Consider the following 72,089-nt stretch of genomic DNA (forward strand, 5'->3'; position numbering starts at 1 on the left):
GCTCTTCAGATTCTCCTGAGTCTGCACGGGCCCAGCCCGCAAACCTAAGTCTGTTTTCATGTTTGGTTTACAAATCCATTTGGAGGAGCTATTCATTAAAGACTTTCTAACTAAAATAATCACCTAATTTTTAAAACCAACATTGAGGTATTCTCTATAGAGTTAAGTCTACACTGAAAAATCCTCAGCATCCTCTAGTTAGAAGCAACAGGCTCACTCTGCACTGTTTTCTGCATAAGTTCCAGAAAGACCCCCTCTGTTGGTAAGGAGACCCCAGTTACCCATCTGCTTGCTGGGTTGGGATATTTTCAGGGTGTCTATGAAAGGCTCATCTTCAGATTTTCCTGGCATTTTTGACACTCTTCAATCATAGCCTTTCATCCAAACCACATCATTCCAGACCTCTAACACCAGGCTCTTTCCTAGGAAACTGGGTAAGCCTTCTAAGCTCCTTCCCTCTGTTTCCAGAAATGCAACAATCCCAGGCATATGTCACCTGCAGTGTGTGTTTGAAATCAAGGTGTTATGAAATCCTGCCTTAGATAGGAGTGAGTAGTTGCCTATTCCTACTGCCTTTGATTAGCAGCTAAAAGAGCAAGATAACTTAACAGAAAAGCCCATGGTGTGAAGTGGCATTGGTTCTCAGCACCCATTGCCAACTCTAGTCGTGTATGTACGGCCTTAGTAACATCTCACACCTGGCACTCAGTTCCCAAAAAGCAGATAGGGAAGTCTCCCTGGGAAATTTAAAGCAGACTCATACAGAGTTTCCTTCTTCATCCCCCATGGTCTTCCCTCACCTTGGCTGTAGAGTCTTCTCTCCCTTCTCATCAGCAGTCAAAATGCCCATGATTAACCCCCACACATCACCGTCAAAATTGCTTTCTGGGGGAAAAATCTGTAAACCAATTTACAATAAAGGATGGATAACTTGAAGGATCTTAAATTGACACATGAGGGTGGATGGCATCATAATAGAGAAATAGAGAGCCCCGAACTAAAGTGACCATGAACTTGTAGATGCTGATTATCAGCAGAGGGAAGGCCACAGAGCACTGGAACCTGCACTAACTCTGGGAATAAGTAAAACATGCAGGACTCTGCCATGCTTGGGCCAGGAGAGGGTCGGGGTATGTGAGCCACTCCATTCTATTAATAACCCTGCAGTAAAATGTGAATTTGTTTCTCCAGTGGGCCTGCTTCCTTCTAACAGAGAGCAATCGAAGTGTCTGTGTTGGCCCTGCAATCCATGCTGGTGCTTGCTTCCTGAAGATACATCCTTCAGGCAAGCAAGCCCATGCAGTCTTTGTGGGGGGTGGGCTGTGTGCCCCCCCGAGAAAGACCAGGGCCACTTGTCCACCCCTGCCCACCCCCCAAGATGCTCTGGAAGGAGGAGGCCTTCTGGGCTCCACTTGCTGAAGAGGGTGCCTGTCTGTAGAGTCTAAACGAACAACGAGGGGAAATGTCTTGGCGGGGGGAGTGGGGCAGGGGGCATTCTTTAGGAATCTGGCTACTGTGAGCACGCAATCTATCATCTCCTGAGGCACAGTGTAAAGTACAGTGTGTGGTCCTATTCCCTGGGGTCTTTCTTGGCCTGGAATTGAATCAAGGTCTTTGGGGGGGAACTGTGATGGGAAACAACTGGTGTATCCAAAAGTGTGCATTGTAAATGTTCATGACTGTCCACAGTGAGTTTTTATTTATGAAAAGTCCCAATCTGAATAAACGAAGCACAGGGCATAATAAATGGCATCTTCAGTGTAATTAAACCAGGCAGAGTGCACTGGCCATGTGTTTCCTTCTGGGGCCTTGGATGACACAGTATGTCTGTCACTCAGTTGACAGTATGTGACCCAATCAGTCCCAGGGGCCACCTTCTCATCAGCGTGTATAGCTGTACTAATGGCCCCAGTTTCAATGAAGATACTCCAACCCTAACCAATCTGCCCAAGGATGAGGCCAATACCCAAAAGTGATAGTTCCTACACCCCACCATTCCTGAAGACAGGAACCCATGTGCTTCTTTCAAGTGGCAGTGGCCTCGGTCAACTTGAGGGTGCCAGCAGAACCAGGGACCCTTGTTGTGGGATGAGCTTCCTTCCCTTGAGAAATGTCAATAGCTTACTTTGATTTGGGGAATAGAGGAGATGTTTGAAACAAGAGTTTTATCAAGAACATTTTCATTTGAACTTTGTTTCTCAGGATTGCCAAACAAGGGAAATGCAGGAGATGCTTCAATAATTCATACACTTGTGAGTACGAAGGCTCTTTATGGCCTCAAGATATTTCCAAGCTTATGGCTCCAACTGAGGTTGTTTTACTTGTCCTGCTTTGTTTAAAATGAATTTTTAAATAAGTTAGCAAGCTGTTTATCCCAATAGTGCCCACATTTATTTTAAGATGCTCACATGTAAGTGGAAAATATAATTTATTCAGTCTACAGATGATAATTTGGTGTGTGTGAGAATACACCAATCATTTGTGTTACTTCTACAGTTCCTGGGGGCCATTGGGAATCATGAAGACCTGAAATTGCCACTGGTATTAACCAGTCATAACAAAGTTTCTCATGCTGTACTATGAAGACTGGAAAATCAAGGTGGATGGCAACATGATGGGTGAGTATTAGGTGAAACCACTTCCAGAGGTTCTGATGATTAGGCAAGCAGGGTAGGGTCGCTGACGAGTAACTACAAGTTCTACCCTTGTTTGCCTTTTCTTTTGTTCACCTTTGATCTGCCAAATGACCATGACCTGGGAAATGACATTTTTGCTGGCTGAGCCTCATGTTCTTTATATGGGACATGGTAGGTGGGCTATGAGGTAGAATAGCAGTTCTGAATCTTTTTTGATTTATAAATGTAATTGAAATTTTTATGAAGGAAAAGAGCCATCTTTCTAGAAAATAGTTATAAGCACAATGTTTATCTGCAAGGCAGGGGACTCATGGATCTTCTGAAGTCACAGTAACAGCCCTTCTGGGTAATGACCTCTGAGGTGCCCCCTGGCAAGGACACTGGGAGTGGCCATGGAGCTGAGGCATTTGTGCTTTTATACCATGTACCTCCTTTGCAGAGATGTCACAAGAACCATTCCAGGGAGGCATCTGGAAAGCATGACCTGCAGCTGTGTTCAGTTTGTTTGTTCCAACTGGTGACCCTGCAGTGCTCTTTTTCTTCCTTGACCCAGACATGCCCTCCCTCCCTGGCTGCCCTAGGCCTCCCTTGGCCTTGTAGAAATCACTGTGCCAAAGGCAAGGTGGTTCCACCCAGGAGGAGGACCGTAAGAGCACTAGCTTGTATTAGAAAAGCGTCTTTAGCATGCTCGAAGTAGTTCATCCTCTCCTCCTTGACTGGATCCCCTTCCCAAAGGCCTCTTCGTACTTCAGAGAGAGGATTCCATTTACAAACATCAACCACGTGGAGTCTGTCTACCTCTCTGGAGCAGAGGCAAGTCCGAGAGAACACAGAGGTTATGGATGTTGGTGTCTTCAAACTACCACTGGGCTGGCTGCAGGGCCATAGGGTCAACGCATGTAAGAAAAAAATGCAGGGGTTGGTCACAATGTCCTTTCTCACCCAAAGTCTCACTCTTTTATGTTCACACAGTCCCCTTGCCATGGCACCTGAGCACCATTTCTTTAGAACCACTCTGGCCGGTTCTCCCGTTATTTTCTACATCTGTGCTACCCGGTACATCATCTCTATCTACTGAAACTAATTATCATTTAAAAGGAAGCATCTCACCTGTGCTAGCTGCATTTAAAGTACTCGGTCAAGACATAGGGTGTATAGCCAAAATCCCCCCATCTATGGCCTGAGGGTCACTTCCGGGCACCTGTCCTAAAGGCATCAGGGTGACCAGTCAGAGATGCACATCACAAAGCCATAGCTGTGACCCAGAAGACACTGCCAAACATCTGATGAGAGCAGAGACCTTGCTGCAATCAGTGGAGACCAACCTCCTGGGTCCGCGCTGAGACAAAGATTCTTGTTTTCGTGATCCGCACTTCTGGAATACTCATTACAGATTTCAGCCCCTCCACTGCTGTCATCCCCCACAGCCTCAGATATCACTGTCAGGTAGATAAGATCAGGTCTGTTATCCCAGTTTTACAGATGGCAAAACTAAGGTCCACAGATATGAAGTCACTTCCTGATATCACATTAAACCAGAGAACTGGAGCCAAGCCTCTCGTTTTCACATCTAAGCTTTGAAATGTGTTCTCAGAGGGCAAGTTATGTAATTACAGCAAATTCCCTAAAATCAAATTTTCCTTGCACATTCGGATGAACACCAAGACAAGGGAAAACAACAACAGCAACGTGAGATCCTGGATGACTGCACACAGTTAAACACAGACACAAAATTCACAGCAGCTCAAAGCCCTAAACACTTCTCCTAATAATCGACAGAAACTGGAAACTGGCTTCTTCTGGACATCACCAAGGTCAAAACGCTCAGGTGGCCATAGCCACCCACGGCCTCCCTGTTACATAAAAATAAGGAAGAGTTTGAGGAGTTTAAAGTTTTCTTTCAACAGACTAGAAATAAAAGTGTATCTCTATCTTTACTCACATTTCAGTGGATCCGAAAAACACTAACAAAAATCTGGGGAAAATCGGAGCAGAGCTGGGGCCCACGCTCTGCTGGTGCTGCGGAGCAAACATGAAATAAGTCTGTTTTGAGCCTTCGTCAAATTGCAACTGCGTAATTGCAAATAAATCCCCTGCATGTTGTTTTAATTAATGGAAAATAATAAGATAACAGTCACGATCACGAGGCTTAACCAACCATACAGTTGAGCCTGCATTTGTTTTCAATTATAGTTAAAATGTATTCAGCTGAATACAGCTTAAGTAGTAATTGCATTCTTTACAAGTTGCTAATAATCTCTGGAATGGCAATTCTAATAAAAATTTTACTCTAATGGGTACATGTCCTGCTTCCTCACATGTCAAGGCCAGGGAAGTCATTAGGAGCACTGGCAGTCCAATAGTCTATCTGGAGATTTGGACCTCTGTCCCAAGCCCACACAGGAACCACTCACTGTGTACTCAACTCGGGAGGCGGCGCGGCCATTTGTGGTTTTATGCTCTTTCCCAGAAACGCTCCTCAGGGGCCATGCTGCTCCCAGAGAGTGGCTATTTGTCATTGCCTATCAGATGAGGCCTTTGACAGGCCTTCCAATAGGATGCTCGGCCATCCTGGCTGCAGGGACTTAACTTCATTTTGAGATAGGCACTGACCTCCCCTCAAATTTCCAAGACCTCCATCTCTGCCTAATGGGTGGGTGGCTGTAGGACCAGACTGACCACAGCGTTTCAGCCCAGGAAAATATGTCTGGGGGCTCACAGGGTTTGATAAACTGCTTGTGATGTTCTGAGTCAGGGAAAAATTGTAGGCCTACCATTATGTTCCCTTAGTTTCTCATCTCCCACTACTCCTATTTAATCTGTTTCCCTGTCTCCATTTCTCCCTCACTACCATACTCCTCCTTTTTTCTCCATTTCCTTTTGCCAGCCCTAAGGAAGAATTTCAGGGCAGGTAACAGATCTTGTCTGAGACTCAGAGTGCCTTTGCGGGTTGGCTCTGAGCCCTCTCACCTGCTTAACTGCCATCCCAGCTCTTCTCACTCCAGTGGTCCAGCCCTGCAGCTCTGGGTCCAGAGAGCCATTACAATTCAAGGAATTAGACTGTTGCTATCTCCAACATCTACCTGAAATCGAGAGGAAGACAATGGGAGTCTTGGGGAGAGAGGGGAGGAGGCTTGATGGAAAAGGAGAGGCGGCACCACCCAATTTTAACAGAGTCCCACCCTTGATGGGAAGTTGAGCTTGTTGCTAGTAGTGCTTTTCTAAAGGGAAAGGTACAAAGTTATGAAATAAGTGTATTAAACAAACAAATGGGAGCGGAAGTAGTCAAGAAGAACAGATGTCAGAGAGATGACTGTACTCGTTATGAGAAAGTAGCCATGGCAAGGCATGGGCAACTGTTAAATCTGCATGTAAGTTCAAAGGGCAAAATCAGCCACTATTCCTAATAGCTGATATCTTTGACTAAATCCTCTGCCTTCATGCATCAGGCCCACACCTGAGATGATCCTGGTAGAAGAGGTACAGGTAATATCTTGCCTCTCACGGAGCAACTATGGCAGCTTGAACAATTTACCTTCATTTTCTCACCTCTTAAACTGATCTTTGTAAAGATACTTACCTCTGACCATTGTGATTCCATAAAATTATAACTCAGGTTAAGAAAGTCTTCTCATAACCGATGGAATCTAACAATCCAGTCTTTCCAAAGTGGTGAGCAATCTATTAGTAGAATTATTCAGATGAACACAGATCAATTAGAAATTTTGTGGAGAAGAGTCATGCATTTAAGAGAGAGAGAGGAGACATGTCTGTAAGGCTTTTGTCCCCCTTCTACTTCTAGGGTTCCACGGCAGTTCTATCTCGCCTTCCATCTGCCTTCTAATAGCACTCACCTGAGCTTTAACAAGCTCAAAGGGAGTGAAGTGGCCCCAGAGAAAACCATCACCATGGCTGCAAACTAGCAGCCACCAGGTTAGGCAAGTGCTAGAGATTTAGCTTGGAGCTGATTAATACATGCTCCCATATGCTTAATCTTGCACTTACTCCCCAAACCACACCACTGTCATTACCACAGAACATGGTAGCTCACAAAGTGTACCCCAACATTGTCCCAGCCACTGGAATTTCATTAAGTTCTAACTTGAACCAGACACCGTTCATTTCATAGGTTCTGCTTTGGACTAAACTAAACTCTCACCCCAAAGAGTACTTTTAGTCTCATTTCCCACTGATCCCCAACATGCACTCAGAGTTTCAGCCAGACATGATAGCTTGCAGTACTGATTTTCTCTGAGTGTAAGAGATTAACACAAATTTAATGGCTTAAAACACATCCCTTTATTATCTCGCTGTTTCCGTTGGTCTGGAATCCAGGAATGCCTTGGCTGCATCCTTTGCTCAGGGTTTCATAGACTACAACCTGGGTTTTCTCGGTGCTAACTTCCTTTCTGGAGGCTAGGGTCCTTCTCCAGGCTCACCTGTGTGTCGGTAGAATGCAGTCTTCGAAGTTGTAGGACAGAGGTCCTGCTTTCTTGTTGGCTCACAGCTGGGAATGCTCTGAGCTCCCAGAGGCCCCATAGTTCCTTGCCAAGGGGAACTCTTACAAACTGCAACACATGTCTTTAAAGCCAGCAGGAGAATCTTTCTCCACTCTGCTAAAATAGAGTCTTATATAAGGGAACACAACCACAGCTGCAATTTTATAACTTTCCCTTTGCCACATCATCTACAAATCTAATCATGAAACTGGCATTCACCACCCCTGACTTAGTCTAATGGCTAGAAGTAAGTCACGGGTCCCGCGAGCACGCAGGAGAAGGGGCTGTGCAAGGGTTTGGTTCATGCAGCGTTATCTTAGAGTCCCGCCTGTAATATTGGGTTGCCCAAAAAGTCTATTCAGTTTTTCCCATTAAATAAAATACTTTTTTTTTCATTTTCACCAATAACTTTATTGATTTGGGTATTTGAGTATGTTGGCTATCTCCCACTATTGGTTTCTAATGGGTAGAGATCAGGGGTGCTGCTAAACATCTTTCCAATGCATAAGACAGCCCCACAGCAAAGAATTACTTGGCTAAAATGTCAATAGTACCAAAAACTTTGCAAATCACTTTTGACATGTTCAATCAGACACAGCACCTTCTCCATACACTGTACAAGTCTTTTTTTTTTTTTTTTTGTATTTCAGTTGCATTTTTAGCTTTCTGGAATTAATAAAGCAGAAAAGGCTAAAAATGTTGCATGTCTTCTTCTACCTTCACTATTAAAAATATTAAAATGGCTACACAAAAAAATTCACCAATTTTGATACTTTTAAAAAAATGCATGCTGATATGACAGCTCTCGAAATGCAATCTAACAAAATTATTTCAAATGAAGTTAAAGACAACTATGTACTACTAGAGCCTTTGGTTTTTTTCTTTTTTGTTTTTTTTAAATTTTATTTAGTTATTTTTCAAGTACAGTTTTTTGTCTATTTTTCCCAACCCAGCCTCCCCCGCCCCTTGCTCCCCACCTCCCTCCCATTTCCACCCCCCTTAGTACTAGAGCCTTTGTATGGCGAAAACTAAACTAACTTTTGGGCCAGCCCAATACTTATCATTCCTACAACTTCTTTTTAGCCCTTTTAGACCTGAGTTTTGCTCTGCCTAGTAATTGCCTTTGCCTTTTCCTGCCTACCCCTGAAACCATCACCTTCACAGATGACTTGAACTTTGCTCACTCTACCTTCTGGGCTTCCACTGCACATAAAATCCTTGAAAGTCACTTACTTGTTCTGGAATGAATTTTAGTTTGCAGGATCTTCTCCCAGGTATGTGCGGGTGTTCTCCAAGTAGGGAACTAAATTATGTTCAATCTCATATCCCCTTCCCCTCCCCAACCCCCACCCAACACAGCACCCTGCACAGCGTCTTCTATGTAGGCAGTAGTTGGCAAATAAACACCCGTGGAATTCAATAAATTGAACCGAAGCACAGAATTACAGAATCTGCAAGGTTGGAACTGAGCTTTGAGGTCATCGAGACCAAACTTTCTCTCTTATTGCTCTTGGCTAGAGGCTATTGGCATCTCTTCATGTCTCTATGTCCCATCTGCTATCAAACATTTTTATGACATTTATTTCCTCATTATAGCCCTTATTGTGCTTTATTTATATATCTGTGAGGCACACAAGAGTTGGAAATCCTCCCCCCTTGCAATCTTTTCTTCCCCAAAGCCCCAGCCAGCCCAGACTCCCTGTGCCTGTGACAGGTCTCCAGGACGCCTGTGACAGTGCCACTCCCCACTTCCCCATGTCTCTTCTGTCTCCTCAGTACCTCCACCATCAATTTCAAACTTCCTGTCCTGACTTTCAAGGCCTCCTTACACTTTGAGTCTGTCTTTATCACCTTCGTTATTTTTCCAACATCTCCCTCCCTAGCTCCCACTCCAAATTCTGGGCATTCCTCCAAGTTTCTCAATATTCCTGGAATCATCATCCCCCATTCTCCCCTCCCCCACTTTCCCCATCATCTGTCAAGCTTTCTCTCATTTATCTTCTGTAATCCTAAAAACAAAATTGAAGGAACTTTATTTTGACACAATAAACAGATACACATTTAATGTACTATAAGCTAATGTTGCCCATGGCTATTTGACCATTGAAATATATGCAGGACAAATGTGAGGATGCCTTAACCTCTGCCACAGTGAAGATCACAGGCAGCTTCCCATGTTGGACATGGCGATGTGGGAAGGAAGCCCACATTGAACCAGAATTAAGTTGTTTTGATTTGCCCATGTGATTGACTAACTCAAGAAGAATAAGCAGAATTTGAAGCTAAATGTACACCCTAGTAGGTCTTTCATCATTTCAGGTAAAGTGCAGGCTAGGCAGTTTTTAAGGTTAGTTCTCATAGTCACCAGCTGGTATGATTTGGGATAAATATGTCAACCCTCTGAAATTCAGTTTCTTTACTTCCAAAAGGAGATGATGTTAATGATAATATCTAATAATGTCAGTTAAATAAGTTAACATGTAAGAAAATGCAACGAACTGTAAAATGCATGTAAATGACCCTTGTCATCTCATAGCAGCATTTCTGAGCTCAGCTTGTGTCAGATCATCAGTTGTGAGTAGCTATGGGAGAGCCACTTCATTCTCATGGGACCTTGACTTCTTCATCTTTAAAACTGGGGTGATAAATTCTCCCTTATGTATCTCAACAAGCTATTGTGGAGATACCACAAAAGAAGAAATATGAACATTTCAACTACGAAATGTGTGAAAGTATAAGGTATTGTTTTCATCATAGTTGGTGGCACTGCCATCCCGGAAGTGCATAATATGAGCCGTCTACACTTCCTCTGTTTCCTCTTTGGGAAATGCTCTTTTCACTGCCCCACCTCGCTGGACACACCTGCATTCACGTTTTAGGCCCCGGGTAGCCCTCCTTTCCCTGCATTATGCCATCAGTCCAGCTCAGCGACCTCCTGAGCTCTCGTTCATTGTACACTCCACCAAACGGACGTGCGACTGCCACAGCCCCCTACTGGGGACACCCAGCCACAGTTGTATTTTAAGCTGAATTTAGGAGCAATCACAAGTTGGCTTTGCCGAACAGCAGGGAAGTCTGGGAAATATCCAAACACAATCATTAATGCTTCTCACAACCTGAGATTCTCAAGTCCCTGCCTTCATAGATGGCTTCCACTATTCTTTTTTAAATATTTAAATATATTTTATTCATTATGCTATTATAATTGTCACATTTTTTTTCTTCCCTTTACTTCCCTCCACCCTGTACCACCCCCCAAACATCATTCCTCCACCTTAGTTCATGTCCATGGGTCATACATATAAGTTGTTTGGCTTCTCCATTTCCCATGCTATTCTTAACCTCCCCCTGTCTATTTTGTACCTGCCATTTATGCTTCTTATTCCTTGTACCTTTTCCCCTCTCTCCCCCTCCCATTCCACATCCTCACTGATAACCCTCCATGTGATCTCCATTTCCATTAATCTGTTCCTCTTGTTTCCTTAGTTCATTTTTGTTTTTGTTTTTTTAGGTCCAATTGTTGGTAGTTGTAACTTTGTTGTCATTTTACTACTTGTATTTTTGATCTTATTCTTTCCCCTAGATAAGTCCCTTTAACATTTCATATAATAAGGGCTTGGTGATGATGAACTCCATTAGCTTTAACTTATCTATGAAGCACTTTATCTGCCCTTCCAATTCTAAAGGATAGCTTTACTGAATAGAGTAATCTTGGATGTAGGTACTTGTCTTTCATGACTTTGAAGACTTCTTTCCAGTACCTTCTTGCCTGCAAGGTTTCTTTTGAGAAGTCAGCTGATAGCCTTATGGGAACTCCTTTGTAGGTAATCTCTCCTTTTCTTTTTCTGCTTCTAAGATTCTCTCCTTCTCTTTAATCTTGGGTAGTGTACTTATGATGTGCCTTGGTGTGCTCCTTCTTGGGCCCAACTTTTTTGGCACTCTCTGAACTTCCCAGACTTCCTGGAAGTTTATTTCCTTTGCCAGATTGGGGAAGTTCTCCTTCATTATGTGTTCAAATATGTTTTCAATTTCTTACTTTTCCTCTTCTCCTTCTGGCATCCCTATAATTCAGATGTTGGAATGTTTAAAATTGTCCCAGAGGTTCCTAAGTCTCTTTTTCTTTTTTGAATTCTTGTTTCTTCCTTCTGTTCTGGTTGACTGTTTATTTCTTCCTTCTGCTCCAAACCATTGATTTGAGTACCAGTTTCCATCCCATCACTGTTAGTTCCCTGTACATTTTCCTTAACTTCACTTTTCATAGCCTTCACTTTTTCCTCTATTTTGCGACCATACTCTAACATATCTGTGAGCATCCAAATTACCAGTGTTTTGAACTCTGTATCTGATAGATTGGCTATCTCTTCATCACTTAGTTGTATTTTTTCTGCAGGTTTGATCTGTTCATTTGGGCCATTTTTTTTTTTTTTGTCTCGGTGCACCTGTTTCATAGTAAGGAGTAGAGCCGTAGGTATTTACCAGGATAGGGTAACCCAGGTCGCTGCGTCATGGCACTGTCTGTTGGGAAGGGGTCCAAGAGGGAACAATGCTACTTGTTCAGCTCTCTGCCAGCTTTCAGTCACTTTCTCTGCTACGCACAAGCAAATTGGGCCCTTCTGGTGCTGATTCCCAGGTGGGTGGTTTTGCGTACATTCTAGGATCCTGTGGGTCTAACAAACTCTCCTGTGAGTTTCTCATGCCACCACAACCCTCACAGATTTTTTTAGTCAGAGGTTTTGAGGCTTTATTTTCCCCACGCTGGAACCCTGGGTTGTGTGGTCTGTCTCACTCCCCAGTTGTTCCTCCCAGTTCATCCACATGCAAATGTGGGACTGCCTGCTCCACCAGCAGCTGCCTCACCTGGTCCTTTGGCTGCTATCTTGCTGTGAGTCTTCTCCACCCTGTCTGCCCATCTCCACACCTCCTATCAGTCTGGATGAATGTTTTTTCTTTTAACTCCTTGGTTGTTGGACTTCCATACAGTTTGATTTTCTGGCATTTCTGGTTGTTTTTGTTATTGTTGTTTGTTTTTAAATTTGTTGTTGTTCTTTTGCTTGTGCAAGGAGGCAAAGTGTAGCTACATATGCCTCCATCTTAGCCAGAAGTTGGCTTCCACTATTTTTTATATTTGCAAGATATGAGCCACAAATGCTGCAAGATTGGCAATTATATTTTTACTTCTATAAAAGTACGTGTGTTTACTTAATGACAATTTTAATATGCAAGTGATATGCCATCCTGAGATGGATCTATATAAATGAAAATACTTAGGTAAAAATCTATAATTTCGTCAATTTAAAACTTGATTTCCAACATCTTCAGCCTTCCTTTTATTGGAGATATTTCCTGAATTGAATACTTCCAGCTTTATTCATAAAAAAAGGTATTTAACTGATTTTATTGATTTTTAAGGTCAAATCCCTTTTGAGAGTTTCAAAGCTTCAGCGGAGTTTGATGTGGAAGTCTCTTTCAGATAACTTTCTTTCATCTTTAAACTTATTCTTCTGTTAATGTGTGTTTAATATCCACATATTCAAATTATCAAAGTAAAAATATAATTTATCTTTTCAGTTTCCTAGTTTATTCTTCACTTTGTAGTGAGGCAGACAGAAAAGACATAATACAGGATGATGCCTGGAATCTGCCTAAACATGTGGATTTTTTTCCTCTCCAACCTAATCTTCCTTACTTTGATGTCAGTGACTATAAGCAGTTTGAATCAAATTCTCAGATTTTATCCATTAAATTACTTACAATATTTCTGATTCCATTCTAGTCTAGTCTCTCTTTATCTTTGCTAATTGTTCTCTTTATTGACTTTTAAAATCTCATTAAAAGAGACTTGTATTTCACCTGATTGACCCCACATCACTCACACCCACTTCCCGCACACATGCCCACCTTCCATGTCACAAAGTTTAGGGCATAATTTGCTAATTTGGAGATTCCCACCACTGGTAACTGAGTGAGGAAACCTGTGCTCACCAAGGTTCTCTTCAGATGAAGCAATGCAATTCAAAATTAGAATTATTTAAAAGATTAATTGGAATCTTCCCCTAACCTCAGTATCCGGGAGAACTTGTGGGTTGAGAGGGCTTTAGCTCCATGAAACTGCAGATTCCACTTCTTTACTTTTTTATTTAATCTTAATTGTATTTCCTTTCCATTACCACTTAGTCACTTTATATCCCCCTCCTCCCAGCAATCACCACACTGTTGTCCATGGGTCCTTTTTCCTTTTTGCCCAATCCTAGATCCAGAGGTGGGAAAACAAAAGCACTAAAGCAGCACAATAGTTAGGAACATTAGCTTTCTATTGTTGTGTAACAAATTACCACACCCCTATCAGCTTAAAGCCACACTCATTTACTATGTCACTGTACCAGCAGGTCAGAGGTCTGGGCCTGGTGGGCGGGTTCTCTGCTTAGGGTCCCACAGAACAAAGTCAGGATGGGGCCGGGTAGGGTTCTCATTTGCAGGCCCTAAGGAAGAATCTGCTTCAGATACCAAAAGGTTTCACCTAGAAGATGACAACTCCTGAGAATGAGACCTTGAGTGAAAAGGAAATTTCCAGTAAACAGAAGGGAGTATATGGAACTGCAATAATGAATTCTCTGCAATGCCACTGGAATGAACTTATAGGAAAGGCACGAATGATCTTACAAAAAACGAAAGAAACAAGGAAAAAATAAACACAGTTTTATTAGAAAGAATCCAGAAATATCAGGCCTGGTATTAAATAGACTGAAATGAACTCCATGAAACAAATGAGAGAGATGGGCCTAGGAGGGGAAAACGTGCAAGTGAATAATCAGCGAGGAGCCTGGGCGCATAGCGACGGGGAGTCGGTGAACACAGAACACAGCGTCCTGACGGAGAATTCCCAGATGATGGAAAACACCAAGTAAACAAATACCCAGCTCAGAGCCAACAGGCTGCTTCAAGGCTGAGAAGTTCCAAGATTTAGATAGTGGGTGGGGGCGGTAGGGTGGAGTCCTGACATTTCTCTATAGGTCTGTCTAGTAAATTGAAAGGAGAAAATCATATATATTAGCCTAATACATATGTGAGTAGGACAGGCAAATAATCCCATTAAAAGGAAATATAGATAGCAAAGCTGAAAACTAGACATCCTAGACTAGACATCTTTCACTCTTCAGTCTTCTAGAACATTACTGGAATTATGGCTCTACCTTCTACTTAATTCCAAGACAATGAATTGTAAAATATTAAAGGTGGTAAGAATCTTTAAGGATCACCTGGTCTAATCACTCTTTATAATCTGGTAAATCAAGGACTAGAGAGAGTAAGAAACATATCTGGGTCAAGCAATGAACCCCAAGAACAGTCAGTTCCAGGGATAAAAGACTTCTATTTCCCAACCCAGGGGGCTATATTCCTCTCTTTTAATAAACTAGCATCAAAGGTATGTCTTGTGCTGTTTAGCAAACAGCAACTAAAAAATAGATTTTGCCTAAGGATGTATACTCTATAAAACATCATTGTGGGCCTTCTTTTAGGACTTTTATAAAAGATGATACTTCTATGTTTCATTCTATCTCCCCTCCTCCCTGAGAACAACATTAATTTTTTCATGCAAAATTTTACTTTGACTCCCAATCATTTGATTTTTTTTTTTGTCCAATGGCTTTTAAATTATAAAGATTTCTGTGGTAGTCAGGGTAAGTCTTACACTTTTATCAAACAAAAAATATTTTAAACAACTTTATATGCTAAATAAAAGTTTATTCCCCATCAAGTACTATTAGCATGAAATGTGGAGATGAGTGAGGAGATGTGAGGTCTGTGCTGGAACGCATCCATCCACTTGGTAACTAACGAGATGAATGAAAATGCGTAAGACCTTCCATGTCAGGCCTCAGTGCTCAGCTGTGAAAGGCAGTAGGAGTGAATTATGTGTACTGTCCTGTTAGTGCTAATAAACAGTGTGTCTAGGAATGCAAGTGCCTTATGGATGGATGGTGAGCTGTGCACTGCAGGCTTTAAAGGGTGCCATTCTCATTGCAGTCTGTGTGAACAGCACCCCCAGAAAAATAAGACAACTGTGATGTTATATATAGTGTTATACTGTAAAAATGCATCTCAAAAGACAACACTTAAAAAGATTTTTAAAAATGGAAGATAGTATTAGGCCATCCAGCCCAATAATCAGCTCACATTTGGCTATAATTTTCCAGAAATCTCCCATGTTGGCGAAGAGTAAAAGATACTCCTTTTGTTCTGGCTGAGAAGAGCCCTGTTACTCTTGAGATACCACCTTAATTTAGTGAGAATCACACTGAGTTACTTACTGTCCAGCTTGCAGTCGGGGCATATGGGAAAGAGCCCAGCAACAGTTGGAGAAAGGAGAGTGTGTAGTGATGAGCTCAGACGTCTAAACATAGATAGAAGTGAAGCCAAAAATTGAAGAGGAGATTACACAGGGAGCAGTCCAGTGGAAAGGCTGATATTCTGTAGGCATGGTGACAAAAACAAAAATTAAAAGTGCTCAAAATTAATCCGGCCAATTTTACTATGAATAACATGTTCTAATTGAAAAGAACTCAAGTTAAAGGCGCATTACCACATGTGCGTGTCCTTCAGCATCGATTATTTTCATGACTAACACTGTTTTGAGTTATGTCTATGAGAAAGCTTCTTTTCACATTCTGAACTCACCTTAGGCAATCAAAGTCATGGTGAAAGATATTCAAGGCCTCCACTCCAAGCGAGACAGGCACATTAACAGAGAGTTACAGATTAAGAGAGAGAAAGAGGGAAACAGAGAGAGAGAGATCCAAAAACCTTTCAAGAATTTTTTTGCAGACTTATTTTTTAATATTATCTAGTTTTAGAACAAATAATCAAATAGGAAAGTCCAATAATTTAAAACTTAGGAAATCAGGTTCAACTTGACTCCCACCCCAAGATGATCCACGCACTTCGGCCTCTATAGCTCCATAAATGTCAAATGTTTCCTTGGACAAGGTCTGGCCTGGGCTGCTGGAGGGGCAGTGTCATTTTCTACTCTAGAACCACTGATCACAGCAACACCGTGGCACCTGGCAGCGCAGTGGTCACAGAGCACAGCAGCCACATCTAAAAAGGAAGGTCTTGCCTTGGTTCTGGGAAAGCATCTTTTGGTGGCTTGACAGACACCGTAAGACACTTACCAGAAAGTAAGCTGACTTCATGCATTTTTCTTTTCTATTTCTCAGAATCAAGCTATAGGGAGAGTGAGCCCTTTGTTCATTAGCATATATTAATTAATTCAAAGATGTATATGTTATGAGCTAGGTACTGGGAAGGAACACATCACTAGGAAATAGAGCCATTCTGCTGACAGAAGTATTGAAACAAGATAAAACTTAAGGTTTTCTCAGGAACCTTAATAAAAAGAAATGATACAGGATCTTTGATGCTGTGGATCCCTGCCTACTGCAATGGGAGTGATGTTTTTGAATGTTCTTCCCACTGCTGACCTGTAGCCAATGAGGATTAAGTGAAATGAGATAAGAGCTCCAAGGTGCAAACATGGGGCTCCTGTTATCACATGGACGTGTCTTGGCTCACCACAAGGGCTCACGTATTTTCAATTGCCCAATTCCTTTCCTTTACCTGAAGTCCCTCTTCCTCACATGAAGCACACTGGTTTATGAAGGAGCCAATCTGTGTATTTCGGATTTGTCACAAACGGGCCCATTTCTGTGAGGTTGCTCACACCAGCTTCTAACCACCAGCATCTAATTCCAGAAGTTGATGCCTGAGGGTCCAAGCAGGGAAGGGACAAAGAGTGTTAGCATCCAAGCAAAAAGTCAGTCATTAAGTGTCTGCTGTTGTTTTCCTGCCCAGTTATCTCGCCTGTGCCTCCTGGTCCAAGCCCTCTGCTACTGCACCTATCCTGTTAAAAATGTCAGTGTTTGGGGGCATATTTATTTAGCCATCTACTCACTGGCTCTGGGATTCTGTTTTGTTAGACCCTGTCGTCACCACCAGGATGCAAGCCAATGTTTGTACTGGGTGGGAGTTAGAGGGAGGCATAAACAGAATCAACCCTCTTGTGCTTTAGAAAATCAGGCTAGAATTATATACATATTTCATGTCAGAAAAATAAAATGTGTCTTGGCGGTGGAAGGGAAGTTGGAGTGCTCAGAGGGGGAGTGGAGAGTTGGCTGAATTGCTCCCCTTTTCCTTGGCCCCCCGCCCGACAATCATTCAACCCTTTACTCTCAGAGTCGGCTCCTTCCCCCTCTTTAAGGCCTTCCCAGAGCTGCAGCTTCCTTGTCTTCCTCCCTCACAGGTCATCAGAACCCAGAAGGACTTGAACAGGAAGGGTGCCTTTACAACATGGCGCCAGTTCCCCTCACAGTAAGGGGTGGCTGTTCAAGTCCCTGAGGGAATCGCCTTAACCCAGCTCAGAGGGGAAAGCAAGGCTCAGTTTGCAAGGCTGAGTCACAGGAAAATCAGATGAGCTAAATGAAGCCACAGTTAGGAATTTATCTCTTCGGAAATGGAAATCCCATTTCACAGATTTGCAGAGCACTAAGATGGTTATCTGCTAAAAATATATATTTAACAGGAAGCTAAACAACAAAGCAAACAAGCAAGCAAAATATAACCAAAGACACTGAAATAGAGAACAGGCAGACAGTGGCCAGAGGGGAGAGGGGAGGGAATTTCAGGGGAAAAAGGGGAAGGATTTACAGGAACTAGTATAAAGGACACATGGACAACAACTAAGGGGGGTGGAAATGGGAGGGAGGTGGGGACCACTGGGGGGGGTGGGCTGGGATGGCAGTAAAAGACAGAAAACTGTACTTGAGCAACAATTAAATAAAAAATTTAAAAAAAAATTATATCTATATTTTGGCTAAATTTCTCCACACTCAGTTGTTTCTGACTTGAGTGGTCTGTCTCTCTAATTTCTGGTGTCCTCAGGGACCTGTCAGAATTGCAGTTTCTTCTGAATTGTTGCCTGCCCAATGCGAGGGGGCCCTTGCCCCTATCCTTTAGTCCCACCCCATTCAGTCACAGCTGCTGTGGCTTTTGTCCATCCCTGAGAAGGACCATTCTGTTGTATGTTGTGCCCCTCATCCGTCCTCAGACTTCTGAGAAAGCACTCATCTTCACCAGGGTCTTGGAAACCCTGAAGACCTCTGGTGATGGGGCTGCTTGTGTTCATGTGACCTCTTGATGCTGGTTCTAGAAGGTATAGAGGAGTCTTTTCAGACCTACATGGCAGCTCCTAGCCCATGGCTTTCCCACCCTCCTCTTCATTTGAGATGCAGGTCACCAGCATGCTGTCCTCATCTGTGTGTCTGTCATCTGCCAGCCTCTGTGTAGGTCATTTCCTCATACTTAGCACCTCTTTATAACCTGGCAGAACATATTACTCTTCACCTTAAATCCTAAAATGCAGTGGTGACTTCACCAACCACACCTAGAACCCTGCTAATTCGAATGGCTTCAGATAGTCCTCCCCATCTAAACAATTAGCTACAGCCAGACCCTGGAATTCTTCATCTCTTAAAACACCCTGACCTCCACTAATATGTCACCTTTGGAACCCCACCCTTCTAGCTTTGTTTAAACAGTACAACAACACAGTTTAGTAGAGAATGATATTATTCAAATTCAGGGGGAAGATCCAGATATCAAAATGAACACTAACACTGTAGTTAGGCCCAAACAAAATGCTTGGTTTGGAAAAAAGGAAAAACAGTAAGAAGAACAAGAAAAAATAATATGTGTTGATGGCTTTTTCTCCTATAAAAAATGTCTACCCCCTCTGTGTTGGGAAAGAAATTTAGCACTCAATAGCAAATAGATGGGAAACATTTCTACTGGTTCTCCATAGACTTGCAGGAAAGGATAAAACTGAAATTTTCATGTCATGATTTCTTGGGTTGTCTGTGGTGAAGAACACACTTTGTGCCAAAGTACCATGACTGGTAATCTCAGCGCCTGCTCCATGGCCAGTCCACCAAAGGAATCTCAAGGTCAAGTGTTCCATCCCATTACAAATGTGTGTGGACTGTTCCAGATTGCCACACTTTCCTTCTGACATGATTAAAATAGGAGGCTGGGAAACTTGCCTTATCTAGAGTTGAGTCCGGGATCTTGGCATTGTCCAAAGCAACCCAGGAATTCAAGTTACACTAATGAAGTCATCCTTCCTGTGCCAAAAACAACTTGTGATGGGTCTTCTACACTTGTTTTGTAGGCCATACATTCTCCTCCAAATATGAGTGCTGATGAACTAGAATCAACTAATTTCCGAGAAATTTTAGGGCAAGGGAATAGCCCCAAACACTTCCGGATTTTTCTGACTTTTTGTTGAATGGCTACAGCTCCCCTCAGCTCTGTGTTGTCAGCAGAATTAACTAGTCTGTATCACTTTTTATAGATTGTGAACTGGGAGGACCCCAAGCCTGATCCCCACTGGGCCCCAGTAAATGTCACAGCACACAGCTGAAGACACTCCTCCGGACTTTGTTTTCCTACCCATCCATCATCTCCTCCTATGCACTCTGGATACTGGCAGAACTTCTTTTCATATGAGGTCTACAGCAGGATTTTTGTAAACATCTGCTGAAGATCCAAATAGGTACATGGGATCCAATTTGTCACGTGACCTCTGGGAACATCTCACTACACTAAAACAGGGTTGTTTTTCTGCTCAAAAGACTTAATTTCCTTACTGCGTGTACCCAGTTAACATCTTCCTTTTTACATACTAACTCTATAGAATTGTTTCGCCTAGGCTACTCCTGTTTACTTAGAGTGAAAATACTCCCTCTCTTCTTTTATTTCAGTTTGAAATAAAGCTGTTCAAGGTAGGAAGGAAATAATGCGATTGCCAGCTCCACCTCCATTTGTTTGAAGACCATTGCATTTTGTTACCACTTGGGTCTAGAGACTCTTGGAACATTAACTTGGAAATCTCTTGAGATATTTGTCTCTTAAAATGGTCTACTCCTAGGATCCACACAATAGTATTATTCTTATATTAAGACCAATGCCTCATTGCGTAGGATTGAATGAGAAATAAATCCATGTGCACTTTGCTGTTAGACCAAGACTTTAGAGATAGTTTCCATACGCAGCTGCCTACCTGGGCCTCTCAGCCCAGGAGATGCATGTTGTGTGTTCCCTTCAGGGGGGCGACTAGGAGTGCACCTGCCAAAGGCCCTCACACCACAGATGAAGAAGACAGTGAGACAGAGCGGTCTTGCCAATAACAACCATATGCTAGTGCTGGTGTGGCCCTTGGGCTTCAGCTCTTCTGTTTTTCCCTGCTCCTTTGTAGAAAACAAAACAAAGTGGGAAACATGAAAACTATAAAGAAAGTGACAATGGGAACTCATAATCCACAGGCATGGTAACTATTATTCATGCTTTGATCAGTCAAGTATTATTATGAAAAATTTGTTATATAATTTGAGTTATAATTATACAAAATTGGGTATTGGTTTCTTTTTTATATATAATGATATAATACAAATCTTATCCAACATAAAAAACTATAATTAACACATTTTTATCATTTAATACATCATTAGCAAATGCACCACAATTCAACCAATCACCTTGATTTTTCTAGAGATTCTTTTTTTTATTTAGTTATTTTTCAAGTACAGTTTTCTGTTTATTTCTCCCATCCCAGCCCACCCCACCCCATGCTCCCCACCTCCCTCCCACTTCCACCCCCCTTAGTTATTGTCCCTGTGTCCTTTATACTTGTTCCTCTAAATCCCTCCCATTTTTTCCCCTTAAATTCCCTCCCCTCTCCCTTCTGGTCACTGTCCCCTTGTTCTCTATTTCGGTGTCTTTGTTTTTATTTTGCTTGTTTTTATACTGTTTTAAATATAAGTACCATTGATATAACAGTAACTGAAGGTGACAATGATATCATATTCTTCAGCACACAGCTATATTTAGATTGTCCTAAGAATGTCCCTTATTCTGATCTAGAAACCAGTTCAAGATAACACTGAGTTTCACTGTCATGTTTTCATCACCTCTAATGTGGAAAAGTCAGCTCCTCGGTCTTTATTTTTCATGACACTGAGACATTTGAGAGTCCAGGCAGGTGGTTCTGTGCAACGTCTCTCCATCTGGGTTTTGCCGAGTTTCCTCATAATCAGATTCACATTAAGCATCTTGGGCACGAATGCCCCAGGGGTGATGCGTCTTTCTCGGTGCATCACAGCGTGGAGTCAGCGTGTCCTCTTTTGGTCATGTTAACTCTGATCACTTGGTGAGAGTGATTTTTCCATGTTTCTCTGCTGTAAAGGCGGATTTTCTCTCTGGCAATTAACAAGTTATCCACGGGGAGATTGCTGAGACTGTAAACACGCTGTCCTCAACAAGCTTGTTCATGGGTTTTAGCATCCACTTTGATGTGTCTGAAATCATTATTACTACAATTGTTGTAAAATGATCATTTGCCATTTTTGCTGTAACCAAAGCTTTTACCCTTTCTTGCTGTTTTGTTCGTGTGTATGTAGTCAGTCGGGCATTTGTTTATTTATATTTTTTAGTCTCAGAATGGGTACATGGATTCTTTTTATGTTATATGTATTTTAATTTACTACCATCATTAATCATTTTGATTCTGAAATTGTCCCTGATTTGGTTAATGGAATCTCTGAAAGGCTTGCTTCTAAGTTCATTGAGCATATCTCCATCATTATTTTCTTAGCCCTTATATTTTGCTTTTCCCACAAAGAAAGTTCCAGATTTTTCTCATAGTTACATTGCTCTCATTCTGAGATCAGTCATTTTTCCAAGAAGCCTGGATTTCTTTTAGGGGAAATAGAATTAATTCTAATTTTTTGGAAAAAAAAGTTTTGTTTTTAATTTTCTTTGGTTATTAGTTTTCTCTAAAAGTTTTCTCTAAAATTTATTCCTTGCTTACATTTCCTCTTTTGTTATTCTCTTTTTAATTGGAATAATATTTTTTAGAATACCTAAAATACACACTAAATATGACATGTATATTTACATTTACATTAAACCATCTGTTTCTTAGAGAGAAATAAGTTTGTAATCTCATTGTTCTAAATGGTGGTTGAATCCCCCAAAACACTTTTCATAAAACTGTGATAGACATATTGTAGAACTCAGTCATATTCTAGAACACCACCTCCATAGGCAAATTCAGAACTTCAGCCTCTGGGAGCTGGCCCAACCCTGTGCTCTCTGCACACAGAGGCCAGAGCACAGTTGCCTGGGGCAGCGTCGGGGGTTGGGGAGAAATGTGGAATCTTTGCTGGTGGAAACAGCAGTGGAGCTTGGGAGGGGGAAGGATAAGTGTGAAGACAAAGGATCTGTGGCTGTGGAAGGAGGCACCCATGAAAGGGAAAGGGGTGGGTTATTTCAGAAGCAGCTGTGCAGAGAGAGAAAACGTTCTTTCTCCAGAAGTACCAGTTGAAAAAGAAATCACAAAATAGGGTGGCAATTTATGAATAAAGAACTTTACCTTTATGGACAATTGTCATGGGTATGAATTGGTTTATAAACACATATGGATGGGAGAGATTATCCCTCTGTTTGCCTAGCAATATCTAAATTACATGGAAATCACTCTTAAAATGAAATGACAGTGAGAAAATTAAATAGCAGATTCTATTTTGGGGCATGTATAGCCACCGTAAAGTCACATGTTGAACTTCAGATGTCATATCTGACATGCTTTTCTGCCAGAAACACTTTCATCTCACCCACAAACATCGATGACCTCCCAGAATGCCCCTGCTTGGCATGAGATGCAGAAGTGACCAAGAAAACTCTCCATCCCCTCAGGTGACCTGTCATCTGGGCTTCCCGCCACCAGTGGTCCTTCATCGGCTGCTGAGGCTGCAATCTCTTGACCTTCCATTTCCTGGAAACCCTTAGCCAGAGAGAGACACAGTGCCATCAAACCGCTCACCAAAGTTTTCAGAGGGGAAGGAAATTGATTGTATCCCTGTCACTACCTTGCTTTTCTTCCTTTCCATTGCTCTCCCTTTCCTCACCAGAGTCACTTCCCATTGCTCACCGCACCCCCAACGGCCCATCTTCTCACCGACTCACCCCAGCCTCCTCTGTGTTACATTTCCATGCTAGTGTCTCTTTAAAAAAATGTAAAACCAATTTTTGTTTTTTTAGAATACAATTGTTTTAGACTTACTGAAAACGCAAAAAAGTGTAAATAAGAAAATAAAAGGTACCTATAATTCTAGCATCCACAATTAACCACTGTTCACCTTTTACAGCGTATCTTTCCGTTCACTTTCTCTTCTTCGTGTGTCTTTGTGCACTATGTCTCTCTCTGTATCTCACTGTGGGTATGTATATACGTACTTAGAGAGAGACAGGGACAGGGAGACAGTCCCTCCACAGTGTGTGTGCTTGTGTGCATACATACATGCGCCAACAAGATGTAAACTTCTGATTTGTTAAACCGCTGAGACTGCAGATTTATTGGTTAACAACTGATAGAGAAAACCTAAACTGTGCAGTTGTTCTAGATGAGGTCGTGGACAGACAGGTGCATGCAACCAAAAATGGAAGGGCAGAGGGTGAAGGAGGAAACAGAAAGATGTAACTAAATAACAGGGAGCCATGAACATACCTGTGATATGTAGGCAACCCATTTTTGAGTGCTTCAGATCCAAATATATTTTAAATGATTAACCATGGATTGAGAAATCAAGGTCAGTCTGTTGACCAGTCATTCATTCATGTACTTTATAAAAAGTACTTGTTAATTGCTTGAAAGCTGTGAGACCATAGGACAGGCACCAGGGCTATGTTAATGGTTAATGGTCCCTTCTTTAGGATGCCCATGGATCACAAGGCGAAAGATCAATTTCTTTATAACCCCGTCAGCTAGAAGAGCTGTTTTCAACACAGACCCTCTGGGGCATAGGAAGAATTAAATGAAGAATTTTAACAGTCTCGCATTTCATTAAAGATTATTCAGTTGTTTCTTTCTTTCTCTGATGAGTAAGATTTCAAATGAATGGTCCTTAAACTTTTGCCATCTTTTTGCTTCTAGCTTCTAAGAAAACTGTAGTCTGTCAAACTGATCCAAGTTATCAGAGCAGTAGAGAAAGAAAGGCAAAGAGCCCAGATAACACAGTGATTGCAAAATGTGCACATTTGTTTGACTTGCCCCGCCTATCTATATTGAATTAGAAAAGATTCTATAGAATCTGGAAAGGACTGGGATTTTTAATCTCAGAAGCTGCGGGTCTTTTACGAACTGATGCGCGCCAGGCTCGCCTCCCCTGAGCTGCGCAGCCAGCTAATATCAGCGTGCCCAGCCAAACTAGGCTTTCTGCTGAGGGACACTTCTTTACCCAGAAATGTCCTCAAACAGATGAGACTTTCTAATGGTATCTGTGCTTTCTATCCTTCAAGTTTCATCTGTATCGGAAAAGTAAATGAAGAAACAGTTCAGAAAAGAACTGTACACCTCTTTCAAATCAAGAAAACATTCAGATGCTCTATTCTCAAAGGAAAAGTGATGTTTCAGAAAGAGGGCTGACATTTTAGTAACATTGGATGGTCTTGTCCTGGGGGTGGAGGCCAGGAACATTTGAATCCTCCCCTAATCTCACAGTTCCTTCTTATAAAGTCCCTGATGGCATTATAAAAACAAGGACTACAGCAAAATGGGAAATTAAAGTACACTTTATTATCAGCCTGGTCAGTGCCAAATAAACAAATACAGGACTTTCTGGTCATGTGTCTAGGGGACACGGCATGTTATCAGCCCACAATCCAGATCTCCAAACTCTTCGTGGAATATCTGATCTTAGAATCTTAACATCACTGGGTTGTTCACATGGCCCAGGGAAGCAAGTTATAAATAAGTACTGCATGGAAAAAGAAATAAAGTGAGCCTGCAGAAATTTCAGAGACCAACGGAATCTTTTATTAAACCAAACAACAAACAAATGAAAAGTACTCTGCCATTAAAAAATACAGCTCTGTCATAAAAAGTAATCTCTCCTCATCGGACAGATAGGGATCCTGTCCAATCGCTCAGTGGTAGACACAGAGGGGCTGTGGGTTCTAATACCAACCCTGAGAGGAAGAAGAAGAGATCAGTGACCTCAGGTCCTCTGGCCAATCTGGCCGTGTGTCTGGAGAAGAAAGAAAATTTTAACATCCGGTGAATGGCGCACTGGTGAATATCACCCAAATAGTATCAGGCCATGTGGCATAGTTACTTCAGTTCACACCCTCTTAGAAAGAAGTGAAAAATGGGACAAGTGGATGAAGGGACGGGTTTGCAAAGCCCCTACACATCTGGGATTGGCTGGAAAAGAAAGAAAACAAAAGGCTATTATTTATCATGAGGTGGTTGTTTTCCTGCCACGGTCAGTGTGCCATTGAGAGCCTCCTGCACTGGCTGGGGACACTGTGCCAGAAGTACTGCAGGCACCGTGGATCCTCCTGAGTTAGGTTCCATCCTCACTGCGTAGATCAAGAAAAGGTGCCTCGGGGAGGTTATGTAGACCAAGGTCTCGGAGATGTTCGCTGGGATCCTGAGGTATCCAAATCCAGAGCCCATCCTCTTTATGTTAAATCTGAAGCTAGTATACTAGAATTGTACTATTAATTAGAGGAGGTCTGGAAATCATTTGATTTTTTTCTTATTAGTCATTGAAATTTGGCCTGTAGGGAAATATTCAAAGTGGACAGATACTGAGGTATATTTTCTGTTCATAGGCAGCACAAAGCAGGCATTGTTTGCCGTGCCCTTTGCAGAATTCCTCAAAGTTGTCTTGACACCATCAAGAACAGAAACTGCTTCTCACTGAGGGCTTCTACATTCTTCTAAGACAACATTCTTTTTCATAAGTATTCATAATCACCTTTATTCAGGTGCCTACTCACCACAAATAGCTCTGTACCAGAGTTTAAAAGAACAATTAGTGGAAACAATTATAGGAATATAAGGAGGGACCCCCTCCAAAAACAATGGAATTTATTTATACAAAATTGTGTATTTATTCTTACACGTTTAAACATCAATCCCTTCCAAAGTACTCTTCATTTGATGCAATACACAAGATACTTTTTCCACTGCTTAAAACAGTTTTGAAGTCATCAACTCTGATGCTTTTTAATGCTTTCACTATATTTTGTTTCACCTCTTTCACATTGGCGGAACATTTCCCCTCCAGGATTCTTTTTATCCAGGGAAATAAAAGAAGCCTCTCAGGGTGAGATCAGGTAAATAGGGAGGGTGGGGCATGGGAGTTATACCATTTTCGGTCAAAAACTGCTGAACACTCAGTACGGTGTGGGCAGGTGTGCTCGCAAATCCACCCACCAGGAAATGGGCAAATGCACAGAGTCTTAAAAATAATTCACTGAAGAAGCCAAAGCAGCCTCTCACAACAACACCAGCTGGCACACTGATACGGATGGATTTGTACTCACCTTGGAGGAAAAGCCTGTACTACAATGGGTGCACTCTCCAGAAGATAATTCTGGATTTTGGGGGGTCCTCCCTCATATGTATATATAATGTTGTATTAAATATATAATATACTCACTTCCCATAAGGGAGATATAATTAACAGGTTCCAGAGAATTGAAGATTTCCTGATTTATGCATAAAGGTATATGAAGGTACTTTCTAGATCTTACATAATTTCACTGTCTAAATATTCATATATAGGGATAAACACGTATACATCCACCCATATTCATATAGCACATATACGAATGTTACTGGTATTACATTGAGAAACAGGTAGATATCTGGTTTCTGTTTAGATGTAAAGACCTGTGAAAGTGTCACTCCCACCCTCACAAACAAAAAAAGCCAGAAAACTACAGGTTCACAACTTTTGTTGACTGTATCACAGAGCCAAGGTTACAGAGAGAGATGGGACAAGAACCACGACTCACCTGGGACAGACACAGTCAGGCACCAATTAGGAAGTGTCATCCGGAGCAGGCAAGGATTTAGTGGCAGCTGAGCATGGGCTGTCAAGGGGTGTGGTGGAGGGGGAGTTTGTACCTTCCTGCTCCACACACCCCACAGGGTGCTGGCAAAATGATTGGTCAACATCTTGAGAAAGTGTCCCTCATTGTTTAGTTCTGTACCTTCCTCTCTTTTCTCTTAATCTGTGGGGCAGTGGGGGGAGAGGGGAGGCCGATGTGCAACAAAAACTATCCCCCTTAAGGCACTGGTGAAATCCCGTTGCATCTGGGTGAAAGAAATAGGAAGAAAACCTCTACTCTTGGGGCAAGAGCAGACATACTTTCAGGGCCCAGAACTACAGCTGAGGGAGGGGCAGGAGCACCGTCATGCACAGTATGATGGAGGAAACTCGAAGTCTGTGGTGCACTTCTGATGGCAGCCACAGCAATAATAAACCTCAGACCTAGCCGCGCTCCTGACTAGATTAACTTGAATCCCCACATTAAAAACACAGCAGGAAGAAATGTATGTTTAATCCAACGCACACAAAAATGTCTTACCTCAGTCTCTACTGCCCTACACAAGATGTTTGGTTTTCAACAAAAAATTACAAAGCAATTGGAAATGTAAGGAAAAACAACCTAATGCCAAGAGCTAAATCAATCAATAGAAGCAGACCCTGATATGACACAGATGATGAGACTACCCAAAAGAAAAGTAAAGAAACAGCTAGAGGTCCCTACTGATGAATTCCAAGCAGCCAAACTGCAACGTGTCTGCGGAATACTGCAGTCAGTAAAAATACAGAAGTCCACATCAGACTAACCCATCCTTCACTCAATTAAGTTGATTCCTAAAGACTTTGCTGTGGGTCTTCTAAGAACACCATTATTCATTCATTTCATACATATTTATTGAACGTAGAACCCAATTCCAGGCCTTTTCTTCAATACAGGAAAACAATGATATGTTAGATCCCACCACACCCTAAACCTAGTTGGACCTAAGGATTATGGTCCATTTTAACATAGCTCTTCTTGACCTTATAGCATCATCTGATGGGCCATCTGCTCAGGAACCTTGGTTCTATTTAGTTACGTGCAATAGGACATGCTCCCACCACAGCATCATTTGCACATGTACAAATGTGAAACTGGATTCACAGATGTCTCCTGCTGAAATAACTCCCCCATTTGAGACAAGTACAAGGTAAAAACCATCACTATCTGCTGACATTTAATTCGGCCTAGAGCAGGGGTGTCAAACTCATTTTCACCAGGGGCTACATCAGCCTCATGGTTGCCTTCAAGGGGTCAGATGTAATTTTAGGACCGTATAAACGTAACTACTTTTAACAGTTAAGTGAGAGCTCGGCGCTGCTGCTGGGTAGAAACAAGGTGCTGGGCTGGATAACACAAGGTGGAGGGCTGGATTCAGCCTGTGGGCCTTGTGTTTGCCACTTGTGGCCTAGAGCTTAGTTGCTGAGTTATCACCAATTCTGTTTAAGCATAGATTTGGGTCATTCACTCCTTTATTCATGAAATCAGTCTCTGGGGCAATAAATGCCCATGTTATCAAGTGGGCAAACAGTATTTTGCCAACATTCAATATTGTCAGGAACTGTTCCATGTATTTTCCTATGGATTATGTATTTCTCACAATAATGCTACAATATAAGTGTTTTAAACTCATTCTACATTTAGGAAATAGGACACAGATTTTGAATGGCATTGTACAAGGATATATGATAGTTAATGAATAAAGCTGGCTTTTTAATAGCCTGCTCAAGTTAGCGCCCGACCAGCCACAGCTGAATTTATACTGATGGCAAACAAATCTCCATGGAGAGACATCTCACAATGAGATGGTTTCTGTGGATGGTTCCTTAGTCTTCTGCCCCTTCTGCTGTACTTTTAGAAGACTCAAATTGATCCTAGAGGAGTGCTACAAAATAAGAAGTTGAGAGTATCTGGTCTCACTAGCATTTTCCATCTGTGACAAGCTTTCTGAACTTTAGAAAGCTCCTGAATTTGAGAAGCTCTACTTTTAAGTTATTGCTGTAGTCAGGCATCCTGGCTCATGGAACACAATCCCATCAGTTAAATGAGCACAGAATCACATGAGAGACTGAGAAAGGCCAGCGAGAACAAGTCAGTATAGAATCACGCTTCACAACCCATGAAATAAAACAAGATACAGAAACTCTCCATCTCTACATCCCCATCAGTACCTCCCTTATCATATATGATTCTACTGTACAACATCATGTCATTAATTCAGGAAACATGATACATCTTTCCCATTCCTGTCAAGTGCTAGGCTCCTATACCTTTGCTTGTAAACCTTTCAATGTTCTTCACGTCACTAATCACATCCCCTAATGTTTTCCTTTGTTTCCTCATGGTTTTCTCTTCTCCTGTACAACACAATCACCACAAGCGCACAAAGTGTCTGGCTTGTTCATTACTGACAGCATCCAATAAGTATTTGCTGAATGATTGAATCATGTCTATTATGTGGTTAAATATTCTTGTTGCACTGTCTATCAGTCATTCCTGCAGACCAGAACCCCCTGGAGCACCATTCCTTTAGGATGCTCCATGTATATTTCTCATCTATCTCAGATTCTGTCCCCATCAGCCAGGCATCCCACTCTCACACACTTTCCCTCCTCCCCACCTGTCCCGGACTGGTTCAAAGCTGACTCTGCAATCTGGTGCTGTATCAGTTTTTGGAAGCTGCTGTAATAAGTTACTATAAACTCAGTGGCTTCAACAACAGAAATTTGTTTTTTCACAGTTACGGAAGCTAGAAGTCTGCTATCAAGGTGTTAGCAGGTTTGGCTCCTTGTGAGGGCTCTAAGAATCTGTTCTGTGCCTCTCCCCCAGCTTCTGGTGGTTGCTGGGCATCTTTGGCATTCCTTCATTTGTGATGCATCACCCTAGTCTCTGCCTTCATGTGCATGAGGTATTCTCCCTGCGTGCATATCTCTGTTTTCAAATTTTTCCACATAGTCACACTGGATTAAGGTCCATGCTAACAAACTCATTTTGATAATCTGCAAAGACTCTATTTCCAAATACAGTCCCATCCACAGGTACTGGAGGTTAGGACTAGAACATCTTTTGGAGGGGTATAGTTCAACCCATGACAGGGGGGTGTGGGAAGAGGGACTGGGGAGAGGCTATGCCTGAAGACACTTCTCCCCCTTTCCATCACCCTCATAATGGTTTCCCAAGTGAATTTCTCAGGCCAAGTCTGACACTTTGTCTTTCCTTTTCCAACTGTCTCTTATTTCAAAACCCAGAATTGGGGGTTGATGAATTCTGGCCAAGAAGGAAGCCCCTTACAACTTATCAGGGGCCCCAAGCAAAGAAAGATGGCGAAAATGAAAGAACAGTACAAAATCTCAGAAAGAGAACTAAGCAAGGAGGATATATCCAACCTATCTGATGGAGAAGTTAAAGCCCTGGTAATCAAAATGCTCACAGAATTGATTGAACTTGTTCCAAAAATGAAAGAACAAATGAAAGATTCCAAAAATAAAATAAAGCAAAATATTCAAGGAACCAACAGTGACAGGAAGGAAACCAGGACATGAAGCAACAATTTGGAACAAAAGGAAGAAATAAACACCCAACCAGAACAGAATGAAGAAAGAAGAATCCAAAAAAAATGAAGAGAGGTTGAGGATTCTCTGGGACAACCGGAAACTTTCCAGTATCTGAATTATAGGAGTGCCAGAAAGAAAACAACAGCAGCAAGAAATTGAACTTATTTGAACAAATAATGTAGGAAAACTTCCCTAATCTATCAAAGGAAATAGACTTTTAGAAAGTCCAGGAAACCCAGAGTCCCAAAAAAGTTGGACCCAACAAGGCACATCACCATTAAGTTGCCCAAGATAAAGACAAAGAGACAATCTTAAAAGCAGCAAGAGGGAAGGAAAGAGTTACCTACAAAGGAGTGCCCATAAGACTATCAGCTGATTTCTCAAAAGAAACCTTGACGGCAAGAAGGGGCTGGAAAGAAGTATTTGAGGTCATGAAAGGCAAGGACCTACATCCAAGAATAGTCTATCCAGCAAAGCTTTTATTTAGAATGGAAGGGCAGACAAAGTGCTTCCCAGATAAGGTCAAGTTAAAGGTGTTCATAATCACCATGACTTTATTATATGAAATGTTAAAGAGACTTATCTAAGAAAATGAAGATCAAAAATATAAACAGTAAAATGACAACAAACTCACAACTACCAACAAATGAACCTAAAAAAATTTAAAAAAGAAAAACAATAAAAACAAAACTAAGCAAACAACTAGAACAGGAACAGAATCAAAGAAATGAACATCACATGGAGGGTTTTTGGTGGGGAGGGGAGGAATAGGGGGGAAAAGGTACAGTGAACGAGAAGCATAATTGGTAGGTATTAAATAGACAGGGAGAGGTAAAAAATGGTATAGGAAACAGAGAACTCAAAGAACTTATATGTACAACCTGTGGATATAAACTAAGGGGGAGGAAGCTGGAGGGTTGAGTGTGTGAGGGGGTAAAGGGAAAAAAAATGGGAAAACTGTAACAGCATGATCAATAAAATATAATTCTTTTAAAAACCCAGAATTTGAATTCTGCTGATGAAACACCCCAGATCATCTGTTAGATTTTCCTTTGAAAAAAAACTTCTCTCAATAAATAGTCTACCACTAGAAATTCTAGATGATTTTAACTCATTAAAATAACTTTAGAGAGCCCTGGCTGGTGTAGCTCAGTGAATTGAGCATGGGCCTACAAACCAGACAATCGCGGTTCAAGTCCCAGTCAGGACACATGCCTGGGTTGCAGGCCGGTTCTCTGCAGGCCAGTTCCCAGCAGGGGACGCATGAAAGGCATCCATACATTGATGTTTCTCCTCCTCTCTCCTTCCCTTCCCCTCTAAAGATAAATAAATAAAAATCTTTAAAAGTTAGCACCTAATGTATGATTCCATAAAAAAAATAATAATAACTTTAGGCCCTGAACTCATAGCTTAGTTGGTTAGAGTGCCATCCTGATATGCTAAGGTTTTGATTCCTTAAAACCTTAGGGCAGGGCACCCACAAGAATCAATCAATGAATGCATACATAAATGAGTAGAACAACAAATTTTTTAAAAATTCCAAGAAAGGCAGTATTAAAGCAAAGATAAAATAATCAAGTGGAAAGATATTTTGTATTGTGTTAGTGCTTTATTTTTCCTATTACCAACTATTTCCACCTTTATAAGATTTACAATCAATGATCTTATTTACCTTCAGCCACCATGTAAATCACACCCCAGCCACAGGCATTACTCAGCAGTTCCCCAATCAGGGCATGCTTTCCATTTTCTCTGCACCTGCTCTCTCCTCTCTCCGCGGTAACAGCGTCACACGTGCATCCAGGAACCTTCGCATTTTGACTGTCATCTTTCCTACCTTCCTCGGGGATTTGAACTCAACCTGCCTTTTCCCTTCTCAATAATTCATACAAGCTTCCATTGTCAAAGAAGCTATTGGCCATTTTTCACTGCGGTTTGTGGACAATGCAGTCCTTCCTGATTACATCATACCTCTAATGCTGTGGAGAGTCACACTTCCCATTGTATTTGGGCCCCGGCTGGCACCTCCCAAATTTCTGAGAAACACATAGAAGAGATACACAAGTCACAGAAAATCTCCTTCCAGCTCTTCACGACACTCATGTGCAAAGACAGGCTGTATTCCTTTTCTGCAACTTGCTACTGACAGTCAGTATTGATAGGCGTGAGCTTTAGGACAAAGGAAAACACTACAGTTCAGTAACATAAACACTGAAGGCTCCTAAGAGCTGGGTTTTTTTTAATGGTTTAACATTCAGAGAGGTGTCTGGGGCAAAAACTATTGAGAACAATGGCTGACCTTAAAGGATTCTGGCCTTTTGTTCACATGATCCAAGCTCCAAGCTGCAGTGCAAAAGTCAACACCCAAGCAGAGTTTATCTCAGGCAAGAAAAGCACTCAGAAAAGCAGAGAACACACCTCATTTATTCTTTTGGCCCTTCACCATAACGCTCTATTGTTGCTTGTCAGGCGACAGACGTGCAGGAAGCCTCAGCTGATCCATCCTCGGAGCCCCGACAGGGAGAGGAGTCAATGGTGCCCATTCTCTGGGTGCACATTCAGCCAGAAAGACTGGATGAGAGCTTCATGCCCTCCCCGTTCCCCGTCTGGGTGGCTGCTACCTCTTGCCTCAAACCCTGACATCTAAACAATCAGCAACTTCTACCAATAACACTTTAATAACGTCCTTCACGTTCTCAATGTAGCATCTGCAACTTCATAAACAGGAGTGAACTAGTAGCAGTCTGAAGTTGTCATCGTTGACAGCTTGTGATTTATCTTAACTCTCCCTCGCCATTTGGCCACGACTTTAAGTAAACACTTTCCGTCTTCCTCATGTTCTCGTTACTGCCACCTCCCACTAATAAGAGAGACTGCCAAGAAAAGCATCCAGACAGTTCATTTACCTCCCAGACTTGCCTGAAAGTAGCCGCCCCAGTGTAGACAAGGGGCGAAGCAACTACTGCACGTTTTCAACAGATGGAACAATGCTTCCCAAATTATTTACATTAACGTTATTTGTTTTCAAGATGTGTGTAACGAATGGGTAGTTGAATGAATTATTATGATGCAGACTGAAGACACCAGCAGTTCAAGCAGCCCATTTATGGTGAGGGATGGACATGGGCCATTTTGCTTTCTAAGAACCTAAGGGGCTCTGGGTAGTCTGTCCTTGCTAAATTCTTGTTACCGCCTTGTTCTGTCAGGTTTGGTCCAAACTCATAGAGAAGGTCCTCACTCAAAGCACAGTGTCCAGAAGACCCCAAGACTTTGTACTTCTCACCCATCAGCCTGTGGGTAAGACTGTACAAGACATTGGTTGCTGTGCTATGCAAGTGGTCACCAAAAGGAGAGGCGACCCCTGGATTCCCTATGAGTATCATGAAACCATCCCTAGTAGAAGGTACGGGACCTTCCCTCCCTCACCTGATGGAGCTCACCTGTGACTCAGCCTTCCTGAAGTTGTTAACGGCCCACCCACATGACCCAAAGTGGCACTGAGTATCAGAGAGAGGACTGTCATGAGGACCCCATTCCTAGTTGTATTTCTTTCATACCTTCCCCCCAAACCAGGAGAAGGGTAGCACGGTCACGGGCAGGTGGTGGCTACAGTATGGGAAGAGGGTGAGCAGAGATCTTCTGCTTCTCCAGTTCCCATTCCCTAAACACATACCCTGTGGCTTACATCATGAGAACTGGATGCCAGAGTGAGCCCCCTGAGTGCCCTAGTCAGTGTTGTGGCAGGAGATTAGGAATTCTGGTTGGAAAGTCACAAAAGAATTCGCATGCAAAATGACTTAAATCATCGTGCATTTACTAAGTGCTTATTGAGTGTATTCAATATCCAAGGCTCTATGCCCATCTGGGTCCATGGGGGTTGCCTCAAAAGTGCCTTTCCAGAAGTTCCCTCTGCAGTGGGGAGGCTAAGATGCCATATGAAGTGCTACGTGATAGACCTATAGAGGATTTCTCAAAAAGTCTACGAGTAAGGACTAAACTGTGTAGGGACTTGCTTTGTCTGTGGTGTTGCGCAGGCAGCAGATACAATGGGGTGGGGGCTGAGGCTTTACTCTTGCATCTACCATCACCAGGTTGTGTGCTGTACAGAGATGAGACACCAGGTTGCACAAGCTGACTCTGTTAAAGAGCCTACAGGACAAGGTGGAGAGTGGGAAGAAGCTCCAAGCACGGTCTTCATCAGAATATTATTTGGTGTTTGGTTCTCTCTACCTCCCTCTTTCCTCTATCCTTCCTTCCAGAATACCCTTTCTTTCTGCAAAAGGATAGAGGAATATCCTTTCCTCTATCCTTTCTTTCTTTCTTTAAGGAGTCCTCAGAAATATCTCATTTTGTCCTCCACCCTCCTGTTAAATCCTGAGTTTCTCATTCCCACACAAGGAGACACAGCAGGAAGCAGCGGAGCACACTCTGGCAGCAACCCAGGAACAGATGCCTCCTGGGCTGTGCACACACCTCACTCCCCCCACCCTCACTGACATCCCCATCGTTGCTCAGAGATCCTGGCTCCGCCTTTGGGGCTCCATTCCTCTGGGCTAGTACCAGCAGGGCCTGTCCTGGCTTGGCTGGGGTGAGCTGTGCTGGACGCAGGGCAGGGCAGGGCAGCGCCCGGCAAGGCAGGACCGCAGATGAGTTTCAGAGTCAGTCTCCAAGTGGTCGGGAGCTCTGGGAGCTGAGGGTGACTCAGGCCCTGTCATACTCAGATTACTTTAGCTTAACTGCCCTGAATTGGCCTTGCACCCCCATTCACCACACTAGCCCTCCCCATCTCCCCAATGGCCAGATGTGTGGTATTCATTTCAGCCTCAGCCCAAACACACCAGCCTGCCCCCACCAACCAGCAGGAGCGGGAACCCACACTTCTCCTGAAGCTTCAGAGAAGGGGCCTCAATGTTTCTGCCTAGGCCAGAGGCTCTGGGCAGGGGAATGGAGGTTCTTTCAAACCTGACCCTGCAGGCTGGGCTCCGTCTGCTGAGCTCCAGGGAGCCCAGGAAGCTAGGGCTGCCCACTCCTGAGTGGGTGCCCAGGGGGACATTTTCAGGATGGTAACTAGCACCCTTTGTCCCCTCAGCAAACAGATTGGCTTCCAACTTTGCAAATCTGCCAACATCCACAGTTGGGCCCAAATGGGTTATTCATTCATGATGTGAGCCATTCTCATCGGGGTTCATATTAAAGCACTTAGTGGCCACTTGTCATGCAGCTGACCCTGTGCTGGGTACCAGTGACAAAAGAAGAACCAGCCCAGGCTTTAGTCCTGGAAATTAAAGGTCGGCTTGCAGCACCTACAAGTCACAACAGTAAGGCAGCAAAAATAACAAAAGCCTGGGCTTCAAACAGCCTAGAAATTGTCTCCTATCTTCATCTCCAACCACATGTGTGACTTTAGAAAGACATCCTACATCACTGAGCCTCTCTTCTTTTTTCAGCTACAAAACAGGAAAATCTATTCCCCGATTCATTGAGAATTATATAGGATTCTGTATAACATACTAATGATGACAAAAATAATGGTTATTACTTATTAAGTGCCTCACAATGTAAAGAAACTGGGTCAAACAGTCATCTCATTTAGCCCTTATAACTAACTGCTTTACTGTAATTAAATTACAAAACCTGCCAATAAAGTGCAGTAAGATAAAGACAGAACCCCTGTGAGGTATTTAAATTTTAACTAGGGCTCTTAAGCATAAAAATGTTTATAAATCCCAAGGACTGGATCTCAAATAGTGGCATTTTACACAACAAGGCAGGAAGCAGGGCAGACAATTTTTGATAAAAGATCGTGCTAGATCACACTGTTTGTAATACCGAGGCAAACACTTTTCCCTGACCCTAATTTTGTCCAGGATCAAGGGTTTAGACAATGTGAAGGTTAATTGTACATGTGACTTAGTAGATGTATAACCACTACGGCACTGCTAACATCGCCACCTCTATCACTCACCAGCAACACCTCCGCATTTACCAACCTGCGCCACCCAGCACCTGCACCGTCTCCAGCTCCACCTACTACCCATAACGTCTCCATCTGTAGCTCCACCACGCCACCACCCCATCCCCACTACTAACTCCACCATTACCAGTAACACCACTTATGCTAACAATTCCATTAGCGCCATCTCCAAGAACAGCTTCACAACAATAACTTCTATGGCTATGACTACAGCAGCACCCACCATAAGCAAAGCACCCTCGTTAGAACCTTATAAAGAAGACACTTTATCAGTTTTGCTCACGGGGATCTAAAGTCTCAGAAAAGTTAAATAAGCTCTCCAAAGTCTCACAACTTCACAACAGTCAACCCGGGATTTGACACCAAGACTACATGAATTAGAAAAGCGCAATCCTCTCACTTTAGTCATCTTTCCTTCTCCCAGGCGTTTGTCTCTATTCTGAAAGGCTGACCTCCATTCTTCCTCTCCGAAATATGGAATGGGATTCCCCTTTTAGCCTCGGTTGCTGTCTATACACTGAAGAAATCTTGCCCGGGAGCAACTGTCTTCGTTTACTGAAGTGATGACAGGAAGTCAAAGTCACTACAGAAAGGTAGAAAAGGGAAGTTTGAAAAAAGAGTTGGTAAACATGTAACACACTTAAAATGTCACAACCAGGGACTCTGAGTGTTGTCTGAAAGGAACGAAGCCTTTCCAGCTGGTGGGGAAAGTCCAGCTGAGGTGGGGGAGGGACAGAGACCAGGCAGTAAGGCCACCTTCCTGTCACGCTGGGGGTGTAGAGTTGCTGTCACATCGGAAATGAGGGCAGCCTGAAGGCTGGGGTTAGCATTCCGTGGAGGACTGAAAGGACACTTTGAAGCCTAGATAGCGGTTCTGAAGAACGCCTGACGAGAATTCCAGACTTTGACAGAGGGATATGGAGACTGCATACGTCTTGCTTTTGAACATTATGTGAAACTTTATAGTTTTCTGACATAAATTTGAACTGAATTGGGCATTAAATTGCAAAAACAACACAGTTCATGCCTATTTTTCACATGCACAGACACAGAAGACTCTTGGAGTGAACTCTGCCTGGACGAACACATACAATGGGGTTCGGATAAGCCGTCACCAGGTTTCACTGCTCCACCGGAACGAGCACCTCCTCTGTCCCACTGCAGGGGAAATGAAGGTCATCAGGCCCCTGATCAGTAGAACTAGGAATCGGGAACCCTGTTTCTGTAACATAAGGAGAAGGTACCAATAAGATACAGGTGACACAGTTCAGTGTCTTTGTGCTTGAAATGTGAACACCTCTACCTTACTTGCTTGGCATCTCACTTTCGACACCAAGCACGACCAGACTCTGTCCCTCCGAAGACTAGAAGCCATAGATTGCCACTTTCATTTGTTTTTGTTTTTGTTTTTTTGCAAGTGCCCTGCCAAGAAGACGGTACGCAGCAAATGCAGACCATTCTGTGTTGCTCTCACATGATCGTCCACAGAAAGGGGCTCTAATCCCATTCGTGTACAAGAACCGGGTAAGGGACCCTGATTAACCACCTCGTTTGATCCACTAAGATAAACTCTGGGAATGATGAGATTTGCACACATTTGAAACTCTTCCAAGCATTTGGTTCTTCTTTATATTTATTCAAGTAAATAAATAGATAGCCTCATCAGAGAGTTTATAGATGTCTTCAGATCTGTCTTACAAATGTGTTCTGTATAAGAGCTTACACATGAGTATATTTAATGTTTAATGTATAAATATATAGGTAGGGCTCACAAACTAATCCCCATGAAACAGTCCTCGGGGCACTCACAGCTGCTAAGATGGATGGTTTAGAAACCACATTCTGTTGTGAACAAGCTAAATACCCTTATGTGAACACTGGGAATGCCACAAAGTGCTGAGAGGAAGCCTCCTGGCTGGGTGAGGGCCCCGATGCAGGGAGGCGGCTGGCGCTTCCCCCAAGGAACTCGGGGCTCCCACTGCAGTGTGAGCTACACAGTTGGCACTTGTGGCTGGACTGGCGGCCTGTGATCCCTCCGGATAATAATCTGAAGGGTGCATTCACAGTGTCAATGATTACTAACTCCAGTGCCCATGCTTGGCACTAAAAATGGCATAGTGATAATTGCCTTTGGTCTTAAAGAATAAGTAGCACAGGATGCCTGTGCTCCACTCTATATGAGGCCTTCTCTCCCCCGCAAAGGAAGCTGGCATCTTTCTTTGGCTTATTTCAGAGAAACAGTTTCCAAGCCAGCCGCGAGCCGCCTCTGGAGCATTCTGTGTGCCAGCTCCTGGTGGGGTACTGGGCTTTGGTGTTTTCTGAAGAGAGCAGTTGGCATACCCAAAGAATGAGTATATTTGTAAACCATAATCACATAAATGTGAAGAAAAACACGATGCTTGCCAGCCACGTCTCCATCCTATGTGTGGAACAGACTAGCGCCATGGGTCTCAGAGATCCAAGGGACTTTAGCATCATAAGGGCCAAGTCCACAAGGGTGACAGGGAATAAGACACTGGCCAAGGCCACTCAACTGTTAAGTGGCAGATCTGGGAATAGGAACTGGAACGCTAGTCTAGTCCAGGGGTCCACGATTACACCACGGGCCCTTGGCCCCGCGTTTATAAAAGAGGAACAGTAGTGCTTGTCTGGCAGAATTCCTGTAATGACCGAATGGGTGAACATCCAGGTAAGTGCCTCACACAGAGACTGCCCCTCCGTAAATATTTAATGGCTTGTCTCTTAATTACCAGGTATGACTCCTTGGTGCCCGCATCTCCAATTATTGTCCTTTCTTGCCATGTTTAGTGCTGACACCACACGCATTTCCATACATGTGCAACCTGGTGCAATGCTGCAGGTCATGCATGCCAGGCATGAGGTGCTGCCACAGAACTCACCTCTGAATAATACAAAAGATGAACTAACCCGGACAGAAAAGTGCCTCTTTTTAAAAAAATGACTTCATATAAACCTTTTCATCGTAGAGAAGCACTGAGGACAACCCAGGCAGGGCGGCCTAGAGCCCTTTTACTTAAGTTTTCCTGAAGAATTAGAGCCTGTCTTCACAGATCCAACACTCACATTCTTACCCTTCTTGGGGGTGGCTGTTGTCCACTGTTTCTTCAGTTAAAAGGAAAACAACTTCCAAACTCAGGAATGTTATTTCAGTACCCAGGAAGTCATCTATCCCTTTGCCACTGTAGTTAGCATTCATAACTAGAGAAAGGCACCCACGCCATTACTGTGCATATTTAGTTCTGAAGATACTGCCTAAGGTTCAGAATTACAACTCCGTGAAAGTGGCACCCACCTGTGACAGTCCTGTGTTCTGCATCCTCATAATAGTCTCCAGGTAATTGAAGTAACAGCACACCCATGACAGTGTGTCTGAAGGAGTTTTTCTCAAGCCTAGTTTCCTTTGAACATAGGTTTTAGGCGGAGTACACTATTGCCAATAACTACTTAGTATTTTGCTCCAAAAGGGAACCTCTCCCTTGGTAGCAGGGTATCCCATGACATAAATCAGCCAAAGACGACTATCCCAGAATCCACCTCACACAGAAATTACACCTCAACCACACTTCACAATACTTCACATTATAAGAGTCTCAATTTCTTTTTATCAGAACATTATAAAAACATTGAAAATCAAACTCCAGAACCAAGTTCCCAATTGCCTTTCTAGAGAGCTCTATGCTGAGCTGTCTCATAGTCTGGCAGAGCTATGGAAGGCCACGTGTTAAAATAAGAGCTATGCCTGAGAGGCGTGTAAGTCTCGAAAAGAGGAAGGGTTATACATTTGAAATCCACTGTACAAGGAAATGCCGTAGTGATAGGAGAAATCCTGTTCTTCTGAAGCACAATCACTGAGAGAAACAATGTTCAAAAACTCTCTTGTGCACGCTCAGTGAGGTGCCAGGGGACATTGCTTCTGAAATAAGATGCTAGTCCAACGGCAAGGGTCTGACATGACAAAACAGATGGAGAACAGAAGAGGTGGCCTGGTGGCTTGTTTATTTGTTTTTTAATGATTTTCTTAGAGAGATTGAGAAAAGCGGATCTGTTGTTCCACTGTTATTCGTGCATTCATTGGTTGATTCTTGTATGTGTCCTGACTGGAGATTGAACCCACAACCTTGGTGTATCAGGATGATACTCTTACCAACTGAGAACCTGGCCAGGGTTGTTTTTCTTTTCTAAATGTGATGGCCAAATTAACAACAACACAATAAATTAACGACACGGAAGACAACTAAAAACCAGCATCATGTGGGAGAGAAGAGGAAAGTATGTAAATAATAAGGATGATAGATATGGAGAGAGAGGCTAAAAATGTATAAATTCAAGTTCAGAAAAGCACTGATTGAGCATCTATCATGTGCCAGTCATTCTGCTAGGTTTTCTGCTGTTGCTTAAAAATTCAAAAGCTCACAGGATTTTGGATCAGAAAATATTTGAAGTACAGAGAGCAAGAAACACTTTTAAGGTTTTGCCTGTCATGGGCTTTAGTTTCAGTCACATCGTCAGTGAGGGCACATGATGTATCAATGCAGAACAGGCTGGACTCCTCACATGCTTCATCACAAGTAATTGCCAGAACAACCCTGTGAGACAGGTGTTATTTTTCCCATTCTATAGATGAGAAAACAGGCTTACAGAAAGTAAGGAAAATACAGCAAATGGGCAGTGTGTTGGACGGCCCAGGCTGTTATGATGTTACCACAGACTGGGCAGCTTAAACAAAGTTTTATTTCTCACAGAGATCGAGGGGCTGGCAGACCCCGCGCCCAATGAGGACCTGATTCCTGGACTGCAGACAGCTGTCTTGTCTTCCGCTTGTGTCCACACAAGGCAGAGGGCAGGCAGAGAGGAGGCAAGCGTCTCGTGGCTCTTCTTATAAAGGCACTGGGTCCCATTCTTGGGCTCCACCACCCCGACTTGATTACCTCCACCTCCAAACATGTCACATTAGGGGTTAGGCTTCCACAGATGAATTTGGGGGACACAAATGTTCAGTCCCCAGCAAACAGAAATGATGATCAAATGTATAACAAAAGAAACTGCCTTATTTGAGAAGGACCTCACATGAGAGAGTACGAGATATTAATGAGGAAAATCTGTGAAAAGAAATGACTACCTAGACATATAGTCTTTATTCAGGACTACAAAAGTATTCTGTAAGCATTGAAGAAAAAGGTAAATAAATCTACCAAAGAATACAAACTAGCCTTTTATAAAGTGAACAGAAAATAAAACAAAAGCCTCTGAAGAAGGTGAGGGAAAATGGTGCAAACCCCCAAATTTGTACCCCCTCGAATTTTTGGTCCTGTGCAGTGGGAAATAAATAGAATTCATCATACTCAAAGTATCTGAGAAGTGATTTACAGATATTAACTTTTTACATCATGACAACTCCTTGAGGAAGAAACGATCATTATCTCCATTTACAGAAGAGGAAACTGAGGCACAGAGAACGCAGTGACAGCCTTAAACAGGGGGCGCAGGGCTCCTTCCAGGTGGTCGGACTCTGAGTCCGTGCTCCTCACCGGCACCTGAGAAACACTCAGCAGGAAAAACAGATGGGATAACTCACACCCAAAGATCTATGTACAACAAAGAGATCAGAAAGAGACTTTTAACTAAAGACGCTTAGAGTTCTAGGAAAGGTAAATCAAGAAGTGGAATGCACAAGAGAAATACTGGGGTTTTTTGGAGGGGAGGTGGGGGACAAGCAAAATTAAAAAGGAATCAATATATGTTCTAAATTGAAAGTTATACTCATTCACTGAATTAAAAAATATGCATATGTGTGTATAGATAGATTGATAAATAAATAAATATTCATTGGTAGGTGTGATGGTATAATAGAAAAATCTGAATTTGACACTACATTTGAATTTGAATCTTGAATCTAGATCTGAGAAAATCTCCAGGAATGAAGCAGAAGGAAATTAAGAAGACTGAGAAAGAAAAAGGGAAGGGGATTGAATAATACAAAGCAAATGTCAATATACATCTAATGACTATTCAACAAATACAGAAGAAGAACGAAAAGTCAGATGTGGCTTTGACATTTATGTCTTCATCATTATTTAGCTTTTGCACTTAATTTCCCTTACAGTTTCTGCTTTAATATCAAAGATTATTTCAACCAACTTTCACACACAATTTTGAAAGTTGTCTATTTTTTTATTGATTACTTTTTGATTTCTAACTTTACCACATTTTGCTATTTGCTATTAAAAATAGCAAATAGCTATTTTGTTCTTGTTGTTGTTCTTTTTATTTATTTAAAAAAAATTTTTGCTGCATTTTCCCCATTACCATTTAGTCCCCTTATACCCCCCACCCCTGCAATGAACATACTGTTATTCCTGTCCACGAGTCCCTTTTCCTTTTCCTGATTCCTGCACCCCCAACCTCCCCTGAAGAGCAGTCAGCCTGCTCTCTGTCTATGAGTCTGTCTCTATTTTGCTTGTTTGTTCTGTCATTGTTCTGATTTCTGTTTCCCACTGACTCCAGGGAAGACCTGATTCCTCAGAATGAAAATCATACTGAGTCCTAACATGATTAAAAATACACCTATATCACACAATGGCAAAGACTTTTTAAAAAATTAAAAGGAATGGAAAAGAGATTACTTTTAAATGAATGACAATCCCACCAACACAGACCACATTAGCAGCAATGGGTATCAAAGAATAACAAAAAAAAGGACCTCAAAATGCTGAGGGAATATAGCTCAACCTAGAATTCTAAACCAGCCCCAAAACATACAAACTAACATAACAACAAACTCTAAGCTTGAAAAATTTTATCAGGAAAATATTTCACATATTTATAGAGAATGATTATTTCTCATGCTACACAAGCAATCACAGCAACACACACCCAGGCTTTATTCTAAAACAGTATTTTCCCTCCACCATATGCTTCACATACTAGGAAGAGCCCCTGAGGTCCTCAGCTTGTAGGGAAAAGTTTGTGTCTCTTGCAGAGTGAAACAGAAGCCATGCCCAGGACTTGGTTGGAGGATGCCTCTCCTTTGCCAAGCAGGTTTGGGAAAAATCAAACAGATTTTCCCTGCTCCAGCTTCTATTCCAATTTGTCCTTGAAAGGTCTCTTCCTGCTGTGATCCCATTGATCCAGCCCTGCTCAGTACTCCAGTCCAACCCAACTCTGGGAGCACCCTTCCCCCTCCCTCCACCTGGGAGCATCTATGTTCATAGGAGCTCTGTGCTCACAGTGGGAGATACTGGAAGTTCTACCAGAATAAGCATTCAAAACCAAACCTAGGGTTTTAAGTCAAATTTAAAAAATTCATATTCATCTCTGCTGCACCTTGAAAATACACCCTTGCTCCCCACTGTTCCCCAGACCCTCTGCCTGACAGACGCCTTCACTACAGCTACAGAAAAGCAAAAGAAGGCAAAGAACTGCAACAATTCGCTTAAGGATTCACTAGGAGAAGGATATGCGTGCAGAAGAGACAATTTCTCTTGATGTTGAAGAGACAGAGTTTGAAGAGAACTTTTGAAAAATGAATGCTACGAAAGTCATTCAGAGACCAATAGAAGGCTTTCTGGAACTGAGAAGAATATGATTTAATAATGTTAATAGATAAACTGAAAGGGGTGTAGGCATAGGTAAGTACACATTTAGATCTGAAAGAGCCAATGGAAGTATTAGTTCCTAATACAGAACAAATACACGAGAAATTGAAGTCCCTAACTCAACGAGCCAGTCTTCTGTATTTTATTGCTGCTTGTAAAAGTGAAGCAACTGTGACTAAAATGGACAACCCCATGTTGTGGCTCAAAGGATGTCAAACCCCAATAAAATTCTTGAGGTACATCCCAGCTTCAGATGCCTAGTGAGGCAGCCACAAATAAGATGCTTTACTCAACCATTTCATGTGAAAATCCCTTTATGTGGTACAAAGGGACCAAAAATGAATGTTGAACTTGAGTTAGTGGTTTGTTGGTGGTGCTTTCTGTGCAGGAGTGTGTGTATGTGCTGTGCCCTATTCTAGATTCCTCCCATTTCGGAGACATGACAACTGTCTTCCCTAATGACTATTTATGCACACACAGGACTTTCTGCTACTTCTTCATTGTTTGACATACAAAGGAGATGCTTTGGTATTTTATGCAGTTGGATCTTTAAGACTGAATTTCTGTTTAATTAAATCTCAAAGGAATGAACAGCTCCACACTATATGCAGGGTTAAAACACTGGTTACAAAAAGCTTTGGGAAGTACAGCCATGGATGCTTGGAGGTGCATATAGAGAGACCATCTAGCAGTGCTTGGGTAGACTCTACCAAGAAGGGTACAGTGGACGATGGCTTCAGAAGCAGGGGCACGAGTGACAGCCATGACACTGGGAGCCGACTTTTTGCTGTGTCCAAGTGCATCCCACCTCTCTCCAGAAAGGCTGTAAAACACCTAGTCAAAGGCATGTGAAGTTCATGAGAAAAGGAAAAAAAAAAAAAAACAGAGAAACCGAGACAGAAAACCAAGTCCAACCAAGGAAAATGAGGGAACCAAGACCCACTATCACATTTGGCTCTGAGATGTCTGCCACCCCCCGTGAAAAGTGAAGCATGGTAAATTATGTGGTTCCTACTGTCAGAAAGGAACAACTGCACCTACGTTTCTCTTGGTACTCAATTCTAAACTAAATTTCTCAAATTCCTTATAATGGGGATAATGAACAATAAACATCTCAACCTGCAGAAATAAACTACTTAAAGTAGTACTTCCAAAGAAATGCAATTGCAGGCTTCACCAGAACTTTGCAGAGTCTTTCTTTCTTGAGTTTTTAAAGAAAATTGAATCTGCAATAGTTTTTTCCCCTCCTGGTTTAGAAATCAGGTTGAGGTTGTGCCACCCCACCCCTAGGTCCACCTGTTGAAGTGCTAATCCTCGGAACCTCATACTGTGACATTATTTGCAGACAGTTTTTACAGAGTTAAGTAAGTTAAAATAAGGCCATTAGTGTGGACCTTAATCCAACAGATGGTGTCTTTATAAAAAGGAAAAATTTGGACATAGACATACACAAGGAGAACACTTTGTGAAAGCGAAGCCAGAGACAAGGCTGACACTTCTATGAGCCAAAGAATGGCAAAGGTTGCCAGCAAAGCACCCTAAGGTAGGTGAGAGGCAAGGAACAGATTCTCTCCACTGCCCTGTGGAAGGAACCAGCCTGCTGACACCTTCATATCGGAATCCCAGCAGTCGGATCTGTCAAATGATGAATTTCTATTGTTTGAGCCACTCAGGTTGTGGTACTTTGTTAAGGCAGCCCTGAGAAACTAATACACATGGCATCCCATGTCTTTAGGCCCTGGGATCCTCCAATTCAGCTCTGTGCAGCAGTGAACAGGACCTGAATAGAAGGTTCTAGTGGGTCAATTAAAAACAAAATACCGGCAATTAAGAGATGAACACAGTTGGGATAATTTAAGAACAGTCCATGACTGGGAACATTCTCCCAGTACCCCACTTCCCCAGCAATGATATGGCCACATCAGACCTGATTGTACCGTAAAAAGTTCTCATTTCTATAATAAAAAGTTCACATGTTTTCTTTGGTCTTGTCCTACTTTATATTGGTTCCCGTTTATGACAAGAGTCCAGAGACCAGAAAGAACTGGCCAAGGACCAAATGTAAATATATCCTGAAATCCCTGTCACTTAAGGTGACCCCTAATTAGAAGACGGGAAACCCTGCACCCAAGCTCATGCCAGCACAGGTAATGCTGCGCCTGGTCCCAGTAACTCCTTTTATGACTTGGTGAATTTTGCCAAGTATTTGCTTGGTGTCACATTTATGAGCTTACTTAAGAATCTTTTGTGCAAACTTTGTGAAGGCTTACTTTATGGACTTGCTCCAGAACTAGATTCCTGGGGCCCATTGCACAGTATTTTAACGAGGCCAAAAGGTAAGTTTTGCCTTCTGGTTATTTTCTCCTCTCTTCTTTCCTGTCCCTCCTCCTGCTGCTGAGATGTCTTTTTTCCTCCAGGGATTCCTGCCCTTCTAACAAACAAGTCAGCTCCTTCCCTACAGGCAAAACTCTCTTGAGAACCTACCACTGTCCTGTACTCCCCTGGGCATGAACCTGATCTCCATGGGAAGACTTATAGCTTTAGGACACCTGTGAATGCTTCTGTGTGTGACTGTGCAGTGTGTGCCACTGTGCGTGTACACGTTCTGGAAGGAGAACATTGGCCATTATTTATAGAATCCAAACATCTCAGCACTGCAAGCAACCTTCTCAAATGTCTGATCCAACCATGACTCATGACTCCGCCAACCTCCATCCCAATGAAAACTTGCTCTCACATATTTGCTAGCTGGTCCTATTCTGGTTGGCCTCTTCCATTATTAAGGCGATCTCTAACATTCACATAGTCCATAAAATCGCACAGAGTTCTCACTGATGGAACTTCTTTCTCCTCTTAAGATAAATCTTTCTTGGCTCCATCCCACTGTATCTTCTGTCCTAGATACGCTTACGCACGTGGGTATGCACTTAAAACAAAGCACAACAGAGGGCCAAGAAATGCTACAAACTCAGGAATCTGGAAGAAAACCCTCCTGATCTTTTCTCACATGCCAATGGCCATCTTGGTCAAAGCGCCCTGAAATACCTGTATAATCTGGGGCGGGATTCCATTTCCTCCTTCACTCTCTGGGTCATGAAATCCCCTCTTCCTGACTTCCCATCAGGGCAGCGACGTGCTGGGTTGGGCTGGGCAGCTTCCCCAAGTCATACGGCTGTGAATGACAGAAACAGAGGAAACCAAAGTCTATCATCTCATGATGCGAAATATAACGTGTGGATCCCAAAAGTTCTAGAGGTGGTGCCTGCTTGTGGTAGTGCCCAGAAGCGAGGGCCTGCAGGAAGGAAGTCAGGTGACACAGGAAGAAGGAGACATGACATCCCAGAGTGAGGACATGGGCCCTCGGAGACTGGCATTTCAGCACATCAGGGAGGATTCCTCTTCCTCATGTGGTTTATTGACTATAAAAATTATTATGCTCTGTTTCCTATTATTTAAACTTACATTCCTAGAATATTCTGAGAAAGTTCCTGGTAAGAGATGTCTGTTCCTCAAACATGTCAAATGTGACAAAAGACGGCTGGGAAAGGAGCCGGGGTCAGGCTCTGGTGGCAAAGGCAGTGCATGTGACCCCAGCAGCAGAGGACTTGTTGGCTGGGTCTGCTGACCCAGGTACAAGTGACATGGATTTCTGGTCTGGAGTCCGAGAGGCCTCTACGGAACTCTGGCTGTCCACCAGATAGACACTGTTTGACATACACCCATTACTCTGCAAAGTTTTGCTGCTTTCTCATACTTTTAATAAATCATTTTATGTGCACAACTCAAAAGAAATCCATATGAAAAGGTTCTCAGCTTTTTGATAGATGAGAGAATTGAGAAGTTAAGGGATTTCTCCCACAAAAGGAGTTGATAGTAGAGAGAAGGATTTTACCCCAATCTCCTGTTCGCTGATGTTGCTTACACAGGTGAATGAAGGGAGGTAGTTTAACCTCCTGAACAGTCCTGGCAATTGGCTCCTTTATCCCTTTCACTCAACATCACACAGCTGTGACCAAGAAGACCCCATCCAGGAGGAGGTGACCAGCCATCTCTCATCTGCGGGGCTTTACTTTCCCCAGCTCCACCCTAGGCCTTCTGAAAGGTTAAACTGGAGTGTCATTCATTGAATAATTTGGTGAGGATATTTTTGTATTTTTTCATAAGAGTGCAAATGGGCTTTACATGTTAGAAAATGAAATAAAATAAACTTCTGGTGTTAGAAAATAACATCAGGTATCCCTGCCAGGGTAGAGGCAGTGTCCAGAATGAGAGTTGAATCCTCCTTGTTCTACTTATATGTGTAAATTACTTAACCACACAGGTTACATCACTAGTGGGGAATGTCTCCACCTGACTAAATATATATTAGTGCGCGCTGGCATCAATCTCCATTAACATAATATTAGCCATTACGGGTGCATTACAACATCGTCCTACTAACAAATGTGACACAGAGCTCAGTGTCACAGACACCTCCGTGCTCCGGGCCCTTAAGTCAAAATGGAAAGTTAAAAACACCTTCTGCAGGCAGCCACTGGCATTACTTCATATTTACATTAGTTTTGCTAATCTACTCGAGTGAACTTTTTCCCTAAGAAAATGTAATAGGAATATTTTATTTGAAAGTTTTATGTGGTAAGCAGCTGTCTAAAGTCTTAATTCCTGTTTTCAGTAGGGTAAGTGGCAAATGCAACCAGGAAGAAGAAAAATAGCAGTTTTCCAAGAGCTGGTGAGCACAGCAGGCAGTGGAAAATCCATGCGAAGTCTTTCCAGGAACACGTGCCCACAGATCCCTGTGCAAGTACTTAAATGCTGGTGGAGAAAATATAGCCACACATTTCTTAATGAGATTGAGTGAAAAAGCTGGAACCCGTCCCCCTCCACTGGTCACTGCCACAGAGGCAGAGAGGGAAAGTGACTTGAGAAAGTCACACAGCCAGAGAGCGATCCTAATGAAGGGGCCAGGCCCCCGTTCAGGCAGCTCTCTGCATCCCTCCCCCGCTGGCCCACCTTGTCCTGACCTCTGGAGCCGCTGCAAGGACTGAGGGCAGGAGCACCATCACACCCTGCTGCTACTGCAGCCCACAGGTTGGTCACATGCCACGTGACAGCCTGGCTTGGGGTTTTGCAGGAACATTTCCTGTTTGTTTGTTCGTTTGCTTTAAAATACAAGCATTTGTTAATCTCTTGGGAGGAGAAAAGTACACTCTCAGAAGGACACGAGATGTCCGATACTGGGGGGTGTTTTGTATTCTACCAGAGACAGTCAGTCAGTCAGGTGTGGCCACAAGAGGAGACACAGGGAAGGTAGAGGAAAATGAAGTTTATTTACTCACAGGTCCTAGACAGTGTTACCATGTGCCATGAAGGTAACACACACAGAGGGAGCCTCATGACAGAGGGCACGACCAAGCAGTGGGGAGCCAAGAGAGTGAGGACCCTGGGCAGTGCCTTCACTGGGAGTCAGGGCGAAGTACACGGAAAAGTTGTGAGGGAATTTCACTGGTGCGTATGACTGCCACAAGGTCACAATCAGGGGAAGGCGAGAAAGGGAACTGGTGGCAGGGACCAACCAGCCCTATCACACTGGTGCCCCTGGTCACCTATGCAGGACGTTCGTGTTCTGTCTGTGATGTTGAGGCAGCAAGAAAACCTGAAGTTTACAACACAGGAAAGCAGGTGTTTAATCTGCATGATGGTTCCAGGAGCCAGAACAGTGTGTATGACCTCCACTGATTACATGCCAGGCAGAGGGCAGAAGAGGTGAGCACAGCAGTAAAGGCCATTCCCAGGTTAAAGTGCACAGGGGATAGAATACAGGAATGTTCCACAGAAATTTGGAACCAAAGATACCCTTAGGAAAAGCCTTTGTCTTACACTTTTAGACTAAGAGGTATCAAAACTAAGAATTTTGGTACATACGTTACAATAATGATGGCGGTGACCCAGTTCACACAGGTGCACTCACATACACAGCTGCACAAACCCACCTCCTGACATACACACCACACTCCACATCCTCAAGCAGAGTCACTGGTGAATCCACAAAGGACTGCTTACTACAGTAAGCAGAACATATACTCAATAAGTACTCATGTATTACTCATGGAACAGGCTAACAGATGAATGAATGAATGAATGAATGAATGAGTGAACAGATGAACGAATGAGAGAAATGTTCATCACTGTCTCCAGAAATAGGATTCAGAGGTGCAGAATATGAGCCAAGCTTCCAATTTAATGGGTCTTCAGTGTGGATTAAGGAGAAATTCTTCAGATGACATATTATAGAATTGTATACTTGAAACCTATATAATTTATAACCAATGTAACCCCAATAAATTAAATAAATTTTTTTAAAAAGAGGACACTCTTTGATTCTTTGGATAAACAGTGATGTGAAAGAGCACCTTGGAGTCAGCATGGCCTTAAATAGCAAGTCCAAGGAAAATCAAGGGGCTGCAGAGCCAACATGTCTATAAAATCTATGTGACACCTTCAGTGTTCCTTAAAAAAAATTCCCTTTTGCAGCACTCACATGTAAAAATGTTCTCAAAAAAATCTGGCTTTGAATGGATGGAATGTTGCATGAGGTTCGAAGCAGGTCACTTTATGTCTCTGTGACACTATCTGGCCATCTGTAAAATACAATAAAATCATCCACATGCCCTCCTTACACTTGAACTGTTGCAATGCAAACGCTAATTCCTTAAAATGCTGAGAACCAGAGGAAGTAGTTCTGAAGATGCTGGTCATTAGGGGAAACATGAAGGACTGCCACAGCTCCGCAGTGATCCCCTGGTAAAATAAGGGGCTTTCTAAACAGACACAGTCCAGATAGGCCAATGGCTGGGCTGAGTCCACCCCCTTTGCAGGAATATTTTAACAAGATCAACAAGAAGCTCACCAGTAAAGCAGGGGCCCCACTCATTACCCTATACAAGATGAATGCCAGTTATGGAGGGGAGCAAAAAGCATAACGTGTAGCTCATTGAAAAAGTCTGTGACTTCCTCAGAATGACTCGGTTGAAGTCCAGGTTGTGCCACTAAGCAACTGTATGATCCTGGTCAGGTTACTTAATCTGACTTCCCCATTAATTGTACAAGCCAGTGCCTGATGCACAGTGGGCTGCTAATGAATGGAAGAATGCAGGTTGCTGTGAAAATCACACAAGACGTGTGTGCATATTCTCTGTAGCATTTAATGCAATACACAGACATGATCACACTCACTGTTACTTAGACAATAGACATTGTTACACTGTCTATTGTTACTGATAATAAGCACCTACAACTCATTCGGAATCCTTGAAAATGGACTGGTCATTTTCCTAGGGACACATGGGCAGAGTTCGAACCGTTAACTTGGGGTGCAAGTGATTTTTTTCCTCTTATGCAGATTTGCACAGCTGGAGCTCCAGCTATTGAAGCTAAAGAGACAGTTCCTCGGAGTCCTTGTGTTGTAGACATGCACCTACGCTTTATGTATTAGGTGACGTGAGTTATCAATGTAATGCTAGCACGACTGCTCTCACTGCTCAAGCCCATTTTATTGCCTGTTCAGTTTTAATATTTTCCCCCAACCAATTAACTTGAGTGCCAAAAGAAAGGCAAGAATTTTCCACCTTGCTGCTTAATTGGCAGTCTAACATTTGGCCTCTCGCACCTCTCCGAAGTTTGGCCACAGTGACTAGTGTTCTTCACGCCAAGCAGCATTTAGTGCTCTGTCAACACTAGGCAGCAGCACAAGCAAAAGGCTTCCTTGTGGTCACAATGCGACTTCATTTAGCTGACATGTGAGCAGAGAAAACACCAAGGAAGCCTGGGCAGTTACTTTATGAGCAACAAGGAAGCAGAAAGGGAGCCATGGCATGGTCCAGTATGAGACGTTGGTGGCTCACTACAGGCGCCCTGCTGATAGAATCTGTAGAGGTAACAGAGATGCACACAAGTTTAAATATCGACAGAGCAAGTCTGGGAGGAGCCTGCATTACTGGTTGATGGGGGAAAGCCAGCCTGTGGAGTAACGTACCATTTTTTCAACGCCTTCTCTCATGCCACACAGGCTTATGTCCCAGAGCTTCCCCTAATGTCTTGTTATGAGAGTCTAATTAACAACTGTCACATCAAGCTTTCATCGAAAACTATTGACTATGCACCGCTTTTCGAGAATTTGCCTGGGGAAATGGTCGCCCTCTATGCTTTGCCCATTGTTATCATCGGAGTGTTCAGAATCATCTCGAACCAGGAAGGAGAGGGACCAACTATTTCCTGCAGGTCTGGCATTTCACACACAATTGACTGGATAATACTGATATCTGTGTTTACTACAAAGACAGGAAACCTAGCCACTTAGGGGAAGCAGGTTAACGTGTCCACCTCCCTCCACGGTGTCCGCCGAAGCCCCACTGGGGTTGCTGCAGCCAGGTAGCTGGGTCTTGCATTCCATAGTCGCCAGGACAACCTCCTCTTTTCTTGCTACTCTTTCCATCAACTTGAATAAAGCCTGGGGACATTCTATGTTGCTTTACTTCATTCTGAGACTTTAACAAAAAAAAAAAATCATGAACCCATGTTTTTCCAACATAAACTCAGGGCTAACCCCTCAGCCAAATGAGGTGTTTTTCATCAGTGTCTCTCTGCACTATGGCTTCCTCACTCCCCACGCCAGGCCCACTTCCCCATCCTGCCTCCAACGCCCCTTTCGTAAGCCTCTCAGATCTCTCACTCACACTAAATGGGATTCTCCACCTCAACACCGCTGACACTGCAGCTGGATAATTCGTTGTATGGGGGCTGTCCTGTGCACTGTAGGGGGCTTAGCAGCATCCCTGACCTCCACTCGTTAGACGCTTGTAGCACCTTCTGTCTCCCATTGTAACAACTAAAATTGTCTTCAGACTTTGACAAATTTCCTCTTGGGGACTCTGCCACCCAGGATGATCACTATGCCACTAAAATGGACTTTTGCAGAGATCCCTCCCCCTGGGGGGTTGTCATTAAGTTATGGAGACTGTGTGAAAATGATAGAATTTCCACCATTCCCCAGCTTAATGACCTTCTTGGGACCTGGAAGTCACTTAATGAGAGCAGTCCCTTCCTTGAGTTAAGGTAGCTCAGACAGTCATTGGCTGGTTTATCAGGTTTATACATTTGAGACTGGTAATAAACCCATCACAAGCATTCGGCCCAAAGCAGTAGCAGTTTCAAGTACAAAACCTCCCATTCATTGGACTTCAGGGCCAGTGCACTCCCTCAAGATCCCAGCATGAGTAAATACTGAGCAGAAGGGATGCTCTCCATCCTTCAGATGATGAATTTTCAAGGTCAGAATATACAGTTATGAAACCCGACCCCTAGGAGCCAGGTCTGAGTACGTGGTCTTGCACGATTTACAGCCCTACCCAGAAGGTGATGTCATCAACCAAGGCACATATTCCACACCTCATTTTCCTGTGGTAGGATTTACACGTTCTTGGAGAATGTTGAGTTGGCAAAGAGTGTCGAAGTGAGCAACAAAGACCCAGGACAGGCACAAGCTATGCTTTAAGAGTCAAGCCCTATTCCTGTGTGGTTTGTAATCAGCCACAATGTGAATGCTTCAGCATATTCTGTGCAGTGTAAAATCATTTACCAGGGTAGGAGTGTGGGTTGCTTTAAATAGAACGAGAGAAAATGACAATTGCAGTAAGGAAGCTGGCTAATGAGTGCTAGCTTGTGGCAGCATCGTTTCAAAGATTTGGCAAACTTGGGCAACTGACTGAAACTCAATATCGGGTCTACTGATTGGCTTGCATAATTCTAATCCCAGCAAACGAGAAATGTGAACAGAGACCTCTGTGTCTAGAAAATCTCGTGAAGTTAAGCCCAATATTTTACCTTCATTTCCTCCCTCACTGAAAAATTATCTTCTAATGAAAATAAAAAGAAGTTGGCCCCAAATTTTTAAGGTGAATTAAATTTATGTATATTGGCCAATTATTTGTGTTGATAAAATATTTATAACCTATTCATTTGGGCTTTTTAAATGTTCAAGTTGTTTAAATCTCACTACCATATCAGTACCATATTGATGCCATATTAACTCCATTGCTACTGGTAGAATGAAAGATTCTAGAAGATTCAGAATATGTCCTGAATCTTCAAAGGTTAATTTCCAAAGTAAATTTAATTTTTTTAAACTTCGACCACAACAGTACATACCAATTATTAATATCTGTGAAAACAGATTTTTTCCCACTTTGAGGACAGCTCATAGAATCACAAAACAAAGCTTTAAACTGGCATTTGACAACTCCAAAGGTACTTGATTCTCCTGGCAGTATGATCTTCCTGCTAAAAAAACAATTAACACATGGTATGATTTTGGCTAATCTATGGCTTTGAGTTGGAGGCAGCACATTCTTACTTGGCCATGTGAGGTGCACATGAATCAGACAGAGTGGAGTTTGCACAAGACCAAAACATGAAACCCAAGCCCAATGCTGCTACCCAGAAGGAGAGAAGTACATCATGGAAAACGTAACATCATATGCTGTTGCTTGAATGAAAAAAAGTGTTACGTCAGCTCAGGTCTCTGGGGCGTGGCCACCAGACAGTCCTGCACGGACCCTGCCTTCAGCTCTGTGCCTCTGGCCTATTCCCTTTTCTTTCAACTACCCATGTCGGAGAGTTAATGAAGGCAAACTTTAAATAACTCATGAGTTTAGGGAATTTTTTTCTTTTAAAATGTAATAAGCAGACTGTTGACCTCTTCGCTGGTTTGTGGATGAGGTACTCTGACAACTTTTGCTCTCTGCCCCTCAAATTTTCCTTGTTTCAGAAAGGCAACGGGAAACACCCTCATCATGTGAAGAAAGGAGCAGAGTATAGAGAAGGAGCTCAGTCAGGTAGGACATGTCAGATCTTGGAGCAGGACCTTATGCTCACAGCCCCTCTACTGTAGCTCAAATCTATAACTCTTTTATTTTGCTAGTTTAAAAAGTTATTATTTTCTTAAATTCCAGGGAAAATTTGAATCAAGTACCACACATCAGTGAAAATTATCATTTAACTAAGGACACAAGGCAAATAAGCCTCAGAAGGTTAAGTACTGAACACTGCTTCTATTGGTTTAAGCAGCCTCTTTGAAACTCATTATCACCTTGACCAATTGACAGATATCATGGGAAGAGTACGAATTAAATTACAGTGCTCTCACTTGGAGGGGGTCTCAGGAAGATGATTTTGTATTAAACATGCCTTTTATTTAGTTTTTCTTAAAGACACAGTAAATCACATAACCGACCTACTTTTCTTCTGCCACTGACACCTAGCAGGGTTTGAATCCAACACGCCTCTCATCTGAATCAACTGTATTATTTACACGTTTGTGTTGGTCTCCTCCCTGCCCAAATTTATCTTTCTCTTCTTGTATTTCTTTTTTGTTTTGCTTACCCCTAATAGGTGTTATAAACTGCTATAAATCCTTTTTGAACTAATGTAATAGAAAAAATCAGTATTTGAATCAAAAAAAAGCAATAACCAAAACGTGTAATAAGTACTCTGGCATGGTCATCGACCGGTCAGAAAGGCGCTATCCATTAACAACAATGCCAAACCAGTGCATAAAGGCAGAGCATCATCCTTGCTGACATAGGTCAATAGCAGGGTCTCAGGTAGAAGGGACAGCACTTGACTGGGATGCAGGGGACCAGGAAAGGCAGCATCAATCAGGATAAGAACTGACCCAAAGTCAAAAAGATCCAAACTGAAAGTCTTGGCTCTGGTCTCATCCACTTTCTGAGTTTGATTTCTCATATGCAAAAAAAAGAAAATGGATACTTGCTTACTCCACAGGGCTGGTAGGAAAAACCAAAAAGGTATATGGGTTTTCTGCAGAAAATAAAAATACATTACTCTATCAATATAGGGATGCCACATCCCATACTAGTATTTGAACCTTTCAGTGAATTTTTTTCAATGAGCCAAACCATTTTCTTCCAGTTAGTTTCATTGCAGAGAAACATGGTCACATATTATAAATCTCTACCTTGGTGTCCGTGGGTAATCTTTCGGATTGCTACTGAAATTGGTGTGTTCTCCCATGAAGCAAAGCAGATACACGGGCCTGCCAGGAGCTACCACCCTGTGCACAGAAGGCTACTCTACCGCAGCCTTGGAATTGGGCCACATGGCCACAGGAGCAGCCAGAGAGGAGGAAAGGGTGGATGAGTCCAAAACTCAAGCCAGGCATTTCAACTTCAGCCCTTAGGCAGTGAGGTCATTTTCCATGTATTCTCTGTTTCCACTAGATTCAATGTTTCTTTAATGTTGAACACACAAAATCTGAAGTCATATGATGAGCCATCCAGGCCAGAGCAATGGTGCTTGCCATCCTGGGACTGTCATTTAGAGATGGAATTTTTGTTGAGTCCAAGAATCAACCCTGAACTTGAGGTTATACTTGATCGTCCACATCCATGAGCTGCTTGTCCTCAGCAGGGAATGCCCCAGTCCCCGAGGTCACTTCATCACGTCTCTGAGAAGCAGAAGGATACAGTGATTCACAGCCTGGGCTGGAATCCCAGCTCTGACATGGATTCCCTGTGTGGCTTTGGGCTTCAGTTTCCTCATGGATCAGATGAGAATAATAAGAGTGCCTCACTCAGAGTGGTAGCAAAGATTGAATGAGGTCATTCATGTAAAGCACCTAGTTACTGCTCATAGGAGCACCCTGCATGTGACAAGTATAATTCTTATCTGTGCCCCCACATAAGAACAGTACCATCTCAAACCTGTTAACATTGCAAGGCTGCCACTGATTGGCCAGGCTCATCCCCACCCCCTCACAAAAGTTCTCTGCTATAGCCACCACTAACACTTGTTTCTTCATACCTGCTCAGCTTTAGTGGTTCTGTCCCCTCTGAGACCTGTGGTATTGTGACATAATAACAAGTACATAGCGAGCCTTCTGTCCCCAGTTCCTGGCACAGAGCTCCCCAAACCCCTGGAATTTCCTGAGTAGCAGGGGAGAGAGTGCCTTTTGTTATTCATAATAAGCCCCTTTAAACCACACCTGAATTCACACAAATAAGGTAATTTTTGGAAAGCCCCTAGGCCCAGGGTTCTGGTTTCCAGAAGAACCCACCATGTGATCAGAGGGGTGGAACTTGCAGCCCCAACTCTCTTAACCTTCGTAGGGAGACAAGAGGGACTGGAGATCGAGTTCTATCACCAATGGCCAATAATCAGTTACGTCTAAATAATGAAGTCTCCATAACACCCCTAACCAATGGAGTCCAGAGGCTCCTGGGTTGGTGAACACACCAAGCTCAGAGGCTTCTGGGAGGGCGGGACGAAGATCCAAGCCCCTTCCCACCTTGCCCCGTGCATCTCTTCAGTATGGCTGTTCCCAAATTGTAACCTTTTATAACAAACTGGTAATTTAGCAAGTAAACTCTTTTCCTGAGTTCTGTGAGCTGCTGAGAAAATTATTTAACCCACAGAGGGTTTGTGGGAAGCCTCGATTTCTAGCCGGTCAGTCAGATGTGCATGTGACAACCAGGGACTTGAGATCAGCACCTGAAGTCGGAAGTAATCTTGTGGGACTGAGCACTTGACCTGTGGGGCCGTGCTAACTCTAGATGGCCAATGTCAGGACTAAGTAAGATTGCAGGACACCCAATTTGTGTTTGCTGAAAACTGGAGAACGGCCTGGTGTGGAAAACCCCACATATCTGGTATCAGAAATGTTGCTGTGAGTGTACAAAAAGACGTGTTTTTTAATGCCTTTACCAAGTGGTGCTTCTTGCTATACCCTTCAACCTGCAACCCAAGGCCATGTCCCTGAGAAGTCTTCCCATCTGCATCTCTCAGGATGAGACAGGTGTCCCGTCCTTTCTTCCTTACTTCTTACATAAAAATTAAGTCTCTCTTCTGACTAGATTGTGAGCTCTTTGAAAACAGGCCCTAAGTCCCTCCATTTTTCTGTCTTATAACCTAACAGGGAACTCAGTAAATGCTGAATTAAACTACAAATGAACAAATACATTTAACATATTGGGATACTGGCATTGTTCACGGGCTCATTAGGTATCTGCCAACATGGTATGATTTCATAGATGCAAGGGGAAAATGTCTACTACCCTCAAATGCTCTTCCCCCAGTGAGCTAATTTCTTATATTCCCATTCATTCATTTATCTGTGCATAGCCCCAACACTATACTGGGTATCAGGATTGCCCAACTAATCAGACCTGGCCTCTGCGCCCCAACACTCCCCTTCTGGGCTGATGATTTTAAATCCCTATGGAGTTCAGACAGTGGATACACAGCAGGTCATTCTCTAAATGTCCTTTATGCCTTTGTAACATGAGTGAAGGATCACAGACACATTTTGGCTGGGGTACCAAGGGAAGACAGAGGAGCACCTGAGGGCTCGGGGCAACTGTGGAGGGCCAGAAAAATAATGAGCACCACCAAGAACAAAAGAAAATGGCTAGGAGAGAATGTCTAGTCAGAATGTCGAGTCAGAATTCTGCCCAGGACACATCTCTCTAGGAGCTGGCCAAAGGATAAGGCTTATTAACAAACAGACTTAGTGGGGAGTGGATCTGAAAATAACCAATCTCTACAAGAAAGATCCCAGCCTATGCTGGAGTTAAACAGACCTGGGTTTCAATCTCATCTCTTCAATTAGTAGCTATAAAACTGCAGGCAAAGCCTCGAATCCTCTGGTCTCCAGTTTTCTCAGCCATACAACGGAGATGGCCTTACAATATTTTTTTGATGGTTAAATAAAATCTAATATCAAAGAAGCAGTTCAGCTGTATGTGCTTGATAAATGTTGTCCCTATTTTCAGCTCTCCTACTTAGATACAAAGGAACCCCTGCATTTGGATGCACTTCTAATGCACGTGGCTCTGTAGGTGTCAGAGAATCCACAGGTATTTGTTAAAAAAAAACCCCACTCACAGACCAATTAGGAGAGCAGGAGCTGTGGGTAACAGCTCTGAGCAGAGTCACTCTGAGAAGGATATGGCTAGGACCACTTGGGTCTGCACCAGGGAAGATGGCCTCCCCCATGAATTCCCTTCTAGAACCAGGAATAGATGACTAGGATGGGTGCCCTTCAAGATGAGCACAGTCCCACCCTGCACATGGAGTTTCTAGAAGCCCTGTTTGGTAGCTCCAGGCATCAGGAGGATGCACGGCAGGCAGTGCTGGCCTCCTGGCTCCAGCTCCAGCCCCTTGGCCTCCAGAAGCTAGTCCTACAGCTCTCCTGGAGTCTGGGCTGACACGGTGAGCTGGCACGTGGGGTGGGAGGTGTGGGTGGGGCTGTGCTCCTTCATACAGGCAACTTGAAAGTCTCTGAGAATGTCGTTTGGCATGGAAGAGAGGCAGGGGCAAGTGGAACCATGGAATCTCCAACTATAAAAGGTCTCTTTCAGAGCTGCATGCCCTGTTGCACAACAAGGGAACAAGGAGACATTTGATGGCTTTAAAAGGCCTTGAGCTCAAACAAAGGGACACGACTTTCTCTGCTTTGTCTTCTGCTCTTCAAGGCCTGTCCTGTGTGATGGTAGGTTATGAAAACAAGTGACAGCCTATCCCACCTGCCTTGGCGGAAAGCTTGCTTCTCAACAAAGAGCTGGAGGCAGTGCTCTCTGACCTGGGTTTTCCCAAAAGCTCCAGCACACATTTCACTGAACAGTGAAGAGTCAGGATTAAAGACCCAGCCGTCCAATGCAGAAATGCAAACTCTGAGACTCACCTCTTCCTCATCCTGATATCCTTACATCTCACACCCTACTCCCCTCTCCCCACTGCTGCCCTGCCTGTCAGTTTACTCCATGGCTTCTGGAGTGGCCCGAGGAGCACAATCACCAAGACCAAGTCTGGAGAATTTTCGGAACTGCCCAACATCACAATGTCATCCTGACTTGAACTTGCACTTAACAAGTTATTCCAATAAGCTGGATGAGCAAGAGCATCTTACATACACATCTTATGCTCAGTTCTTCAGAGCAAAACCACCTGGCTGAGGGAACAGAGACTCAGAGAAGCTGTCTAAGGTCCAGCATCAGTAAGTGGCAGAGTTCATTTCTGCCCTTCAGCACTTTCCTGCTCTCCTGCCATTCACGTAGAGTGTTTGCCTGGGTAACGCCCTTTCCACAGAGTCCTGATCCCCCCATGGTGACCATATGGAGGGCAGGAACCATGGTGGGTATTAGTGGATGTTAGCAGAACCCCTGGAGTGTCTTCAAAGATGTTCTAAAAATAATTATTTATACCAGGTACTTACATATTGATCAGCATCTGCATGTGTTAACTTCCCCCATGTACAGGTTGCTCAGATCACGTTTCTCATTAAGAAGTTTCACAAAGGCACAGCACGTGTGCCCCTTCATAAGTATTTTGTAAGCCACACAATGCATATTTTGAAGTGTGAAACATTTGTGTTTCAGAAAAATAGTACTTCTGCGTAGAGAGAAGAGTTGTGGTAACTCACAACTGGGAAACTGAGTTCCCCAAAGAAACTCTCACAGTGGAAATCCTGTGTTTGTGGTGCTCGCGTCCAGAGACGTGAGATTTTAAAGAGCCTTCCTCCGCGGGCAGGACGCCAGCTCCTCTCTCCCGCACATCCTCTCCGTGGATTAATCATCAGGCCCCGTAACCACAATGTGACCGCCGTGTGAGGCGCCTTCTTCCCTGAAACAATGCAGTTCTGTCCGATTGTCTTTGGGAAGCATTCACAGCCCCGGGACACTGCTCTGCTTTATTGAACGTACTCAGCACTGGCTTCTTGGAACACGGCTGGAAGGGGTGTCGAGCTGGATTGGGCAATAACAGAGGTTCCACTGGGTCACCGAGACGTTCTTACTGTGTGGGGCATGCAGGAGGGACGCAATCTGAGAGGTGGGAGGCCAGAGTGTGCTGCGCAAAGCCCAGTGTGAGTGTACTGACCTACTACTCAGACAAAGCCTTGAGTGCCGCCTTAAGAGGGGGTCTTCCCCACTGAAAGGCTTCAGGACGAGGAGAAACACAATTGCTATGGCCTCTGTCTCAGTAACTGATGAAATGAAAGTTTCTATTCATATGGAAGTAGAGCCCTGGAATGCAGTAGCTCTGCCTGAGGGGCCTTGTGCAGTGCACAGAGCGACACTGTCGTTCCCAGGATGTGGCAGCTGCCTTGCACAGTAGGCTGGTTCCCTCCACCCCCACACCTAAGGTCATCAGCCAAGAGTTCTTAAAATAATAAACAGCTGGCTGTGGGCTCCCTACACAAACCCCAGAATTCCAGTAAAATTCTACCTGACTGAACAGGTTTGGGACCACAGCACAGGAAACTCAGAGCCCAAAGGCCTCCCACCCCACCCACTGTGCCTGCGCACCCGTCACCATGATTGTCCCAAAGCTTTGTGTCTGGGAGAAAAATCTCCTACGAAGCAGCCAAGTGCAAGGACTCAAAGACCTTGACCTGAGCAGTCTGTTCGCCATCTTTGCAATGAGCTGACACAAAGGTGATGTGGAACTCTGAGTTGCATGTGGCCATGAATTCACTTCCCACGTCTGGTGGGCCCCTCTACTCAGGGGGTACTCACCCACCTCTACCCCCACCTCAGAGCTGTCAGCAGGGTGGGCAAAGGGTGAGAGATACGGGAGGGCAAGAATATCAGTTGAGTCAGAAAAAAGACTTCTTCAGCAGCCCCGTTCTGCACGTCCAGAGTGACGTCGGGCAAGGATGGCAGCAGTAACTGATCCGAAAAAATATGGAAATAACCAAAGACTGAAAATCAAAGAAACTAGATTTTGTGGATGTGTCTGCTACCTGCAAGTCATGTGACTCTGGACAGATTACCTAACTCTTCTGGGCCTCAGTTTCCCCATCTATAAAATGGAGCTAATGGCCCCAAAATGAAAGTCTGAGATTTCAGTACAGGATTTCATTCGATCTCTGTGTTATAGCTCACTGAGAGTGAGCCACTATCTTTTCCTGTTTCTGGGTCATTTCTGTGAAAAGGAAAAAGAGAGAGAAAAGGAAAGAGAAGAAAAAGCGGCCTCAGGTGGGGGCCCTTTGCGCTCAGCATTCCAGAGCCGGGAGGCGGAGGGGGGACGACAGGTCCTCGCAGTGATTTTGAGATAAGTTGGTCTTTCTGTTTCTGCAGGTCAGAGGAGAGCAGTGCAGTGAACTCTCCAGCAAACCCCTGAGAAAGAGCGTCTCCATCCACACAGAACTGAGATGATATCAGTCCAGAACTTTCCACCTTAACTAACACATCTTATCCTCTGTCATCTACACGGCGACTGTGAAAAATGCTCTCAGCGGCTGTTTCTGATTCATTCTGGTGATGGTCCCATGATGTCTGAAAAAGTTAAATTTTAAACCCTCTTGCTTCTTCCCCTTGGCCTTTGCAGCTCTGTGGATTGCACCAGTTACGAGGTGATTCCTGAGGCCTGAGTTTTCTAGGAAGGCAAAGGGCCTGACCATGGCAAGTGGCTCTGTTTGCTGAAGAGAAAACTCACCCAGCTTTCCAATGGGTCTCTTACGCAGCAGCGACAAATGCAACCCTGCCTGGTCAAGGCCTCCAGTTTTGGCTGGTGTTGTAAAACCTCCATCTAGGAATAAACTTCCTCAAAGATAAAACAACAAGTCTGAGCACTGCAGACAATAGTAATATTGTCTGGGGAGTTGGAGACCCTGCTCCTGAAGGCACTTAGAGAACTCAGTGTAAGACTCTCATTGATCCTGACAGTCTTTGTATTGTTCAGAAACCAGCCCCAAGCAAAGGCACTCAGTCGGTTTGGGGTCCTTTAAAACATTCAGGTAGACTTGCAGTCTCCAAAAGATCCAGAGAGTTTGGAGAGGGAGAGGGAGTTATCAGGTGATGTGTTGTGACTGCCACACGGCCAGGACTCGGGGTGCTCCCGACCCTCCGTTTCAGCCTCAAACACACCTGCAGAAGAGCATGGTTAGGTGTGCAAGTGCACGCAGCACACATGTGTACAGGTGCTGGCCTGTCATAGTTCATACATGTTGGTGCTGCTGTGTGTCTGTGTGAAGAGAGTGACTGCCTACTGGCATGGATTTGGGGGACGGTTGCCAGTTTGGGGTACAGAATGTCAGCACTTGAAGGTATTGGCATGCGCACCCATGCACAGGTGTGGATGTGCAGGTATGTATGTGTATGCTCACCTGTGTCAAATATGGTATTGTGTGAGGGGCAGCGAGGTATTACAGAAAACAGGACTGTGGACAGGCCCACAGAGTTATCGGTCTTCGCAGCTGACTCAGTGAGGACACCACTGGTCCGACCCAAACCCAGTTCTCAGACCCATCCATCCACTGCAGGTTTTCCTAAATGCCTAGTATGTGCAAAACTCTGTCAGACACTGTCAAAAGGATAGGAAAAAGAGAGGAGGCGAGGTTTATGTTCTCAAAGAGGTCACCACACGGTACAAAAGACAAAGCATCTGTGTTTCCAAGGCAGCACATCCCCACGCAGATAGGAGCCCAGTAAAGGCAGCTTTATCTGAGCAGTGCTCAGACACCTGTCCGGTACCTCACCTGAGGCTGTCTCCAACTACAAAATTTATGAAGAAAACAAAAAGGGGTATTTTCAACATGCTGAGTGAACATTCTGAAATGCAATTGATATTCTTTTTATGTACAGTTCATTTAGACTTTGTCTTATAAGATAAACTATAATATAATTATTAGTTACATGTGTGAGGTTGACTTTTGGTTCTTCTTCATTAAGGAACTGACAAGGATGTTGCAGGGATTAAATAAGTGATGATGAAAATGATGATGATGATGATAATGATGATAAGACAAGACCAGTAATAGATATTTAAGACTAGAGAAAGAAATCCCCATAGGCTTACATGATGGTTTGGACTGCATGGGTATGCAGTGGAACATCTGGAGAGAGACCCAGTGAGGGAGAGGTCTGAAGGGAGGCATGGCAAACTGGCAGAGAACATGGGGGGGGGTGTGGACCTGGCCCACTCCCCATAGGTATTCGCTTCCCAGGAAGCCCTCTGGAGACTCTAAGCTTTGCCTTGAGCCCGAGCACTCCATTCCTAATTGTGTAAAGCTGAGGAGATGGTCACTACTTAGTGAGGACTACCATATGAGGGGTGGTTGCGTTGATGGTCAAAGTAGTCATTCAACCCCCAGCCCATTCTACATCCAGACATTCCACCCCCCACTTACTGTGTTAGAAAAACCTGTCCTGAAATACAACCCTCCCAATGCTTTGTATATGCTTTCACAGGGGGTAGCTTTCAAAGTTAGCACAGATTTGAAGTTGGTCATGTTATCTCCATCAGTATCCACACAAACAACACCATCTCCTTGAACTTGTAGTTCTTGTAGTTTAGGTGGAGCATTTTCACGTTCACAGTTCCATGGATCTGAACAACCTCCACCTTCTGAGATAGACAGACCGTCAAGAATATGACAAGGCAGATCAACCAATATGAAAAGGGTAGAATTACTATTAATTGCCAAAAAAATATCTACATATTAGAAGGCATCTACTGTTGGAAACTGTGCAATAATCAACACATCATAACACATTCTACTACATCACAGGGACCCCCAGGCCCTTGCTGGTAAAACATGTTGCCCCTGGCACAGACCATCACATGGAAGTGCCCTGCTCAGGTGGAGGGTGGTGTAGGTGGGGCTTTTCCTACTGCAAGAACAGGGCCAGGGCAGGGGCAGGGGGGCGGGGCTACTGGAATATTCAACCCAGAGAGAGAGCACTAAGAACCAAACTGTAATGACAGTAAACCTGGTTACTTTCATCAAGGAATTTACAGATTGTTAATTTTCTGAAATTATTATACTATTTTTATGCACTTCTGATTAAAATGAGTCCAAAAGAGATTTTTCTTTAACAATCAACATTTCCTTGTGCTCTGGGGACATGTTTCTGAAGTTGAGTGTGAATGCTCATTGACCTAAACTTTTGACCTAGAAGGGAGGGAATGTACGGGGCATCTGCAATGTCCCAGGTCCACTCGGCTGCGTTTATGAGGCTGTTGGCTACATTGTGGGGCCCTCCGCACCGCAGGTGTGGCCAGACTGACTATTGGCAACAATGTCTAGTTGGTTTATAGTCCCTCGAAATTGTGCTATGCAAATAAATCAAGTTGATCACCATGTCTTTGCCTATCTACTTTTTAAAAATGTAATACTGGCTTATATCTTAGGGAATTTCCTGTAAGGAGAGATAATTTGTAAGCAATTTTTATTTCTACCCACTTAATATTAATACATTTCCTATCCTCCAGGGTTCATGACTAGACCTAGTTCTGCTTTGTGGGTATCTCACCATCCTTCCTGGCACAAGGTCAATATCATCCTCAGCCTCAAAACCCAAATTTCTTGTGGAGTTAAAACTTGACATCCTCTGCAGTGGAAGGCCACTGGTTTTCTTGAGCAAGGGAATGGCATGCAGAAGTTGATATTTAACTCTGTTACTCTACATTGCTGAGTATGGAAAGAGCATATTATCAACAGAAAAGGCTTCTATATTATAGCTATGTGGGAGGGAAAGTGGTATGTAGAAAGAACTTTGGCTAGGAGTCAGCAGATAAAGAAAATCTGATCTTCTAATAACTTCTCTGGCACTGATTCACTGTGTTACTTTGGGCAGGTTACAACCTCTCTCTGGGCCTCTAATTTTTCCTCTATAAAAAAAGAAAGCTTTCTAAATATCCATCCAGGCTTGGCATAGTATGGCGTTCCTATTCTATTCCCAATGTGTAGCTTATAACACGTGACTTCTTTCTCCTAGTTTTTTCAGCCATCTAGTGTCAAAGAAGGGACCAGGCATTGCAGAAAGCTCTAGAAAGCTTGTGTAGACTCTTTTGTGAAGTAGCAGCAACATCCAACCCAAACAGAGACCTGCATCTTAGGATTTTTCCTGGTAGAAGGGAGGAGAGAACCTGACCAAGCGGGAGGGAAAGTCCTTGAGTCCATGGTCAGGAGAAAAACACTCCCACAGTTACAGACACACCCCCCCTTCCCCAACCCCTCCCAAATCCATCAGTGAACTAAAGCAAGACCTGTGCAACTTTTAAAACTTAGACATCTTAAGTGATGCCCCTAACTTAAAAAGATACATCATCTATGTTCCATTTGGGACATTACAACATATTAAGATAAATCTTCTCCTTATTTTGTAAGGTTTTGGATATCCACAAGGGAAGCGAGCAAGCATTCTTGCTTGCCTGGATGAAGCCCTGCTGGGGCTAATTCACAACCCAGGGATGAGGAAGGATGTCTCATCCCACCCGGTGATTTACGAGGCTGACTTGAATATTGCCCAATGAGATCTTTTTCTGAAGAAATTTTGCCAGCTTTTTTTTTTTTTACCTCCCTCTTGGTAGCAACTGAAATTTTGAATTCAGTGAATATATGTTAGACACTGTTTACTTGAACTTCCTAAAACAAACTGTTCATCTTGGGCGTAACAGAAATGCTCTCTTTTTACATTGGCTGTTCCCAGGCCTCTCTGCAGAGCCTCGCCAACACAAACACCTACTTACAGGGCTGCGCTCCACCACTGGAAGCCCTTTGGTGACTCTGCCATTGGACTGCAGTCGATAAATTTGCATTTAGCGCTTAATTTGTTCAGTATGCCTTACTAATTTGGCAATATTTATTTTGGCTCAGAGAGCATAAGGCAGCTAAGTTCTTTTGTTTGGTTTGGTGTATTTTTTTCACTTTCATAAAAGGATTTGAGATATGAAAACGTTACAATGTCATGGACAGGACTGGTTTCCTGTTTATGAGTCACCATAAATATGAAAGGTGCTGGGTGACATTTCTCAGCTGAGAGAGTCCATACAGCCCCGTGTGGACAGCAAACCCTCAAGCAGGGTGGTCTGGAGGTGACCTGCTGACCTTGTATAATGTCAAGAGGAATTATTGCTAAAGTACAGTAGCCAGATACTGCCCACGTGTGCATGCATACACACACTTACACACATACACACAACTTTAATGCTTTCTCTCACCTTCACTGCTACAGGGATGAGGGTTTTATCATTATACCTTTGCATTCTCAAAAATCATTCTTCATCTGTCATGGAAAAAAAGCGACAAAAAGTGCATTGGTGTCTGTCATTTTTTTTGTTTGGTTTGTACATCCTGGCGCAAGACTCTCCCACAGAAACAAACCCCCCTCCACAGCACTACACCCAGAAACTTCTCCCAGTGGGCCTTTCTCTTTCCCTCAAAGGGGGTGCTGTAGCTCCTGGGTCCCAACACAGGCTCTGAAGCCTTGGTGTTAATTTCTGAGAACACAGTAGTTACAAGACTCTGACCTTCCTAAGACTCATGTGTTCAGGGAAGGGTGGCCTCATGGTCTGGGTTTTGTATTGTTCTGGAGCATAGTGGGCAAATAGAATGCTCCCTAGAGAGAAGGCTGTTCTCACTCAAAGACAAGTAGCTTTGATGCCTGACATCTTGGGAAAGTCTCAGAAGGATTGGGCTTATGGCATCAAGACTACATCCATCCATCTCAGCTCTGGGCTCTTCCAACTCCCAACCCGCAGGCGCTCAGGAGTTGGTCTGAGATGTGAAGGTTGCATATTTTGCTAAATGAATCAGCTTGAGTCATGAACAGTAGTGCTATAGAGGCTGTTACTTCTCCTCCCACAAATAAAGCTCTGCCCATGAAATTCTGAAGACAATTTGCAGATCATTGAACTATCCACTCCCTGAACGTGCTATGGTTTTTGTTTTTAGTACAGCACCACAGAATTGCCAAGCTATTCCGTCTGCCCAGAGCTCCCGTCTCAAGGACGCATGCCCTCCAGCAGCCGGTTTCAATGTAACCACTTCTGTCATGTTTTTGCCAGCTTCCCAGTAACGAAGTCCTTTTCCCCATGCTTCACTTGATCTGTGCACTTTTATTTTTTTTTATTGTTGTTCGTTTATAGTTATCCCATTTTCTCCCCATTCCTCTCCCCTGGCCTACTCACCCCTACCTCCCACACTCAATTCTCCCCCACCTGGTTGTCTCTGTCCATGGGTCCTTTATACATGATCTGTGTACTTTTATTTGTTCTTTTTTCCTTGTATGCCTTATTTCATTTATTTAAACAGTACATATTTTAATGGCATCTGTATGCCAACACCATGATGCCACTTTTTCTAAAATACTGCAATGCTTGTCTATAGAAAATGATCTCTTTGACAAAACTGTAGTTCTTATGAAGTCAAGGGCTGTCTCATCTATATCTTAAAATCCCAAGTGCCCAAGGCTCATGACTTATACTTACAAAAACAAATCAATGTCCTGCACTCTATAAATTCAAGCCTAACTAGCCATTGTTTATCTGATCATTGTCAGCCTCCCTCTGGAGAACAAGCCACATCAAGCCTGAGTAGTCACGCACCCAAGTACTAGCTCTGAATGCAGGAAACGCTGGATTATCCAGCATTTCATGACAGACAGTTGGGGAAAGTTACTGTCTCGGTTTCTCTGTCATTAAACAGAGATCCAAATGCTCACACTTTTAGTGTGAGAATTAAATAAAATAGTGTGTAAAATGCATTTTTCATTTATATCAATGTTCTATGAGTGATGGGCATAAGTTTTAATGATCGATATGATTAGGAACCTTGTTAAAAGTTAACATCATGAACTTTTAGAATGACACACACTGGAAAATTTAGGAACGCTGTCAGGGCTGGACCGAGCGGCTCAAATGCAGTAAATGATGTCCACCTTGTGTGTCAACAAAGACTACTCTGGGCTCATCTCAAAGAATCAGGAAGATGTCATCATTTGGTTACTCAGATATAGACACTCTTGCAGATGTGAGGTTGAAAGGTGACCAAGATACACAAGAGGAGTTCCAGGGCATGCAACTCATCACCCACAATTCACTCACCTCAGTAAGAAGCACGTATGAAATGGCCAAGGCCACGCAGTCTTTAAGCCACTGTTTCAGGGTGACTTCAAGGACTGGACTCCTCCCCAAGGGCATGGACTGGCACCTCAGCAGCAGGACAGCTATTTATGCTCAGACAACAGTTCTGTTTATGTAACAGAACTGTCCTGGGCAAACTGGGGTACATGGTTGCCCCTTATAAATTAATTAAAGGAGCACAGATTTTTATTTTTTAAAGGGATTTTAAGTATAGTGATGAAATGATGTGATTTATGCTACCTGGAGCTCACTCTAACTGCTGTAAGAAAAGGCAGTGGATGTCAGTGAGCCAGGATGCAGGAAAAGCACTCGGGGTCTCTGGCAGCAGACCAGAGAGGAGAAGCTGTTGTCGACTAGGATGACTGCATCAGCCAAGAAATTCCATGGACCAATGGGGAAAGGGAGATACAAACTGGCACTTGGAGTCTGATTTAATGAAAGTCTTGCCTCATGGTAGACATTTTATAAATTTTTATCCATTCACCAAGTTACACAGTCAACAAATATTGGAGCAGTACTACAGACCGAGAACTGTCCTGAACAATAAAACACATGATCCTCTCCAGTCGTCAGAGCCAACCATGGTCAGTACGGTGGAGGTCAAGTCTCTGTAATACCATCTCTTGATCTAATACAATTTCTGTAGTACTTCCAACAAGGTTTCTGCTGAACAACAAGTTGACCCCAAAGTTCATATAAAAAAACTACCTTTCAAGTTTCTACTATTAAAAACTGTGTTGCAAAAGACAATTCTGTGTATATAAATTTGAAAGCTTGTGAGAACATCTAAGAAAAATGACAAGTAAGGAAAAATTATTTGAAACAAATATGATTAAGGACTAATTAACATACAGAGAACTCTAATAACTAGTAGAGTAAAAATAGAATATTGAAGAATTATGAGTAGAAAGTTTATAGGAAAAGTAACTCAAGTGAGTTACTTATGGAAGTGACAAACTTATGGAAGATGTTTGATTTCATGTATAACTAATGAAATGCAAATTAAAAGTTACAAGATACAATCTATCAATTTTGCCAATACTAAGAAGTGTTAAAATACCTACCTGGAAACCATGTGAAGAAATAGATTCATAAAAATTGTTAACGAGCAATTTTAATAACTATTGCAATTTAAAATGGCATAATCTTTAACACAGCAAGATAACTTCTAGAAATGTATATTATTCAAGTCACAATGAGAAAATTTTTTCTTGATATTACTCTAATTTTCTGTATTTTTCTGAGTATTTTTGCCTGCTTATTCTGTTAGGTAATTTAAAAAATATTTTCTCTGATTTACTTAGATTTATTTTATTTTATTATTATATATTTAAATCCTCCAATTCACATTTTAATTATTTTAGTTTTTATTAATAATAAAAAAATTAAGCCTCTGTATTTCTCCCTGAGTATAGATTTTGGTATGTGATATTCTAAAATGCTTTATTTTCCAATGTTATTTTAGAATAAATTACTATCTAAGAAGTGTTTTGTTTTTAATTAAATTTTAATTAAACTGATAGAATACATTTTTATTGCAAAGTCTGAAAATTATGCCTATAAAATTACTTTTGTATGTTTTAGAATTTATTGAGATTTTCTTTGCATCTAGTTTACGACTATTTCAGTGTCCACTGGGCACTCCCATTTTTCTTTGTATCTCTAATTGATTCTTCTTTATATATCTGATATAATATTAAATGAATAAAGTCAATATCTGTTGCTACATATATTGTGAATTTGGGCTTTAGTTTCTTTTTAAGGATAATATTGTGTATTAGTCATTTTTTGGTATATTATGTTTAACTTCTTAGAAATCTTTCTGGCTGGAAGATAGATCTCTCCCAGAGGCTAATCAATCCTCAGTGATAGCAGGATTCAGCTCAGAGCATCCTTTTTTTAAATTACTTTTAATTTTAGCTTGATTGAGGTATAATTACCATACAAGATTGTCACATGAAGTGTGCATCATGACGATTTGACATAGGTAGTATACATGTGAAAGGATTCTCACCATCTAGTTAAGTAACACAGTCATTGCCTCATCACACTTGTTTTTGTTTGGTTTTTTTTTTTGTGGTTTGGTGAAAACATTTAAGTCCTCCTCTCTCAGCAAATTTTTATTTTGCAATCGTGTTTCACTGCAGTCGCCATATTCTGCATTAGATGCTCAGAACTCAACCCTTCTGACAGCTGAATGTTTGTGCCCTCTCACCCAGGTCTCCCTGTGTCTTCCCTCCAAGCCCCTGCTTGCTTCTCGGACTTAGTGTAATGTTCTCCAGGTCCTCTATGTTGTCAAAAATGGCAGTATTTCTTCCTCTCTCAAGGATGAGTAATATTTCGATACACACACACCCCACATAGTCAGGAATATGCCTTTGGCATGCAAACTAACCAATCCAGGTAGATCCAAATAAGGGGATCCTCTATTTGGCCTGTTAACACCAGAAAGCAATATTTTTCTGATTCATTCATCCCAGGGTAGATTCTAGGAGTTAACCCTGTAGTTCAGAATCTGCCAGATCATTCAAACTACTCAGTCTTCAACTCTTCACGCTGCCCTACCCCACAATCAAGGTTTGGGCCTAAAGCCACCACTTGCTCCTGTGACCCGGTGCCCGTCCATCCTGGGGCCCTGCATGTGGAGCCCAGCCTCTCATTTCTAGAGGGAACTGTGACTAACACTAAGCTTTCTCTCAACGGCATCTGCCTCCCTGTGTCATCACTCAGGTACCTGTGCAAATGAAGACCCAGGCACAGAACACATTATCTTCCTGGCCAGTACTTCTACTGAAGTTACACTTTGCCTGAAACTGATTATTCCTATCTATTTTCCAGCGTTACCAGGAAGGAGAACTTCTCTGGGTACCATGGAGTCAAGA

Source organism: Artibeus jamaicensis, unplaced genomic scaffold (genome assembly GCF_021234435.1).
Source record: "Artibeus jamaicensis isolate MK-2021 breed Jamaican fruit bat unplaced genomic scaffold, CSHL_Jam_final contig_465, whole genome shotgun sequence".
Classification (NCBI taxonomy): Eukaryota; Metazoa; Chordata; class Mammalia; order Chiroptera; family Phyllostomidae; genus Artibeus; species Artibeus jamaicensis.